Here is a 72,089-nt window from a genome sequence, read left to right on the forward strand (position 1 = left end):
TGACTGCTTCCTTGGATATAATCTTCTTCATTCCCCGTAAGTGGAGATGTCCAAGACGTCTATGCCACAGCTTCACATCCTGTTCTTCCTTGGCTGAGGAGCATGTTGTGGAAAAGTTAGAGACTTCAGGTTCCCACAGGTAGCAGTTATCTTTGGACCTGGTTCCTCTCATAACTTCCTGATTGTCACCATTTGTCACAATGCATAGCTCCTTAGTAAACTGAACATGAAACCCTTGATCACACAGCTGACTTATGCTGATGAGGTTTGCAGTTAGTCCTCTTACTAACAGCACATTATTCAGTTTTGGCACTCCAGAACAGTCCAGTTTGCCCACGCCTTTTATTTTTCCTTTGGCACCATCACCAAAGGTCACATAGCTGGTAGTGTGAGGTTGAATATCTACCAGTAGATTTTCCATACCAGTCATATGTCTTGAGCATCCACTGTCAAAGTACCAGTCTTCTCTGGTAGAAGCCCTTAGAGCAGTGTGTGCTATCCTAGCATACCATTGTTGCTTCTTAATGGGAACATAGCGCTTATGTGTTTTATGCTTAGGCTTAACATGCAAGGCTTGGTTAGGGAAACCATGAATCCAGTAGCAGAAGGCTTTTATATGCCCAAGCCTACCACAGTGGTGACACCTCCACTCCTGGTATTTCCTCTTCTGATGATCATTCATCCTAGTTCCTCGATGTTGAGACATTGGCTTTGACTTCCGCTTGAACTTCTGAACTTTAGCCTTTGGGCGTTTGTGTTCAGTTGAGGATCTTTTCCCAAATCCAAGGCCAAATTTGGTTCCAGACTGCTGTCCCACCTTTAGAATCTCTTCCAAGGTGTCAGTTCCCTTATTCATCATTCTGATGGATTTAATCATCTGATTCAGCTTGGAGGTCAGCAGGGTTATCTCACCATTTAGACCCTCTATGACAGACAGTTGCTTCTGTCTCTCATCTTCCAGTTCCTTGATGAGTTTCTTTTGCTTTTCTCCTTGTGCACGCACTTCTGCACTGGTGGAACACAGCTTCTTATAGGCTGCAGCAAGTTCATCAAAGGTCAGTTCATCTACACTTGAGTCATCTTCAGAGGCACAAACACTGGTTAGTGCAGTGACATGTTTGGCAGATTCTCCTTCAGATTCACTTTCAGAGTCTCCTTCAGACCATGTGATAGCTAACCCCTTATTTTGCAATTTCAGGTAAGTAGGGCATTCAGCTCTGACGTGTCCATACCCTTCACAACCATGACACTGGATTCCCTTGCCGTGATTGAACTTCTCATCAGAAGTTGATCTTTTCTTAATGTCAGACGGGATGTTCTTGACATTGGGTCTACCTCTTTGATCAATCTTCTTCACGAACTTGTTGAACTGTCTCCCAAGCATGGCTAAGGCTTCTGATATACTTTCATCACCTCCAGTATATCCTGCTTCTGACTCCTCTTCAGCATTAGATACAAAAGCTATGCTTTTGTTCTTCTTCTCAGCATACTCACCCAAGCCCATTTCAAAGGTTTGGAGGGAACCAATGAGCTCATCCACCTTCATGTTGCAGATGTCCTGCGCCTCCTCTATGGCTGTGACCTTCATAGCAAATCTCTTAGGCAAGGACCTGAGAATCTTTCTTACAAGTTTCTCTTCAGCCATTTTCTCACCTAGTCCACCAGAGGTGTTTGCAATTTCAAGAATATTCATGTGAAAGTCATGAATAGTCTCATCCTCTTTCATCCTCAGATTTTCAAACTTGGTGGTCAGCATCTGAAGTTTGGACATCTTCACCTTGGAAGTACCTTCATGAGTTACCTTGAGGGTATCCCAAACTTCCTTAGCTAGTTCACAGTGGTGTACCAGCCTGAAGATGTTCTTGCTGATTCCATTGAACAATGCATTCAAGGCCTTGGAATTTCCAAGAGCTAATGCCTCTTGCTCCTTGTCCCACTCTTCTTCAGGAATTTGCACACTAACTCCATCTTCACCTGTCCTCATTGGATGTTCCCATCCTTTGTTGACAGCTCTCCAGACTTTGCTGTCTAGAGACCTTAAGAAGGCTATCATACGAGGCTTCCAGTCATCATAATTAGAGCCATCCAACATGGGTGGTCTGTTTGAGTGTCCTAAATCCTTGTCCATGGTACTAGAAAGTAACTTCCCTAGATCTCACCCAGAAATTCACAGGCAGGGTGCCTGCTCTGATACCAATTGAAATTCTAGTTATCAGACTTGGGATGTCACACGGGTTGTTATGACATCCAATTCTGCACAGACAGGGATTATGCAGAACTTAACAGTAAGTGCAGTAAATAACACAAGTAATTGTTTACCCAGTTCAGTCCAACATGACCTACATCTGGGGGCTACCAAGCCAGGGAGGAAATCCACTATTAGTAGTATCAATTCAAAGCTAAACTCACCCGTTTACAACTTATCACTTAATCACTACCCAATGCAATTTCAATCTTAACCTAAGATCAGAGTTCCTACTCACTCCCCCTCAATCACCTCAGTGATTACTATCTTTAAACAATATTAAAGACAAGTTGAAGTCACACTTCAAACAACTCTTGATTGTGCTTCACAGCTTTAATCAAGATACACAGCACTCACGCTTAAAAGCTTTGAGTGACACAACACTTACAACTCAATGAACACCCTATGCCACAACAATCATCTACTTGATAATGGCTTGGCTTACAAGATACGTCTAATACAAGACTCACAAAAATACAACAGTGAAGTATGATGGACACACAAAATCTTCACGCCTCAAAATCCCTGAAACTGAATGAAGGAACGCCTTCCTTTTATATTGCAGTATCCTCGGCTTTTGCACCTGTATTCTCCTGAATTTAAGGTCATGCGAGTTCCCATAAATTCAACATTTAGGTTACTAACAAATAGGCTATTTGTTAGGTTCATTGAATGTAGCTTGGTTGTTGATTTCCTGGATTTTCTCTCAGTTGTTGAATCCCTGAAGAATAGCCTGAGAAAAAGCTGAAACAGAAAACTGAACAACCTACAATATAGCATATGCTGTCAGGCATGAATGTCACGACATTCAGCTTGACATCAAGGTCCATATGCTGAGTCTGTTTTTCCAGAAAACAGACTGTACAATTTTGCTGACCTGTACATGATCAAAATGACCATACTACAGTAACAGCTTACATTAATAAATGTCAAAGTGTCCAACTTAACATTTACACATTTGGCCTTAATTTAGTTCTGTTATTCTCTTGAAGAACAAACTAAGTGACATGCTGAAGTATAGCAGAACACCACTCTGTCTAATGTTCAGTAGCTGCTGTCAATGATGAATGTCATAACATCCAGTTTGACATTCAGTCAGTAGGCCTTATGCCAGGTCTGGTCTTTCCTTGATAACCAGACTGGAAATAAATACTAAGTTCTAACAGAACACCAGCTGTTCTATTTCTTAGTATCTGTTGACAGGTATGAATGTCACAACATCCAGTTTGACATTCAATAAATCCTGTGTTAGCTAGTCCTGCAGTAACTACAATGTAGTCACACATACATGTCATGACATCAGTCAAGACATTAGTACCCATCTAGTGTTTTACCATATAATGCAGCCAATTAAACACCTACAAAAAGCGTGGTGGCGACTCTGGTTTTATTGATGTCAAGTTTATCCATAGCTTGATGGTCATGAATTTACCGCTATAGAAATTAAATGGCGACTCTGCTGGGGAGTAGTCCTCAGTGGGTTTAGCCTACTTTTTTTGTGTGTATATTTGTATATTTGATGTTTGTTTGTATATACTATTTGTGTGATACTCTGTCTGTTGTGCTTGGTGATCTATGTGTGGTGAGATAAATTCTAACCCGAAACTTGAGTGCAATTTAAGATAAGAGGGTGGTATAGTCATGTTGGATTTGAAGGATTAGTCCTGAAAGAGTTGACATGAGATTCCTCACTTAGTGGAGACCTCTTTGGAGTTACTAATGTCACGCGAGTAAGTCATGGATATGCATTACTTTCTCTAATTTGGGGGTCTGAGAAGTTGAGGACCGTAGAACATTTAACCTAACTTTGCCTATTTAAGACGTAGTGCGGAGACTGTTCAAGTGTAGACTTGATAGCAGTTGTTACGCGATACTACACTCAAACGAGTTTCTCTTGAGAATACTATGGGTTGATAAGTCATTCATCCTAACCTATAGTATTCGATAGATGGGATCAAGACTCTGGGAACTTTTTAGAACATGATCTACATGTTTTTATCCTTAGTACACTCCTTTCGGATGGTTCTTTACCTGACTCCATGCTCGTGACTCACAACAAACCCTTTGATTCTTGGTTGATCCGATCTGTCTCATCAATATCAATAGAACTTGGGTGTTGATAAGGTGAAAAACCATAATCCACTAAAATGGATGATTGATCTTGATGACGACTTGATGCATCTCTTGACCTTTGTTTGTGTCTGTGCCTTGCGTGTGATCCCTTGTGTATGATTGTTACATTCATGCATACATGCACATCATAACATTCATCACAGTAATAAAATCTCAAGGAGCTAATGTCTTATTTGCAAATATTTTCAGACCATGGATTATGGATGAAGGAACACTAAGAAGTACAATTTCATATGTCCCGACTTGAAAGAACTAAGGAAGTTATCATCCTTTGTATTAGATCCCTTGGACTTCAAGCAACGTCATAGGAAGCTCTTGTCCGTATAATCTACTGATGTGGTTGAAGGTCTTTTGAGTGTCTTGGTGCAGTTTTATGACCCTCTTTATCGGTGCTTCACTTTTCCTGATTATCAGCTTGTGCCCATGTTAGAGGAGTATGCCCATATCTTGGGTATGCCCGTGTCTAACAAGGTACCTTTCAGTGGATTGGAGGAGATCCCGGGATCTCAAGTCATAGTCGAAGCTATTCATTTGAAGAAATCTGAGATTGATGCCAACATGGTGAAGAAATGAGGGATTCTAGGGTTGACTTCTGAGTTTCTCATTGGCAGAGCTACTACTTTTGCTCAAGCCAGTAGTTTGGAAACTTTTGAAGCTATCTTTGTCTTTCTCATCTATGGTTTAACTTTGTTCCCTAACATTGACAACTTTATTGATGTTAATGCCATTAGAATGTTCTTGATTAAGAATCCTGTTCCGGCTTTGTTGGGTGACATGTATTGCTCTTTGCATTTGAGAAATTCTAAGGGTGGTGGAACCATTGTATGTTATGTTCCTCTTCTGTACAAGTGGTTTATTTCACACATGCCTCAGACGTCTGCTTTCTTGGAGAACCGATAATGTCTATGGTGGTCTCATAGACTTATGTCTCTCACTAATGATGATATTGTTTGGTATGATTCTACATTGGGTAGCTTGGATATTATTGACAGTTGTGGTGAGTTCTCTAACGTGCCTCTCATTGGTATGCAAGGAGGAATCAACTACAACCCAACATTGGTCCGTCGTCAGATTGGGTTCCCCTTGAGAGATAAACCTAACAACATTCAGTTAGAAGGTATATTCTATCAAGAGGGTAAAGATCCCCAACTTCTGAAGAGTAGAATGGTGCGTGATTGGTACAATGTGCATAGGAAAGGAAGACCCAAGCTTGGTCCATGCAACTGTGTAGCTTTGAAAGCTTATACTATTTGGGTGAAGAAGAGAGCTTTGGAGCTCAAGATGTCGTACACTTGTGAGAGACGTATGTATGTGGTTATGATTGAGCCATCAACTCTCCCTAACCAAGATGTAGAGGAGTTGGAAGACACACTTTCCAGGATAAAGCAAGAGAAATACTTATGGGAAGAGCGACTCTATGATTTCAACTGAAAGCATGAGGAGTTGCAACTTGAGTTGAAAGACAAAGATGCACTTATTGAGGTTCTCGAGGAGCATGCAGTGAAGAGACACAGAGAGCCAAAGGATTTATTTTCCTCTAGTATGCCTCAGCCTTCCGGTGCTTGGAAGAAGATTGTTGATTGACTCGTCCTTGAGAAAGCTCAGATGCAGATAACTTTTAAGTTAGAGATTTGACGTATCCGAAGGAAGTACACTCCCTTGGCCAATTCATCTGATGCAGTTCCTAGGGATCCTAGGATGATAGTTTCCTTCCTCTTGTATTTATATTTTGGTTTCTGAAATTATACTCAGTGTAATCCTTCCAAATTTTATGAATAAAAAGAGATTTTATGGTCAATTGAATTATTATTATTGTTGATTACTACTATTAATTAAAAATATTTGCAAATAGTACTTTGTGTGTTCTTGGAATTAAAAAACAATAAAAAACATCGTATTTCATGCATCATTTGTATAACAAGTTTCTTCAGCCAAGTGTATTATTGGTTTTTCTTCTGTGTATCAACCAAGCTGACTCATCACTATAACATTTGAGCTAATCTCCAGAGAAGAATATAGCATCTTGAACAAGAGAACAAAGAGCTTAAGGATGAGATTGCCAGACTCAATGCCTTGATGGAGTTTATGATTGCTGATCAGAACCAACCATCTCCGCCTCTTGCAACTCCTCCTCCTCAGAGGACTGTTATTTCAGAGACCACTTCAACGTTTGTGCTTGTTGTTGCTACTAGCCAGTCCGTGCCTACCATGCCTGCCGGATTCCCATGGGGAATGCCGCCAAATTTTGTGCCTTAAGGGTATGCTCTAACATTTGCTTCTATGTTGACATCTAGCCCGGTCCCATCTGTACCTCCTCCCATTGTGCATACTTTGCCTCATGTTAAGCACATCATCTACCATTCCGAGTCGTATGAAGGTCCCAATGTTTATGAAAAGATGGACGAGATGAAATACCAATTCCTTGAGCTGAGAAAAGAGTTGAAGACTTTAAGAGGAAAATATCTATTTGGTAAGAGTGCTGCTGAGTTGTGCCTGGTACCCAATGTCAAGATTCTAATCAAGTTCAAGGTCCTAGACTTTGAAAAATATAAGGGGAATACCTATCCTCTGAGTCATCTTGTCATGTATGCTGAAAGATGTCTACTCAGACCGACAATGATCAACTACTCATCCATTACTTCCAAGACAGTCTGACTGGTGCTGCACTTAGATGGTATATGGGATTGTACAATGCTAATGTTTATACTTTTAATGACTTGGGTGACGCTTTCGTCAAGCAATATAAGTATAATGTGGATATGGCTCCAGATCAGGATCAGTTGAGATCAATGTCTCAGAAGGACAAAGAGACATTCAAGGAGTACACCCAAAGATGGAGAGAGTTGACTACTTAAATTAGTCCACCCCTGGAGGAGAAGGAAATGACCAAGATCTTTTTAAAGACCCTGAGTTCGTTTTACTTAGGCATGGCAACATAACTCGTACCCACAGGTACCCACCCGAACCCGCCCCGAAGTTGACGGGGAAAACCCGCTTTGATTGGGTTTGGGTTTTCCCCGATTATAAAATATGGGGATGGGTTGGATAATGGGGACACTAGTACCCACCCCGAACCCGCCCCGTTTATTTCATTATGTACAATATTTTTTTTGTTGATAATTTAGAATATTAAATATGTGATCAATGCTTTGATATTTTAATTTTAATTTATTATTTAAAATATCAGAAATGTATGTATGAAATATTTTTAGATGGTTTTATTTTATTATTTGTAATGTATTTTTATTTTGGAAAAAATATATATTTCTATTAAAACAAATTGATATCACTAAATGAATGGTGGCAGGGCGGGGATATCCGAACCCAACCCGAACCCGTTTGGGACGGGTTTGGGTTTTGATTCTCCATCCCCGTTTGGGTTTGGGGCGGGGAATAAGGATTGTTTGAGGATTCAGGTTTGGGTTTGGGGGAGGTAAAATCCGTCCCTGACCCGCCCCGTTGCCATGCCCAGTTTTACTATGAACGCATGATTGCTAGTGCTCCTAATGATTTCACCGAAATGGTGAACATGGGGATGCGACTAGAAGAAGGTGTCAGGGAAGGCTGGTTGTCCATGGATGAAGTGTCTTCAAGCAAGAAATATGGTGGTAGTTTCTCCAAAAAGAAGGAAGGGGAAACTAATGCAGTGTCAGTGGGGAGGCAGATGAGGCCTCACATGAAGAAGAATGTTAGACCATATCAATAACAACATCAGGTATCATCAGTTATTCCTGTTTTCACTAATAGTTCAACAAATCAATCCGTTCCTGTTCAGCAACAACAACAACAGCCGCAACAACGTACCAACTACAACAACAATCATCATCAGAATTTTGAGAGGAAGAAAGTCTCTTTTGACCTTATTCCTATGACGTATACAAAATTATATCCTTCTTTGGTTGTCAAGAATCTGATTCAACTAATAAATCCTCCACAAATCCTTGAACCGTTGCCATGGTGGTTCAAGTCAGGTTTGCACTGTGCTTTTCAATAGGGAGCTCCCGACCATGGCATTGAAAATTACTATCCTTTGAAGTATGAGGTTCAGAAGTTGGTTAAGAGCGGTATGGTGTCCTTTGAATACCGATCACCTAATATTAAAGCCAACCCGTTGCCTGCTCATGGCAATGCTTCTGTGAACATGGTGGACGGCTGTCTTGGGAATTTCAAGGTCTTTGATGTGCGTCGTATCCAGAGATTGTTGGTGGAGATTCATAGGGATTTATGCTTGGTAAGTGACTGTGAACATGACCACGATGGTTGTGTTATTTGTAGCGTCAACCCTCGTGGATGTATAATTGTCAAGAGGGATATTCAGAAACTGATGGATGAAAATGTTATTCAAGTTCAACAATCCAGGTATATGGGGAATGGTGTAAATGTTATTGTACAAGTGTTCAAGACCCCCGAGCGTGTAGTTATTCAGTTTGATAGCAGCAGCATAAATGTCAATAGATTAGTATCGTCGTTGGTTATACGGTTAACGGGCCTCGTCCTCTAATCATTCGATAAAGCTGTTCCGTATAAATATAATGCCACCATGATTGAGAATGAGCAAGAGGTTCATCTTCCCACTGCAAATCTAGTGGTGAGCAATGCAGATGTAGTTAAGGTGACCCGTAGTGGTCGTGTGTTTGGCCCTGTATATCCTAAAGTTGTGGAAGATGTTTTTGTGGGTAAGAAAGCAAAAGTTCCTGCAGTTGATCCGGTTAGTGCTCCAACTTGTCAGTCTGGTGAATCCAACGGCTTGAAGACTAATGATGATAATGAGGTACTTCATTTGATCAAGAGAAGCGAGTTCAACATTGTGGAGCAGTTGCTTCAAACGCCGTCAAAGATTTATGTGTTGTCATTGCTGATGAATTCTGAGGTGCATAGAGAGGCTTTGCAGAAAGTGTTTGAACAAGCCTACATGGAACATGATGTTACTGTGGATCAATTTGACCACATTGTTTCCAACACCACTTCTTGTAATGATTTGAGCTTTTGTGATGAAGAACTTCCCGAGGAAGGTAGAAATCACAACTTGGCGCTCCACATTTCAATGAACTGTAAAGAGGATGCTCTGTCTAACATATTGATTGATATTGGTTCACCATTGAATATGTTGCCCAAGTCAACTTTAGTAAGATTGTATTATCAAGGTGCCCCGATGAGGTACAGTGGCATGGTTGGTAAAACATTTGACGGTTCCCGAAAAACTGTCATTGAAGAGGTGGACCTTCCGGTTAAGATAGGTCTGAGTGACTTTCAAATTACTTTTCAAGTGGTGGATATTCACCCGACCTACAACTGTTTGTTGGGAAGGCCATGGATCTATGAAGCTGGCGCTGTGACATCTACTATGCATCAGAAGCTGAGATTTGTTAAGAACGACAAGCTTGTCGTTGTTGGTGGGGAGAAAGCGCTTCTGGTGAGCCATTTGTCATCCTTCACCTAAGTAGAAGCTGAAGAAGAAGTCGGAACACCGTTCCAAGCCTTGACCATTGCTGATGAATTGCATAAGACTGGGGCACCCATGTCTTTTTTGAAGGATGCCAAAGAGGTTATTCAGGCTGGTAACACCGACAAATAGGGTCACATTGTAGAATTTATCGAGAACAAGAATAGAGCAGGGTTGGGATTTCAGCAAGGACCATTAAGCAGAAATGTCAAGGCTATGCAAGAAATTTTCCGCAGTGGAGGATTCATTCACAAGGATGATCAACACTCAGCTGCAATTATTGAAGACTGTGACGAAGACAAAGCTTGTGCCAACTTTGTGACACATGGCCAGACTTGTAACAATTGGATTGCTGTAGACGTTTATGTTGTTATGCACCGTTCAAAGTAATTTGCTTAGATGTTTAGGAAAAATCCTTCTCCTATGCCTAAGGGAGAAGTGAAACATTGTTGGGCATTTCAAATTTATCATCAATAAAAATACAATTTTATTCATCCACATCTATGATGTTTTGTTTTTACTTTTTGCTTTTTCTGAAAATGGTAATCACAAAAACCATAAATAATAATCTTTCCATCTGCATAATATTTGTTTGCACTCCATTTCTCTAAAATTAAAATATCAAATTATTATGCAGGTTGGTTCTCAAACCCATTGAATGTAATGATCCCACTCCCTCTCCAAACTTTGATTTCCCTGTATTTGAAGCCGAGGAAGAGAATGATGATGAAGAAGTGTCTGAAAAGTTATCCCGTTTGCTTGAGCACGAGGAAAAATACATTCAGCCGTTTGAAGAGCATATTGAGTTAGTCAACTTGGGTTCTGATGATGATGTGAAGGAAGTTAAGATTAGGTCTCAACTATGTCCAGAAGTTAAAAATGGGTTGGTTGATCTTCTTCGAGAATATTCTGATGTGTTTGCTTGATCCTATCAACATATGCCTGGTTTAGATTCTGAGATTGTGGAGCATAGATTGCCTTTGAAACAAGAATGCCCGTCGGTCAAGCAGAAGTTGAGAAGAACTCATCCTGATATGGCAGTAAAGATTAAGGAGGAAGTGCAGAAGCAGATTGATGTTGGTTTCCTTGTTACCTTGGAGTATCCACAATGGGTGGCCATATTGTGCATGTTCTTAAGAAAGATGGAAAAGTCCACATGTGTGTTGATTATATAGATTTGAATAAAGCCAGTCTGAAAGATGATTTCCCTCTGCCACACATTGATATGTTGGTAGACAATACAACTAAATTCAAAGTCTTTTTGTTTAATGACATATTTTCTGATTATAATCAGATTAAGATGGCACCTAAAGATATGGAGAAGACCAAATTCATTACACCTTGGGGAACATTATGTTATCGAGTGATGCCTTTCGGTTTAAAGAATGCCGGCGCAACATACCAGAGAGCTATGCCACTCTTTTTCATGATATGATGCATAAATAGATTGAAGTCTATGTTGATGATATGATTGCTAAATCTATAACTGAATAAGAGCATGTTGAGCATTTTTTGAAGTTATTCCAGCGTTTGAGGAAATATAAACTCCGCTTGAATCCTAATAAGTGTACTTTTTGTGTTCGTTCGGGTAAGTTGTTGGGCTTTATTGTCAGCGAGAAGGGTATTGAAGTTGATCCTGCCAAGGTCAAAGCAATACAAGAGATGCCTGCACCCAAAATTGAGAAGCGAATCAAAGGATTTCTCATCTGCTTGAACTATATTTTGAGATTTATATCGCATATGATTGCCACATGTGCGCCAATATTCAACCTTCTTCGAAAAGACCAATCTTGTGATTGGACTAAGGATTTCCAGAAAGCTTTTAACAGTATCAAAGAATATCTACTTGAGCCTCCGATTCTGTCTTCGCCTGTTGAAGGAAGACCTTTGATCATGTATTTGACTGTGCTTGAAGAGAGTATGGGTTGTGTTCTTGGTCAGCAAGATGAATCTGGGAAGAAAGAATATGCAATTTACTACCTCAGTAAGAAATTCACCGAATGTGAGACTCGATATTCTATGCTTGAAAAGACATGTTGTGCATTGGCTTGGGTTGCTAAGCGTCTGCACCAGTATATGTTGAATCATACTACTTGGTTGATATCCAAAATGGATCCAAACAAGTACATTTTTGAGAAGCCTGCTTTAACTAGGAGGATTGCCCGTTGGCAGATGTTGTTATCTGAGTATGATATTGAATACCAATCTCAAAAATATATTAAAGGTAATGTCTTGGATGACCATTTGGCTCACCAACCTATTGAAGATTATCAGTCAGTGCAATATGATTTTCCCGACAAATAGATTTTGTACTCGAAGATGAGAGATTGTGATGAACCATTGCTTGAAGAAGGGCCAGAACCTGGTTCCCGTTGGGGCATGGTATTTGATGAAGTTGTTAATTCATATGGTAATGACATTGGGGTGATGATTATTAGTACACAAGGCACACATTTTCCGTTTACAACTAGATTAACCTTAAAATGTACAAACAAATTGCCTGAGTATGAAACTTGCATTATTGGGCTTGAAGAAGCCATTGATCTCAAAATTAAATATCTTGACGTCTATGGAGATTCAACTTTGGTTGTTAATCAGATCAAAGATGAATGAGAGATGAATCAACCCGGTTTGATACCGTATAGAGATTATGCGAGGAGGATATCAACTTTATTTACAAAGGTTGAGTTCCATCATATCCCTCGAGTTGAAAACCGGATGGCAGATACTCTTGCAACGTTGGCTTCCATGATTATGGTGAAGTATTGGAATGAAGTTCCTAATTTGACTGTGACGCGTCTTGATATGCCAACTCATGTATTTGCTGTTGAAGAAGTCAAGGATGAAAAACCATTGTATTATGATATCAAATGTTTCCTCCAAAGTCAGATTTACTCGGCTGGGGCATCTTTTAAAGATAAGAAGACTTTGAGAAGACTAGCTTTCAACTTTTACCTGAATGGTGATATGCTTTATAAGAGAAATTTAGATATGGTTTTGCTCAGAAGCGTGGATAGACACGAAGTAGACCTGTTGATGACTAAAGTCCATGAAGGTTCCTCTGGTATTCATTCCAACATACATGCTATGGCAAAGAAAATGTTAAGAGCAGGTTACTATTGGTTGACAATGGAATCTAACTGTTGCGAGTTTGTGAAGAAGTGCCATAAGTGTCAAATATATGTAGATAAGATTCATGTTCCTCCGACACTGTTGAACATCATTTCCTCTCCATGGCCCTCCTCCATGTGGGGAATTGATATGATTGGCATGATTGAGCCCAAAGCTTCAAACGGACATCTTCATTCTGGTGGCTATTGATTATTCACAAAGTGGGTTGAAGCAGAATCATATGTAAATGTAACAAAGCAGGTTGTTGTAAGGTTTATCAAGAATCAGATCATATGCCGTTATGGTGTGCCAAGTAAGATCATTACTGACAATGAATCAAACTTGAATAACAATATGGTGGAAGCTCTTTGCAAAGACTTCAAGATTGCACATCATAATTCTTATCCCTACAAACCTAAGATGAATGGGGTTGTTGAAGCTGCAAACAAGAATATCAAGAAGATTATCCAGAAGATGGTTGTGACGTATAAAGATTGGCATGAGATGCTCCCATTTGCGTTACATGGGTATCATCCATCCCTCCGTACTTCAACAGGGGCAACCCCTTTCTCTCTTGTTTATGGAATGGAAGTTGTGCTCCCCGTAGAGGTCGAGATCCCATCATTGCGTGTTTTGATGGAAGCCAAGTTGACAGAAGCTGAATGGTGTCAGACCAGATATGATCAGTTGAATTTGATTGAAGAGAAGAGATTGAATGCCATGTGTCATGGTCAATTATATCAAAGAGAATGGAGAAAGCTTTTGATAAGAAGGTCAAGCCTCGTGTGTTCAGAGAAGGTGACCTCGTGCTCAAGAAGATTCTATCTTTCAAACCGGATGCTAGGGGTAAATGGAATCCTAATTATGAAGGCCTATATGTTGTCAAGAGAGCCTTTTAAGGCGGTGCTTTGATTCTTACAACTATGGATGGTGAAGAGTTCACTCGTCCTGTGAATTTCAACGCAGTCAAGAAATACTTCGCCTAAAAAGGAAAAGAACAACTCGTTAAGTTGAAAACCTGAAAGGGCGACTTAGGTAAAAATGAGCGTCTCAGTGGATTGAAAACCCTAAAGGGTGGTCCAGGCAAAAGTTAGAGACATAAAATAGAAAAGATTATCCTGGTAGATTGAGTACCCTACCTTGGGGAAATCTAGGCAAAAAATAGGGATTATGGCAAGTAACTGCATCCGATCGGTCTTGATCCTTAAAGCAGTTTTGACAGTCATTTGGTTCTGATTCATCATTCTCAATCAAAGACAAATACACAGTGGATTTCAAAGTTGATAGGGAGAGTAGTGGTCATTGTATTCAATGTAGCCATTTTCCATGTAAATTACCATTTTTCAAACTTTGTAAAGATCCATGGAGTCCCACCATTTGTGGACTACCATTCTGTTTTAAAATTGAATTTTTATGATGATAGTTTTGAAATAAATAACAAATGAACAATCATTTTTATTAAATAATAAGGCATTTACTTTAAGAACAATCGATTTCAAGAAAGGAATGTCAACATCAATCTAAAGAGCGGTAAGTCTTGATGTGTGAAGCATTGTTGTCTTCCTCAAGCAGTTTGTTTGGTGACTTTATCCCCATAACAGTTTGTTGTTCATCGTTAGCATGATTGATAAGTTGCTCCCCAAGCAATTTATCATCCCCAATAGAGTTGTTCATCATCTGTCCCCAGCTGAGACTTTATGATTTTCATTCTTAGTCTGCATTTTGTATCTTTGCATGAATGCTGGATCACCGTGAAACCTTTATTTGGTCTTCAGATCCCCAACACCTATATTTGGTTGTTGCATAGCCGTGACAGTTTCTCCCCTACATCTGCAGAGCCGATTGATATTTTGGTACCTTGGAATTATTTTATTTCTCAATCTCCAAGAAGAGTATGATGACTATTGCTTTCCTTTTAAGGAAGTTTTTGTTAATATTTGTATCCTCGTGTGGCCTCTGATTTGTCCTGGAAGATTGTTGAATCCCCAGTAAAGTCCCACGGAGTTGATTTGGATGGAATCCCCAGTAGATCGTTTGACTCTCCCCCACTCAGAGTTTCTACCTCTTATTGTGACTTGAGACCCCAATGGAATTCCATCTTCTGATAGAAGATTTCTTCCTTCAGGCAGTATTTGGTTATGAGCAGTATTGGTGATGTCCCTTGCAGGGTTGTCTCCCATTTGATATGGTGTTGACTTAAAATTCCCCGCAGTGATGACTTGTTCCTCTAATGAGGATCCTTAGCAGATCCCTCTTTATCCTCAATGATTTAGGTATGATGCATGTTCTCCATGTCTTTCCCCAGCCAAAGTTGAGCTTTGATTTGGATTGATGTATACTCAGTCTCCCTTGAGCTATGAATGCGTGCCATCCTCATGATTTGAACTTATTTTAAGTTGGGATTTATATCCTCGATGATTTATTCTCGTCCCTAGCAGGTTTTTCAGTTGGTGTTTCCATCTTGTTGAGATTAGCCGAGTATCTAGTTGTGATGATTCAGATCTTCATTTGTTTGTATCCTTTGTGCTTGTTTGTCAGCATAATCAGATACATACTCATACATATACATGCACAAAACATAACATCAGATATTTTATTATGCATTATTATTATCACATTGACCTTTCTTTTGATCCCCTGCTTTGGTGATATTATTTCCCCATGTAGATTTGGTGTGTCTATCCTCCTTCAATTGTAGAGTATCATCCCCTTAAGTAAAAAGAGTTTATCTTTTCTTCTCCCCTACTGAGTTATTTCCTCGTGGATGATTGTTATTTCAGTCTCCTCCCTAGTTTTTTTATCTGGATGGAACAACTCCCCTTGAGTTATATCCTTATTGGGTTGAGTCTTGTTTGACCGTTTCTTTCTAGTTCTTACCTAGATAGATCTTTTGGTCCCCAAGAGTTTATTACCTAGTAACTGGTGATATCCTTCTTGATGTTGAGTACTTTACCTATGTTAATTTTCCCAGTAATTGGTAAAAGGTAATTTACTTCTTTGATTTTCTCCAGCGGATTCGTTTTTTCGTTTCCCCAGCAAGTCTATCCTTGATATGTTCATCTTAACTGATGATAGATATTCTTCCTGTTTGGTATTCTACCTAGTAAAAAGGTAGTTGTAATTCCTTCTTTCCCGAGAGAGCTTATCCTTGATATGTTCACTTTAACCGGTGACAAATTTTCTCTTTTTTCTGGTATTCTACCCAGTAACAGGTAGTTGTAATTCCTATTTGCGGTATTCTTCCCGGTAAATGGTAGATATGAATCATATTCTCCCCTTTGAGTTTATCCTTGATATGTTCATCTTAACCGGTGACAGATACTCTCTCCTTGGTATTCTACCGAGTAACCGGTAGTTATAATTCATATTTTCCCCGACAGTCTATCCTTGATATGTTTATCTTAACCGGTGACAAATATTCTTTCCTTTGAGTTTATCCTTGATATGTTCACTTTAATCGGTGACAAATACTCTCTCTTTGGTCTCCTACCCAGTAAAAAGGTAGTTGTAAATCCTATTTGGTTTCTTTTCCCCAGTAGGTTATTCTTACATAGTAATCGGTAATGAATATTCCTCATTTTCCTCAGCGAGTCATCCTTGTTATGTCTACCCTAACCGGTAACTGATGTCCCCCTGTCCGAGTATGTTATCTTCTTACCCAGTAACCGGTGGTAGATAATATATCTCTTTTACTCCTGTGGTGAAGTTTTTTCCCCAGTTGAGTTTGGGTTCGTATTTCTGTGTGAAATCGAGTCCCCTTTTGGCTTGAGTATTCCGGTTTTGTTCTGATCTACACTCGTCCCCTGCAGATTCCTTTTTCCTCTAGTCCGATTCTTTCCATTGATTTATTTTCATGGAAGATCCCCTTGTGTCTCCAGTAGTTTTCAAGTCGTAGCCTGGCCTACGCATAGCTTTTACCATAGAGTCTCTGTCTCCCCAATGAGTTTTCCTTATGGAATGCATTATACTCCTGTGGACTTTCAGTCTCTCTGGATTCTTTTCCTTTGTGGCAACATATTCCCCACAAAGATTATTTTACATTCATATCACATGCATCATGAGGTCTCTTAGGGACCAAAATTTGTTTCTTGATTTTGTTATTTAAGTCCATTCTACTGAGTTGATACAAAGATTTTAAACTTCACATTCTCAGCTAGAATGTCCTTAAATAGGGGCGGCTGTAAGACCCCAATTTTGACCCTAAGATCCTTCATGCTATCTCATTATTTGCATTGGATTTGGGATCACACCTAGGAATCCTCCTCACCCCTCATTCACTAGGTTTACATTGGGAGATATCACCAAGCACTTTTGATTGTATCATACTTTATTTTCTTTTGTTTATGAACCAAAATACTAAAAATATGTCTATGTATGGCTTTGTTTCTTTTGTAGGTGTGTGTGTGTGTGTCCATCTATGCTTCCACCAAGCTCATAACTAGGGTTTAAGACCCTCAATGCAAGAGATCAATCAACAAAAGGTTCACAATGGTTCTAATTATCATATCTGGATCCCCATGCTCTTTAATTGACATTTTGATCAAGAATTCATCAAGAGTTTGAAGCTTGTTTGTCAAGGAAGCCCCAATTCATCTGGGTATCTTGTGTGACTTCCTCAACAAGTTTCTTCATCAACTAGTTAAATATATCAAAGGATACTCCATTTAACATCAACATAAGCATATATGATCCTCCATGAGCCCCAAGGATCAAAAGAACCCCAAGTTTACAAGTTGGTTCAAGGAGGTTGACAAGAAAAGTCATCTGGTCAAATCTAGGGTTCCCTAGACCCTATATCCTACAATATTTTTCATATAAAAATGATTCCAAGATAAAATTTACTTTTTATGACATTCCAAACAAATCTCATGTTGACATCAAGAGCTAATTTTTCTTGGAAAGTCATTTTTTATGGTGAAAAATTATAGGTCATTTTGTCTGTGCCCTAGATGGAAGGTCAACTTCCAAGAACTGTAACTTACTCAATATTTATTATATGAAGTCCATAAAAGTTTCATGATCAATTTTAAGATGTCTTCTCCAACTTTGATTCTTTGAGAAATGTCAAATTCAACTTGCAAGGGCATGTACCAAGAGGAAACATTATAGGTCATTTTATGCCATTACCATTGAACATGCATTTTTCCTCAACTTCTAAAATCCATAACTCCCTCATGTAAGATTCAAATGGTGTCAAATTTGTGACCAAATTGAATAGGAATTAAAGAGCTACAACTTTGAAGAAGGAACCATTTTCATTTGAAGCTCATAAGAAAAGTTATTCAAGGTGGAAAAAGTGGTCATTTGACTTTTAACTTAGAGAATTTTCAACTATGTTTGATTTCGCCAACTTCCACCTCAAAATTCATCATGATCCAAGCTCTAAATGAAAAAAGTTTCAACAAAAAAGTTGCTCCCCTTCATGTTAGCTGTCCTAAGTGTCCAAGATCATGACATTTGGAGCATTTTTGAGTGACTTGCGCATGAGTGCAATGCATGGCTTCATTTGGTAAGTTCCACGATCAATTTCCATTTCACTAATGCATGACTTCATGCTATTGTTTCAGGTTGGTTTATGCACAATTTCAGACCAATTCCAATCATTTGGTGGGCCTATCACACGCCCATGCAACTATGCACACTAGAATTGCTATTTTTGGCATTTGAATGGAAGTGTGTGAAAATCAATTAGGAAGTCTATAAATGAAATTCATCCTGCTTAGAACGAGGGACCTCTTGCCCAAGCTTTGACCTGCAAACACTCCCACCCTCCATTGATAGAATTTCTTGAAGATTTCTCTTGAAATCGAGTTTTGATTCCTAATCTGTTTTTAAATTGAAACTCCAAGAATTCAAAGCCCTTTTGCATCCAAATCATCTCCTGCAAGCTAGTAGAGGAAAGCCCAAGCAAATTGAGATCCAAATCGAGCTTCATCACTGCAAACAGAAGGTGAATTTTGTGAAACTTTTCTTTTTCGATTCTCCAATAATTCTCCATCATTTTACTTGGTATTTGGTTGACTGAAGTCCTACCAATGTAGGCAACAGGATTGACTTGCTATGAGGTCAAATCGAAGCAACCCAGTTCATACTCCCAAATTTTAAATTCCATGTATCTTTCAATATACTTGGAGTTGGAGAATTTTGAGGTCAGATTTGGATTCCTGATGATTTTCTCTTTAAAATAGTGTACTCATTTTTCATTTTCATGGAAGTTGGTGGTGAACCAGTCCGATGAGGTCCACTGGAGAAGAAGAATAGAGCTAGGGCTTCGGTGCTGCGTGGAACATCCCAGGCCATCTGATCCTTATCTCACGTTCTAATCTTGGCCATTGGTTCAGATGACTCATGTTGCAAGCGGGTTGACTGAGGTGTACCATGGATGATACACGTTTGACCATCAGATCTTCCACCTTAATTAATGAGGGAGACCTGATGACCCATGTTTTTTCCCATTTTATTTTAATTTCTGATTTTCTGTTTAATCCATTTATTTTATTTAATTCATAGGAATTTCATTTTTAATCCAAAAAATATGGGACTTTCACCAAAAATCTTCAAATATTTTCCTCTTCCTTATGTTGAATTAAAATCATTTTTTGGATTAAATTTGATATTTTTGTGAATTAATTGATTTTGGACTTGTTTTTAAATATTTAAAAATACTTATGACTTTCCAAAAATCAAGAAATATTTTGTCTAAGGTCCTTTGACCTTGTTTGACCTAGGATAAATGCCTCGACCATTTATTTGGTGATTTGAAGGGATTTGAGGTTTTGTTCATTTTAAAATGCATTTTAATTCATTTTTAATTTGATTCTTAATTGTTTAATTGTTTAAAAATTTTGTTGAGCCATTTGATTGACTTTGTGATGTTTGACTTTCTGTTTGGCATTGATCATGGATGATTTGGACTTCCATTTGATCAATACTATTGGATTTAGGGGGTTGATGAAATGTACATTTCATCCCTCAAAATGAATGGATAGTATTTATCAGATGAAATTCCTCCTATGATCAATTTGGGTTTCTATTTCCCCCCATATTCATCTTCATCCCTATTCTCTCCCAATTCCTTATTGACTAATGAGTTCTCTTCAAGTCAAATGCTAGTTAATTCATCAATGGCCTTGTGTCAGACGAATCAACATGAGCCTGACTGAGATAAGTCCTTCCCACTTTATTTTTAGTGTGTGGTATGTTTTAGGAGTTTGGTTCTTTGTACGTAGAGTCTAACATACATTAACACCAATATATTTATTGCCCGGCCTTAGATAGTTGTGACTTCTACATAAGTCCAATTACGATTGCTTAACATAGAGCTAAATCTATCCCAGAAAAGCATATCATTCTTGTAAGTGAGATTGTAAGTCTCCCATTCTTCATGGCATTGTGTGAAAACTTGACCTTTTTTTCATTCATGAGAGTTAGTGGCATACTTGTTGATTTATCCAAGTTGAAGCCCTTCTCATGGATGATGTCTTGGTTCATGTATTTATACTTGTGAATGGATGGTTGAGTGTTCTCAAGGGATGACTTAAACAAATTAAACTCTTCACTAACATTTGACTAACTCTTTATTAATATTGCTTTACTTTCAAGTCATTTAGTAATGCAATTTAAATTTCAGTATCTTTATTATTCATTGCCATTTACATTTCATGAAACTTATTTATGTTTCAGTCCTTTTCACTTTGCTCTCTTGAGCCATATCTTGTGATTGTATATATTGTGTGCTTGTGATTTTGTTATGTTTGTGGTCTTAGGACCTTAAAATACCTAATAACAACAAAAAACCTTAAAAATTATCTTGGTGGTCTGTTGTACTAGATATGAACTTTTGGACTTAGAATATGCAACTTCCCTTTGCTTTGAGGACTTGGCTAATTCACCAACTTCTTTGAAATTTTACCACGAACTACGGGGTTTTGATCCCTCATTTTTATGTTGGTACGTAGGCATAAGACCGAAGGTCTTGTCAAACACAAAAATATAATTAATGAATTCTTCTCTTATCCCCCCACTCTATATTTTTATCAAACATCAATTTGACCAAAACACTTGCACACAAACAAGGGCTCCCTAGGAGTACCTAGGACACTTTGGGTGCTAATACATTCCTTCTGTGTAACCAACCCCTTTAACTGTAATCTCTGTTATTTTATTAGTTTTGATTTAAAAAATTCTTATATTTGGGTTTTGTTCGTACTTTTCCCTTTTCCTTTGGAAACAATAAAAGCGCGGTGGCGACTCTGGTTTTATTGACGTCAAGTTTATCCATAGCTTGATGGTCATGAATTTACTGCTACAGTATAGTTGTGTGTACCTAGTGAAAGTTAGGGTTTCCAAGCATTTTGAGGTTTCTCAACCAAGCTAAACCCTAATTTCTAATTAGTTGCATCCTTGATCCTTGTGTGTGCATCTAAGCTTAAGGTTCATCTGATTCATTTGGTCCACTATGTATGTTTCATTTGCTTGATTAAGATCCATTCAAGACCACACTTGTTCATGGTCTATTATGAAGGTTTCATTGGTTTGATTAGCATTCATTTCAAAGTATCACATGTTCATCTTTTACTTGATTGTGCTCATTGGTCCAAGCCTATCTCCATGGCATTACAAGTTCCACTTGATTCAATTCAATTCATGGAATGGCAAGTCATTTGGTCATTTCTAGCATAGTTTGTTCATGTTTCATTCATGTTCTGTCCATGTGTCCATTTGTTCATGTATGTAAACTTCATTGTCTATTGGTCCTTGATAAGACCTAGTTGATTCATCTAAGTCTTGGGTCATTCACATTCATTTCACCATGCATTCAAGTTCATGGTTTCAAGGTGTTTTAAGTTAGATTTTGGAAGAAAAGTTACATGTCCCTTGATTCATCTGAGTCATGTGATTATTCATTTCATTATCAATACCATTCATATCATAAAACAAAATATCACTTCATTCATTACAATTACATTGCAAAATGTCCATACATAAAAAGAGATTAAAAAAAATCAATTTTTACCTAAGTTGACTTTTGGTAAACTGTTGACTTTTTGGTAAACCAGTTGACCAAAGTCAACTGAACCCCATTTTACATCCCAAACCCTAATCTTTTGTTTAATTCTTCCATGATCCATCAAAGTCCATAATTCTTTTCTAATTTTCTTCAAGCATAAGTCACTCGGTCAAGCCTTGATTTTCGTCATAGGTCATGTTTGCATATCCTACAAAACCAAGCCATAACACATTAACCATGTCAAACATTGCCATAACATTCAATTAAAATAGCAGTTCATCACATTTCCATAACATATTCAAAGCAATCATACATCCCCAAGCAACATTTCCATGCAATATCGTTGGCAATGCAAGGTATCATTCAACAATGCAAAGGCAACATACATTGCAAACCATTCACCTACACCCAATTACAATGACCATTACAATGCAGCCCTGTTCAAAGCATCATGACAACAATCACAACATATCAGTTATAGCCAACATATCCAAACCTAACATGCATCAACAAGGAAATTAAGTAAGACTTGCAATACAACCAAGTTGCAATAGTTCAATCATGCAATGCAAACACTAAAACAACAAGAAAAAACCATCATTCACTCAACTTGCAGAACTGGAAGCAAAGTAACATACTACATCAAGACATTGTAGCAGACCAATTCACCATGAATGCAATGCAACAAGTCAGAAGCAATGTAAATAGTTCATTCATAGCAGGCCAACAACAACCAACAATTATGCAAGGCATCGAAACAACATGGCAAAACCAAAACTAACAGGGATATACATCATTCATAAGCATCACACAACATCTAAACTAACTTACTACCACATTCTAACTAACACCCCTAATCATTCAAAACCTAAAACAAAAATAACTAACTATATGAACTTGAGTTGACAAATTCAGTTACACCCTAAATGAATTCATAATTGAATTCATCAATCCCTAAGCAACTAACTACCTATATAATCCTCTCATAATTCATTTTCATCTTCAACCTCGATTATTCAACACTCTACATCATTCACTCGATTACTGAACAAAATCTACATCATTCACCCTCTCTCGAAATCAAATTCAGATACAACCTCACTCATCTCTCTTAAAACTCACATTCAATCTTCATCAACCTCCCAACTCAGAAAACCTGAACTCACACTTCACCCTCACACATCCACACTCTCGGTTTCAATCCATCTCTCGAAACCACTCAAGTGCACGATCTCAACAGCCAAGCAAAAATAAGAGGAGGAGAAGAAGAATCAAAATCAAGAAAGAGAAAGAGATCCAAGAACTTGAAGGTAGAGAAAAACAAGAAAGGGGGTTTGAATTGTTTTCACGGACAATAAAAACTTTTAGCAACGCTACACACACAAAGATAATAACAAACAACACATAAGTTTATCCTAGTTCAATTGAAAATCAAAGCTACTCCAGTCCACCCGACCAAGGCGATTTCGCCTTTAATAAGGACTTAATCCAATAATCTAGAAACATTACAACAAATGTCTAACAGTATAATGATCTCTTAGCCCTCTCAAGTCTATAGACTTCACAAGTCACTTGAGGAATTTACAACAACTATTTTAGAAATACAAGAATGTGTTTGGTGCTTCTAGATAAGCAATATGAACACAATTAAACACGATGATCAATGATCACACTTAGATCAATAACTCGTGCGATAATTGGAATAGAATAACTAGAATTTGGTATAAGATTTAAATTAGATAAGCAGAAATCTTATGTGATAGCTTCGTGTGTTAGTATGATGATAGCTGGGCCTTTTTATAGTGCTTGAAGATGATACCGTTGAATAAAGCATTGATGCTGATATCTTGCCAATAATGGGACTTAATGACATTAATTTTATTGTCCTTTCCATAGCAGTTTTGGAGAATATTCAATGTTATCAATATAGAGATTCATACCATACTTAGAATACTTCTTTGTTAAGTTATTGATTATGATCTGTTGGGCGTGATTCAGAGTGCGAGAAATTCAGATTCTTTTCTCAAATCTTATATTCTTAAGATAGTTGTCTATTGTGTGTTCTTCAGAAGTTCTTTGATTGATCTTCAATTTAGAAAGTCTTCTGATGTAAGGATCCTCAGAGTTTTCATATGTAGGATATTCAGATATCTTCAGATGTAGAGTTTCTAGAGTCTTCAGATGATAGATTCTATGAGTGATTCTTCTAGACATGCTTGTCTTCAGCGCTAGATAAGATATCTTTAACTCCGAGTCAGCTGTTTTGGACTTTGTGTGATGTCAGATGTTGTTTCATCAGATTGTTTTTGTTAGAGTCCTGCACACTTAGAAAATTTTATTAGAGTACCAAAATGTTTTACTCTTTGTTATCATAAAAACTTAGAGATAAATTGCAGAACCAAAATCTTTTTCTAACAGAACTTCCATGTTCTCTGGTGCAATTTGTCTTCTCTGGCAAGGTAATATCTGAAATACTTTGCATTTGCTCCCATTCAAGATACCACGATATAGGTTAAGGTGGGAGGAATCAAAGCCCCACCCTCTTGGGCTTTGATTCCTCAATAATGCTATTTAACTTTACTCTGAAGCCATTAGAGTTCTTGAAGTTTTCTCCACGGTTTGAGACCTAGGTTGAGATTCAATTAGAGTTGGTCATTTATTTGGTTTGAGCAGGTTAACCAATAGAGTGTGACATGCCGAAGCTAAATAAGTTATTTTTCCTCTATCTTCTAGAGCCAATTGTTGTCATATATCCATCTACACCTATCTAAACGAGGATTTTTACTATCTTTAGACTTTCCTAGAATGTGTAGAAGTGTTCCTATCAAACTATCACACACATTTTTCTCCACATGCATCACATCAATACAATGCCTTACATCGAGGCTAGACCAATATTGAAGATCAAAGAACTCCCCTCTCTTTTTCCAAATATTTATCTATAAAGCGTGTCATATGTCAAGGTTAAAATTTGGAAACAACAAATCAATTTTCTTCCATTGTAAAGAATCAACTACACGGAAAATGTTTCCATCACATTTTCTTTCATTTGTATGTCATCTAATATTCTTTGCATCATTCACATTAGAAAAAATTCTATTGAACCTTGAAATTATTGGCAAGTACCATAACACTTTAGGAAAAGGACACTTCTTGCTAACATTGTCATTGTCATCACCATTATTGTCCTTCACCTTGTAGCACGAATCACCATATTCTGGACATTTATCCAAATTTTTACACTCTTTCGTGTATAGTATGTCATCATTAGGGCATGTATGTATTTTGATATACTCCAAACCCATAGGACACAATGTCTTCTTGGGCTCATAACAATGATTAGTCAAATTGTTATATTCTGGTAGCATTTGTTTTAACAAATCAAGCAATTTCATGAAACTTTTATCCGACCACTCACTTTTTGCCTTCAGATTAAATAATTTTAACAACGCATATAATCGTTTAAAACCTGCGCACCCCTTATATAATGGTGCATCATAATCATTACATAAAGTATCATAAATACGAGCTTTCATAAAAGATGATTCTTAAATATCACGTATCATATCTTCTAATTGATCATCCATATCTTCATCAACGTCATGCATTTGTGATGTCACATTTTGATTTTTATCCACTTCTCAATGTCACGTTCATGTTGTATAATTTTGACATATTCTATCACAATATAGATGATGTAATATTTCTTCCTTTGAAAGTTTTTTGATATTCCCGCAATTAGCACAAGGACAATAAAAGAGACCATTATTGTCGATAATATTTTATTTCGTAAATTTAAAGAATTCAAGAACTCCTTTCTCATACACCAGATATAATCTATCAGCTTTCATCCAACTACGATCCATAATAAATTTTAATTTATACCATTAGGGTAAATCTTATTCTAATTCTAATTCTGGCTCAAACTCTTACTCCTTCCTCCCTTCCACTCCTCATAAATCACACTTTGTCCAAAATTTATATTTTTCATTAAATTAAATAAATCTAATAAAATACTATAATTTTAATTATTAAAATAAACTCTAATAATTTAATCAAACTCTATTAGCCTCTAATTATTCCCCACGCTCTCACCTCCATGTCACACACCCCACCACCCTTATTTATTTAATTAATATTATCCAATAATCAAATAAATACATAAAATTCATAATAAATCGAATAATTTCAATAAATTAAAATCTGGAGTCCCCCACCTTTTTGTGTATCAATCTTTTTTTAATCCATATTACCTTTATGAAAAAAATGACTTTAATTTTAGATATTCATATTCAATTGACTTAGATAGAGATGTACTACATTCATATAAACTCAATTATTTAAGATTAATCAAATAAAAGGAATATAATTTGTTTATATTTATTATTTTAAAAAAATTAAATTACAGACAAGTATTTTTTACACGCTACATTATGTCCATGAACATAAATTAGTCATATAAGTAAGACTCTACCTAAATAGGTTGATGTATGAATATTTTCTGCTATGTGATGAATGCATATTTTCATAATTTTATGAAGAAACTATAATACTCTGATAGGGTTTTCATGGTGTTCAAGTTGCCAAATCTGTGCATGACGCTGCATATGACATGCACAACTACATCGTCGTGACTACACCAATATCTATGTGCATGTAATCATCAATGTTGAATATGAAAGGATTGTTTGCCAACTTTCAAAACCTACTTTTAAAGGGTATTCAGTCAGCATAAAAATCACACAAAAAGAGTATCAAATGGGTATTGAAGACTATAGGAACCATTTTTACATATAATTGATCATGTGAAAAGGAAACAAGCCAACGACAATCAAAAATTTATTGGTTAAGATGAGAATAATTTGGAAGAATTTAGCAGCTTGAAAGCTTGACCTACTTGGTAAGGGAGTTTTTGAATTTCAATTTAGTTCTACTGAGGATGAGATAAGAGCATGGTCTTTGTGACCTTACAACCTAAAATCAGGTTTGCTTAGATTATCAAAGTGGGAAATAGATTTTAACCTTCATGCTCAAAGATAAACCAATGTATGTACATTCACGGGTGCACACCTATGATCTCCCTCAAGAGTATTGGAGACCGCATACTTTGTTTGAGATTGAGGGAGGGGTAGGAACACCACCTATGCTAGATGCAGCTGCCAAAAATTGTTCTTTTGGACACTATGCGAGGGTTTTGGTGGACATTGATATTTCTCTCGAGGATTATTTGTTGAAATCTTGGTGGAACGAGAAGGATATGCTTTTTATGTGGAGATAATGTATGAGAGGTTGCTAGAATATTGTATTTATTGTAAATCCATTAGACATTTGTGGTTTTTCACCCACCATTTTTATAGCTTGATCAACCTTCACATTATTCTTATGGAGGAATTCGAATCCTTCAAGCCATCATATTATTGAGGAAGCCACACCTAATATCAAGGATGACACACTTATTATCAAGGAAGACACACCTATTATCAAGGAAAACACACTTATTATCAAGGAAGTATCACCTATTATCAAAGAGCACACATCTATTATCAAGGAAAATATGCCAATTTTGCAGGAGAAGAATATGGATTAACACGAACAACATGATAGGGAATTGCATGAAGAGTTAAATAAATCACCTCGAAGGAGCAACTTAATTCGCCTAAGCAGTCAACTCCTATTCATGAGGAATAAAGACATGTCAATCCAATTCTTGAACATCTAAAAGATGGTGAGATGATCTTGAAAAATATGGATAACTATACCGAGGAATTCCATGACGCTAATACTTTTGTTATTCAAGATACTCACATACTAGTAATTAGATGGAAGATTTGAATGAAACTTTTGGGGGTGAATACATCTAATGCTAGCAAAAGCTTACATGGTAGTGTAATTTTGAACACACCTCTTAGAGGATACGCGTAATTTATTAGGTCAGTTAAAATAACCGCCGTAATTTACTGAAATTAAGTCGGTTTCTGGAAACGATGTAATATAGTTTAAATTTTGGCGATTTTAACCGCCACACTTTTCTTAAACTAGTCAAATTTACAATCATCTTTACCTTTCACTTTCCCTATTCTTTCTCATCATTATACAAATTTTTTCCTAATTGTATTAACTTATTTAGTTTTTTATTAAAATAATAATAATAATAATAATAATAGAAATAAAAGAGTCTATTTTATTAAAATTAAAAGTAATATTAAAATTCTAAAGTAAAAATTAAATCATTTAAAAATATCATAATAAGATATTAGTTAGTAAGTATTTAATTATTTAATTATAATTTACAAATATTATTTTAAAGAATTATTCAAAGTTCTTTTTAAAATTTTTTAAGTTGATTTCAATTAATAATACTAATACTTTACTTGATTTTGAATTCAATATATCATATTCTTATCATTTTAATACAGATAAATTAATAAAATTGTCTCAAATAGGATTGAACCCTATATCAAAAGCATAAGACCCCAACACTACTGTGTTACATGACATTTGATATAAATTTCGTTCAAAATATAATGTATACACTTATTTCTTATTTTAAAAAAATTAATTTAATGTTTCATTTCTTATATTATTAAAATTTCCTACAGTAACAATACATACTAAAATTGATTTGGATTGTCCGATTTTAATTTAACGGTCAAAGATCTTTTAACCAAAGAACATAGTTTTTATTATAAACCGTATGATCACAATTTGACTATTGACATAAAAAACTATATGTAATTGAGTTCATTTGTTACTTTAGCCAATCCTGATCCCATTTGCACTTTTTTGTCTCTAACTTGGAACCCTAGCACATTTAAACTAAATTTACCAAGTTGAACCCCTACGTCGCCCTAGAAATATCTCAAACCACAGTCGCCATGAACATCCCTCTCTTTTCGTCAGTGATCCTCATCTTCTCAGGTGTGCTGTAATTTTCGTTGTTCCTTTAATTTCCCCTCTTTTTTGCTACCCCACAAGTCTAATCCTGCTCATCGATCTCTGAAGAACTGCTCTCTCAGATCTATGAGGTTCCTCTCCATTTTTCTCGTTCATATTAGATATATGCCGCCTCTTTCTCTAATCTATAATATTGGTTTGATTTGTGACATCTTTGGCATTCTCTTTCTAGATATAATAGTTAATGGATGTTAATGTAATTGATATTTTATTCAAATAGAGTGGGCAGAAAGCCATTTGTTCAGTTGGTGGATCTGAGATGAAGTAGGTGGTAATGGGCAGACATTTAGTGTTGGTGATTTTAGTATCACCCATGATTTTAGTAGTAATGAGATTTACTCTAGGCCGATGCAATTATGCGTTAAAGCTTGGAAACGAGTTAGGAGTAGTGCGGAGTGCACGCTCGTAGAGCCAACGTGTAATTGACTGCAAGTAATTGAAAACTGGGTTCCAAGGGGCGAAGCCGTTATTACCGTTTTCTTGAAAAGGTATGACTTTTGAACGTTTGAACCTTCCCAACCGTTATTACCGTTTTTCTTGAAAAGGTATGAATTTTGAACGTTTGAACCTTCCCAACCGTTATTACCGTTTTTCTTGAAAAGGTATGACTTTTGAACGTTTGAACCTTCCCAACCGTTATTACCGTTTTTCTTGAAAAGGTATGACTTTTCGTTTTCAGTTTTCGTTCTCCTATAAAAGGGGGAAATCTGGCCTCGGTTTAGGGTTACACACAAAAACCTTTCTACGTTCCAGAATCTTTCTTTTGCCAGAAACATTCTTTCTTCAAGAATTATCCCCACAAAGATTTCGTGAACCCAGGCATAAATAGGGTCGAAATACTTTGTTCGGAAAGTGAACGAACACGATTCTTCGAAGATTATCCAGGATTATCAATTAATTATCTAACAAACGAACAAAGTACTCATCTGATAATCATGGCTGGAGGAAACACCGTCAAGGAGATGACCAGAAATTTCGGAAAATTGGACAAGTTTCAAGGACAAGATTTCAGGCGTTGGCAGAAGAAGATGCATTTCATGTTGACAACGTTGAAGGTGGTGCATGTCCTATCTACACCGATTCCAGAAATTCGGGAAGATGACACAGTTGAAAATCTGAGACGCAGATCAAAGTGGGAGAACGACGACTACATATGCAGAGGGCACATTCTTAACGGTATGTCTGATCCCTTATTTGATATTTACCAAAACATAGAATCTGCAAAGGAATTGTGGGATTGTCTCGAATCCAAGTACATGGCAGAGGACTCATCCAGTAAAAAGTTTCTGGTGACTGATTTCAACAACTACAAAATGGTTGAATCAAGGTCTGTCATGGAACAATTCAATGAACTCCTCCGAATCCTTGGACAGTTCACACTACACGGATTAAATATGGATGAAACAATATCTGTCTCAAGCATCATAGACAAGTTGCCTCCTTCGTGGAAAGATTTCAAACACAATCTGAAACATGGAAAAGACGAACTGTCTTTGATCCAACTTGGAAGTCACTTGCGCATAGAAGAATCTCTAAGAGCGCAGGAGGATAACAAAGGAAAAGGCAAAGAAATTGCTGGACCCTCGGTTAATATGATCGAAGAGGGTGGTAGGAACGGTAACAACAAAACCAAAGGAAAGAAGCGTGCTTTCAAGGACAATAAGGGCAGTTTCGGTGCTAACAAGAAACCGAAATTAGAATGCTGGAAGTGTGGTAAAACAGGCCACTTCAAGAGGGATTGTCGCTTCGTTAAAAAGCACGATAACGCGAATGCAAGTGGTTCAGGAAAGGGGTCTAAGGACCAATCCGAAAACCAAGGTCAGAAATCAATTCGTGATTTGAATAGTTTAATTAAACATTCTGTTTCACTAAATTCTGAAGCATTTTATGTGCAGGATGATGCTACCGCATGGTGGATTGATTCTGGCGCCACTACACATGTTTGCAAGGATCGTTTCTGGTTCAAGACTTTTGTTCCAGTGGAAGATGGTTCTGTCCTCTACATGGGAGATGATCACTTCGCTCCCGTTGAAGGCAAAGGAAACGTGGTGTTAGAATTCAGTTCCGGAAAAACTATTACATTGTTTAATGTTTTGTATGTTCCTAAATTACGAAAGAATTTAATTTCTGGCCCTGTATTAAATAAGCTTGGATACAAGCAAGTGTGTGAATCAGATAAATATGTATTATCAAAGTCTGGTGTGTTTGTAGGATTTGGATATTATAATAATGGTATGTTTATGATGAATTTGAATGGAGTTCCTAATGATTCTGGTTCTGTATTTATGTCCTCTTCGAATATTATCAATTCTTCGTTATGGCATGCTCGCCTAGGACATGTACATTATAAAAGAATGCATGAAATGTCTAAAGATAAATTAATTCCTAATCTTGATAAAAATGTAGAAAAGTGTAAAACTTGCATGTTAACTAAGATAACTAGGCAACCATTTAAAAGTATAACAAGGAAATCTGTCATTCTTGAGTTGATACATAGTGATTTATGTGATTTGCATGCTACTCCATCATTAGGGCATAAAAAATATTTTGTCACTTTCATAGATGACACATCTAGATTCTGCTATGTCTATTTGTTGCACGCTAAGGACGAAGCCTTAGATAAATTCAAAATTTATAAAACTGAAGTTGAAGTGCAACAAAATGTGTTGATTAAAACATTACGCACAGATAGAGGTGGTGAATATTATGATCCTGTGTTTTTCCAATCCGTAGGAATCATTCATGAGACTACGGCTCCTTACACACCTCAGCAAAATGGTGTGGCTGAAAGGAAAAATAGAGTGCTAAAAGAAATGGTGAATGCCATGTTATCTTACTCTGGTCTGAGTGAAGGATTTTGGGGAGAAGCCATGTTAACGGCATGCTATTTGTTAAATAGAGTTCCCAATAAAAGGAACAAAACTACCCCATATGAACTTTGGTATAAGAAACGACCCAACCTGACATTTCTACGTGTTTGGGGTTGTAGGGCCGTGGTTAGACTCCCGGACCCAAAAAGGAAAACTTTGGGCGAAAAGGGTGTAGCTTGCATCTTTGTTGGATATGCCGAGCACTCCAAGGCCTATAGGTTCTATGTTATAGAGCCTAATGACTCGATCTCTATTAACACAATTATAGAATCGAGAGATGCCATATTTGATGAGAACTGTTTCTCCTCTGTACCTAGACCAAAGGACTCTATACCTATTTCAGATGAATCTCTAAGAGATGATCATTCAAATGATGTGCCAAGTCAAGCACTTGAACCCCGTAGGAGCAAAAGAGCTAGAAAAACTAAATCTTATGGATCTGATTTCTAACTATATTTAGTTGAGGGATCAAAGGATCAGATTGACACTCAATATTATTATTGCTATAGTATTGAAGAGGATCCAAGAACGTATGATGAAGCTATCAAGTCTCGAGATTCTGCTTTTTGGAAAGAAGCAATTGATGAAGAGATTGGCTCTATCATGGAAAATAATACTTGGATACTATCTGATTTACCACCAGGTTGCAAACCATTGGGTTGCAAATGGATCTTCAAAAAGAAGATGAAAGTCGATGGTACAATTGACAAGTTTAAAGCTAGACTAGTTATCCAAGGCTTCAGACAAAAGGAAGGGATTGATTATTTCGATACCTATGCTCCTGTTGCCCGTATCACTACTATTAGATTGTTGATTGCCTTGGCGGCTATTCATAATCTAGTGATTCACCAAATGGATGTCAAAACAGCATTTCTGAATGGTCATTTGGAAGAAGAAGTGTATATGAAGCAACCTGAAGGTTTTGTAATGCCTGGTAATGAACATAAAGTGTGTAAACTAATTAAGTCATTATATGGGCTAAAACAAGCTCCGAAGCAGTGGCATCAAAAGTTTGATGAGGTTGTTTTGTCCAATGGTTTCATTCTAAACCAAGCTGACAAATGTGTATATAGCAAATTTGATACATCCGGTAAAGGAGTTTTCATTTGCTTATATGTTGATGACATGTTGATCTTTGGCACCGACCAAAATCAAATTGATATAACAAAGAATTTCTTGTCATCAAAGTTCTCCATGAAAGATATGGGAGAAGCGGACGTTATTCTAGGAATTAAGATTAAACGGGAAAATAAAGGGATTGTAATTACGCAATCTCATTACATTGAGAAAATGCTCAAGAAGTTCAATTGTGAAAGTTGTTCTCCAGTAAGTACTCCAATGGATCCGGGAGAAAAACTTATGCCAAATACAGGTAAACCTGTAGATCAACTCGAATATTCAAGAGCTATAGGCTCTTTGATGTATGCTATGATTAGCACTCGACCGGATATTGCTTATGCGGTTGGAAAGTTAAGCAGATTTACGAGTAATCCTAGCCGGCATCATTGGCATGCGATAACTAGGGTATTCAAGTACTTGAAGGGTACAATGAATTATGGATTGTCATATATGGGATTTCCTTCGGTGTTAGAGGGTTATTCGGATGCTAGTTGGATAAATAATGCTGAAGATTCATCCTCTACAAGTGGATGGGTGTTCTTGCTTGGGGGAGGTGCTATCTCATGGGCTTCCAAGAAGCAAACATGTATAACTAGTTCCACAATGGAATCTGAGTTTGTAGCATTAGCTGCTGCTGGTAAAGAAGCAGAATGGCTAAGGAACTTGGTATACGAGATTCCGATATGGCCTAAACCGATATCATCAATTTCTATCCGTTGTGATAGTACTGCCACATTGGCTAAAGCTTATAGTCAAATATACAATGGAAAGTCTAGACATTTGGGTGTCAGACATAGTATGATTAGAGAATTAATCATGAATGGGGTGATATCTATAGAGTTTGTTCGGTCGCAACAAAACTTAGCTGACCACTTGACGAAGGGGTTAGCTAGAGACTTAGTAAAGAAGTCGGTAATTGGGATGGGATTAAAGTCCATTTAAATCTATTAGCTTTGATATACCCAATTCCCTTCTAATATGACGTTAGAAGCAGAATTCAATGTGGAAAGATCATAGTTAAAGATTGGAGCAATTATATTTATCTTCCCAGGGTATGTGCTCAGACCTGCAAGTGATGGTTAGGTTGAAGTATATCTTCTTAATGGTTCTTTTGAAAAATTGTAAATGCAGGTACAAGATTAAAAGAATCACCTATGTAAGCATGAAGTTTTGCCGCTTCAAGAAGTTTGGACTTGGCTTCCTATATGCTTATTAATGGATAAGGACACATGGCTTGTAAAGTGTCAAGTATGAATAGTAGAGTATTGTAAGAAACATATGTGTACTATATCTTCTGACATTCAAATGGATTGACGGGTTCAATCGCTATGACACCCAGATTTTCGAGTGTTTGAAATGTGTATTTGTACTAAAATGAAAATTCAATCGCAAGACATTTTCGTTTATGCATCTGTTTGATTGTAATATACCCTTATATATTTTATTGTATATATTAAGTAAATCAAGGATTACACTAAAATGGGGGGGATTTGTTGGTGATTTTAGTATCACCCATGATTTTAGTAGTAATGAGATTTACTCTAGGCCGATGCAATTATGCGTTAAAGCTTGGAAACGAGTTAGGAGTAGTGCGGAGTGCACGCTCGTAGAGCCAACGTGTAATTGACTGCAAGTAATTGAAAACTGGGTTCCAAGGGGCGAAGCCGTTATTACCGTTTTCTTGAAAAGGTATGACTTTTGAACGTTTGAACCTTCCCAACCGTTATTACCGTTTTTCTTGAAAAGGTATGAATTTTGAACGTTTGAACCTTCCCAACCGTTATTACCGTTTTTCTTGAAAAGGTATGACTTTTGAACGTTTGAACCTTCCCAACCGTTATTACCGTTTTTCTTGAAAAGGTATGACTTTTCGTTTTCAGTTTTCGTTCTCCTATAAAAGGGGGAAATCTGGCCTCGGTTTAGGGTTACACACAAAAACCTTTCTACGTTCCAGAATCTTTCTTTTGCCAGAAACATTCTTTCTTCAAGAATTATCCCCACAAAGATTTCGTGAACCCAGGCATAAATAGGGTCGAAATACTTTGTTCGGAAAGTGAACGAACACGATTCTTCGAAGATTATCCAGGATTATCAATTAATTATCTAACATTTAGGGTTGACAATTCAATGGGCTTGCTTCATTGGACAAAAAGAATTAGTTTTATTTCAGTTTCTATGGATCATATGCTACAACCAATTCTCCTAGTATTGTTTCTTTTATGGTGAATGGTTAATTATGTTAGTATTGACCTGCAAGCCATGGTCAGTTAAGTTGTTAGAATTTTGAATTATAATTTTTCTTTTTTTAGCAAAACAACTACGCTAGTATGTTTGTTAAAATGTAAGTCTGGATACTTCTATGTATATATTTTAAGGGAACCAATATTTAATTATTATTTTTATTTGGTTATTAAACATTTATTGAATTTTTTTTTAAATATTCAGAATTTTCAAAAAAATTTCAAAATTAACCATTTTTTCAAAATAATTACACAAATTGCCATTTTTGGCCAAAATTAACACCTAGGCGCCACCCTAGTTGGCGCCTACCCTTAATGGGTAGGGCAAGTCGCCACTAGGAGTGGCGCCTACACCCATTCCATTTTTTTTTTATTTCTATATGTTTTTTTTTTTTAATTTATAAATTTATATTTTTTATTAATTATATTAATTTATATTAACACATATATATAAATAAAATTATTTACAAGATATATATATATATATTAATTTATATATATATTAATTTATATATATATATATATATATATATATATATATATATATTAATTTAATTTATAAGTAATTAATATTATTTGTAAGTTTTTGGAAAAAAAATTAATTTATATACGTGTAAATAAATATTTATACACATGTAAATTAATGAATATATATATATATATATATATATATATATATATATATATATATATATATATATATATATATATATATATATATATATATATATATATATATATATATATATATATATATATATATATATATATATATATATATATATATATATATATATAAAGATATGAAAGACAATATCTTTAAAGATAAAGATAAAGATATAAAGATAATAAACAAAAAATATTTTTATTTAAATAATAGACAAGACAAATATTACAAAGATATGATTAATCACATATGATGCGGTCCCTGGTACGATCCGCACGGGGGAGGTCTAATTACTCGCCTAGACGGTTCACGTGGTGGTGGTGCTTCCCTATTACCACCCCTTGCCCTAACGCGTCCCCTTGTCGTTTGCCGTTGTGGTTGGGTCGAAGTCCCTTCAGTGCTGTAGGAAAGACGGGTCCCCTCTGCCCCCTCAAAGCTTTGTCTTGGTGGGACAAACTGACTACTGCTGGGTGCGCCCTCGAATTGTGGTCTTTGGTAGTTTAGGGTTGAGTCGGGTTGGCCAAAGTACAATGTTTGTTGTGGTGTATAGTAGTCTTGTTGGTAGTCCTCTTGTATACCCGTGTCGGGGCTAGGCGGAGGACTGGAAGAGCTCGGGACATTGTCATGATGGAAGTGTTGGGATTGGTGGAAGTGGGGGGATTGATATTGTGGTAGGTGTTGGGACTGTTGATGGTGGTGGGAATGTTGAGTTTGTTGTTGGTAGTCTTCATGGTATTGGGGTTGAGTTTGTGGTATGTATTGTTGATTTGGTTGGGGGGTGGACATGTGTTGTGGTGGTTGTTGTTGGTAATATGGTGGTGGTTGTTGTTGTTGGTAATAAGGTGGTGGTGGTTGTTGTTGGTAAAATGGTGGTGGTGGTTGTTGTTGGTAATAATAAGGTGGTGGTTGTTGTTGTTGGGAATACTGTGGTGGTTGTTGTTGTTGGAAATATGGCTGTTGCATCCGGGGATCGTCCAAATAGAACGGGTCAGACACAATCATTTCTGGATTTGTATTTGCTCTATACCAATCCACATATTCCCTTGTCGGCTTCATTTCGTTGGGCGCCACCGGAAATTGTAGAACATAGTGGGCACGGTCTTTCCACATTTTACGAAACTCCTTAGCAAATTCCTTCCAATTTTGGGCATACCACTGGTGGCTGACTTTTTTTAGATGCCAAGGTTCCATAGACATTGGGGGGGGGGGGGGGGGGGGGGGGGGAGGGCTGGGATTTCTTGATGCATTCCGAATTGAAGCTTGACACGGTCACTTTGGTGCATCTCCACAGTGGTGAACCGCATTATGGCCGTTTTTGCTGTCCAAACAGCTGCATCTTCGGGGTTGGGTTGATGTTCCAATCCCAAATATGGCCTCCAAATAAACTACAAAGAAAAAAGTAAATATGTTATTTATCGAGAATGCATGATATTAATAAATCAGTTAGAAGCTGAGTGATTTAGTGGTAATACATCTTGTGCTCGGAGACGATCCAAGAGTTGACGATAAAATATAATTTTTTTTTTGGGGGTAAGACTGTAATCCAGTCCGGTTGTAATGAACCTAAACAAAAAAAGATAAATAATATTATTTACAAATATTTATACAATAAATATACAAAATGAAATAGCATCATAAATTTACCTAGTTGCGTAGGGGAAGGAGTAGACATTAGGATTTTCTGGGGCTAGCCTCGGCAATCTCCACCACCCCCATGTTTGGAGCAAAAAAGCACATCCAGAAAATGTACAGTGCTCATTTTGTGCGTTTTTACACAAAGAGCTATATAGGAATGCTAATACTGCAGAACCCCAACTATATGTGCTTATTCTATCAATGTCCCCGAGCAAACTCAGGTACATAAAGTTTATGCTATTTCCCGTCCCTTCAGGAAATAGCAAGTTCCCAAACAATAGCATAATGTAAACCCGGGTTTTTATGACTTTTTCTTGTTCGGAGGATTCCTCAGTCAAAGTTATGGAGTCGTGGTACAATTGTAGGCTAGATAATTTAATACCCTGACCCCTTGCTTTGGTAGACCCCTCACCCTCGACCAGATCTACCCCCAACATTTGAACACATATTTGGTTAGGCTGTTGAACATTTCCGGTGACAGGCTTACCATCTATTCTAAGACCCAAAAGCATGTACACGTCCTCTAATGTGACGGTACATTCACCAGTTGGTAGGTGAAAAGTGTGTGTCTCAGGTCTCCAACGTTCACACAGAGCCAAAATGAATTTGACATCAATTGTGGCATTTACGACATGCATAACATGACCGAAACCCGCACGCTGTATGTAAGGTATGCACCATGGGTCTGGATAAGGCATTGGGTGTGAACGTTGACGAAATTTCTTGGGATCCTTTAAAAACAAACAATATAAACAATCATTAGATTGGACTTTTAAAAAACTAATTACAAACATACGAAAGAGGCAATGTTCAAGAAAAACTTACGAATGAGGCAATGTTTGCCCTAGTGCCTCTGTGTTCTTGGCCCATGGTAAGAAGAGACATGACTGCAATGTAGAACGAAGTGGGGTGGATGAGAAGTTTCGCCGGAGTTCTCTGAATAAAAGTGTTAGTGGTTGATGAAAACTTGCAAGAATGACCCTCTATTTATACTCGTTTTCAAGTAGACTGAATATGCAAAAATGTGACAAGTGTAAGGCATGCGTGGTAGTGTTGGCATGCATTGGTGCAGACTAGGTGGGAGTTGTCTTGTCTTGGGGAAGACTTGGTGGAATCTGATGATGCAAAAATGTGACAAGTGTAAGGCATGCGTGGGAATCTTGCAGAATAGGTGCAGGCTAGGTGGTAGTGTTGGCATGCATTGGTGCAGACTAGGTGGGAGTTGTCTTGTCTTGGGGAAGACTTGGTGGAATCTGATGATGCAAAAATGTGACAAGTGTAAGGCATGCGTGGGAATCTTGCAGAATAGGTGCAGGCTAGGTGGTAGTGTTGGCATGCATTGGTGCAGACTAGGTGGGAGTTGTCTTGTCTTGGGGAAGACTTGGTGGAATCTGATGATGCAAAAATGTGACAAGTGTAAGGCATGCGTGGGAATCTTGCAGAATAGGTGCAGGCTAGGTGGTAGTGTTGGCATGCATTGGTGCAGACTAGGTGGGAGTTGTCTTGTCTTGGGGAAGACTTGGTGGAATCTGATGATGCAAAACTTGGACACGTGTAAGGCATGCGTGGGAATCTTGCAGAATAGGTGCAGGCTAGGTGGTAGTGTTGGCATGCATTGGTGCAGACTAGGTGGGAGTTGTCTTGTCTTGGGGAAGACTTGGTGGAATCTGATGATACAAAACTTGGACACGAATACATAGTGTTATACATTGTGTTGGAACAACCTCAACCAACTCAGAATATTCAATCACAGGTTATTGATCCTGTGATTGATGACGAACAAGATGTTGAGCACCACGTTGAAGACGATGTGGTTGATGATGCTGAAGACGTGGTTGATGACTTGGTGAACCGTCATTCTGAAGACGAAGACCAAGTTGAAATACCTATAGCGCAACGCTACTCACCGCCTGCGCACTTCACAATACTTAACTTGGGCGAGGATGAGCCCTCATCAGATATGTTCTACAACCCATATATGAGGTCTGATGAGGACTTAAAGAAGGGTGACCAATTTCGGACCAAGGAAGAGTGTCTGTTAGCAATAAAGAACTGGCACTTGAAAAACTGTGTTGACTACGATGTCATCAAATCAAATCCGGAAAGATACGTTATTGTGTGCAAAAATCCGGAGTGTGGGTATAGGTTGATGGCATCGTACAAGAAGAAACATAATGCGTGGGTGATAGGGTCCATATCTCAAGCTCACATTTGCGTCAACTGTAACACCCTTCTAAATACCCCAAAATATTTAATTAAAATAGCAACATATCAATCAGAGTAATTATGCCCCGAAGGGTGTCACACAAAATATTCACACCATTCAACAATATAGAGGTCATGCTCTTTTATTAATTTAAAACTTAAGCAGTTGCATAAAACACAGCGGATATAATTTCATCAATCATGTAAAACATTACATGGAAAATGGTTCTCAACCAACAATAAAACATTCGAAACAAGTTAAAACAACCCATCCCGATGTTACATCTATCAGAGCACGACCCACTACGGAGACTACACTAGACCCCATAGCACTAGCTTCTACTCAACTCACTGCTCGTTACCTGAAAAATAGTTGTAAGGGTGAGTTCCTCAATCAATATAATAAGCATTATAAGACAACATGTAATGCTAAGTAAATAACACATCAATTCACCCTAACCAGACTACGCATTCAGCAACGGCAATATCCATCCAACCATCATATTCAACATTAAACATCTCAATCATATTCAACATTAACCACACAACACACATAACACACATATGATACTGGAATACATCCATTCATATCATATGCCATACATTCATTATGCAATGAGACTCTTATGCATGCGGTACCGACTATGTTGTGAACATATAGTTCAACCTCACCGTCCAAATCCAGGCACGGCTACCAAGCTCACTAGTCCCACTCATTTGAGACATAGTGACTCACTCACTAATTCCTCACCATGGGAATTAGCTACCACCCCAAATGGGCCATGATATGCACGCTAATCACCTAGCATGCAAACAACAACAACAATAATCAACATGATTTACTCACTAATTCCTCACCATGGGAATTAGCTACCACCCGAAGGCCACAATACACATGCTAATCACCTAGCAATGCAACCTCAACGATAATCAAGAATAGACACATGCTCACACTCTAAGCCATAGAATAGTCTATTCACAAATGCATACATTCACAACATCATGTATACCATTCCACATTATCAACACAATTTATCACAAAGTATATTATATCATGCCAAACAACAACCACAATATTAGCACGCTCCACTAATATCTATACTGCTCAAAACAGCGGGAATTAATCCCTATTACATCATAGGCCGACATAGGCCAACCCTCAAATAGGCACACAACATTAGAATATTCATTTTTCCCCACTCTGCAACATACTATATCAATTTTTCCACAGCTCGAAACTCACAGGTCGGCGCAAAGACTCTGCTCAACTGGAGGGAGTCGGCGCAAAAGCCCTATGCGTCGACGCATACAGTCGACGTTTAGCTCACTGGTCGGCGCAAAACTACCATGCGTCGACGCATGCAGTCAGCGCATGCCTCACGGGTCAGCGCACGCCGACCCTATGGTCGACCGCTCGCGCGCAGACTCAGATTTTTCTGAGTTTTCCAGGGTTCCGTTAGCTTACGTTTCACAGGTTTTCCGGCCGTTTCCTCAACTACAACCATCTCTAAACAGAACAATTCGCCCGGTAAATTGGTAGCGCCGATTCAAGTTTTTAACTGGAATTCGTGTCCTAGTCTAACATTTACGACTTACACCACTACCGATTCAATTTACAGATTTTAACACCGTTTATCCAACATCAAAATCAGCATATACCGTCCCAATTAGGGTTAATTTAACGGCTTATCACTACCCACTACGTATTATCCCATAATACCCATTAATCGACGATAAACCCCCCTTACCTGATTAATCCGGCAAAATCTCTAAGCTTCAAGCTCTTCTCCAACCTTCAGCCCTTGCTCTGTCTCTTTGCCCTTTTTCTCTTCTCTGCAGCTTCTCTGAGTTTCACGTGAAAAAACTTATTTTCCAAATGAACCCTATTTCCTTATTCCACTTATATATTTTCCAATAATAATATTAAAATCCAATAATTATTATTCCAAAATAATAATAATTATTATCCAATAATGATATTCCAATTTATTTTATTCCAATAATAAAATAACCCAATTATTCAATTAAATTAATATTATACTATTAACTCAATTTAAATAATTATTTTATTTTATTGGGGTGTTACAACTCTCCCCCACTAAAAGAGTTTTCGTCCTCGAAAACATACCTCAAGCGAACAACTCCGGATAAGACTCCTTCATCTTACTTTCCAGTTCCCAAGTCACATTGCCACCTGCTGGTCCTCCCCAAGCTACCTTCACCAAGGCAATCTCTTTACCCCGCAACTGCTTCAACTCTCGATCCTCGATCCTCATAGGTGATGTTTCCACAGTCAGGTTATCTCTCACCTGTACATCATCTATTTGGACAACATGCGACGGATCATGGATGTACCTCCTCAACTGAGACACATGAAAAACCTCATGCAAATTCGCAAGCGACGGCGGTAAAGCGACACGATAGGCTACCTCCCCTATCCTCTCCAAAATCTGATAAGGACCAATAAATCGAGGTGTCAACTTCTTCGACTTCAAAGCTCGACCAACACCAGTTATCGGAGTAACGCGAAGAAACACATGATCTCCCTCTTGGAACTCAAGTGACTTCCTCCTCTTATCGTGATAACTCTTCTGACGACTCTGAGCAATTCTCATCTTTTCCTGAATCATCTTAATCCTTTCGGTAGTTTGTTGAACAATCTCCGGTCCAACCACAGCACTCTCACCGGACTCATACCAACACAAAGGTGTCCGACATCTCCTACCATACAAAGCTTCAAACGGTGCCATACCAATACTCGAATGAAAACTATTGTTGTAGGTAAACTCAATCAAAGGCAAATAACAATCCCAAACACCTCCTTTTTCCAAAACACAAGCTCTCAAAAGATCCTCTAGTGACTGTATCGTCCTCTCAGTCTGACCATCAGTCTGCGGATGATACGCAGAACTCAATCTCAGCTTAGTTCCCAACGCCCTCTGCAAACTTTCCCAGAACTTCGATGTAAATCTAGGATCTCGGTCCGAAACAATACTCGACGGAATACCATGCAAACTTACAATCTTCTCAATATATAACTCAGCTAATCTCTCCAACGGATAATCCATTCTAATCGGAATGAAATGAGCCGACTTCGTCAGTCTGTCAATAATCACCCAAATGGCTTCAAAACTCTTACTCGTCCTCGGTAGCCCAGAAACAAAATCCATACTGATACTATCCCACTTCCACTCTGGAATAGCCAACGGTTGCAGTAGCCCAGACGGCTTCTGATGCTCAATCTTCGACTTCTGACAAGTCAAGCAAGAATAAACAAAACTCGCAATTTCTCTTTTCATCACCGGCCACCAAAACAACTTCTTCAGATCATGATACATCTTCGTAGCTCCAGGATGGATACTCAAACCACTACGATGTCCTTCCTCCAGAATACTCTTCTTAAGCTCAGTAACATCCGGAATACACACTCGACTACCAAATTTCAAAACACCATTCTCATCAACTCTGAATTCACCACCTTGGCCTTGATTCACTAAAGTCAACTTATCAACCAAAAGCATATCAGATTTCTGACCCTCTCTGATCTCATCCAGAATACTACTCGTTAACTTCAACATTCCCAATTTAACACTATTGTGAGTACTCTCACACACCAAACTCAAGTCTCTAAACTGCTCAATTAAATCCAATTCTCTAACCATTAACATAGACATATGTAATGATTTCCGACTCAATGCATCAGCCACTACGTTTGCTTTACCCGGATGGTAATTCAAACCGAAATCATAATCCTTCAGAAATTCTAACCATCTCCTCTGCCTCATATTCAGCTCTTTCTGATCAAACAAATACTTTAAACCTTTATGATCACTGAAAACCTCAAATCTTGACCCGTACAAATAATGCCTCCATAACTTCAGAACAAATACCACAGCTGCCAACTCTAAATCATGTGTCGGATAGTTCCTCTCATGAACCCTCAGTTGTCTCGAAGCATAAGCTATAACCTGCTTATTCTGCATCAACACACCACCCAAGCCCAACAATGAAGCATCACAGTAAACTTCAAATGGTTCCGACGAGCTCGGTAATATCAGAATAGGAGCACTAGTCAACCTTCTCTTCAACTCTTGGAAACCTTCTTCACATTTTGAGTCCCAAACAAATGCTTGTCCCTTTCTAGTCAACATCGTCAACGGTAACGCCAACTTAGAGAATCCCTCAATAAACTTCCTATAGTAACCAGCCAAACCAAGGAAACTTCGAATCTCAGCAACAGACTTAGGAGCTTCCCACTTAGATACCGCTTCTATCTTAGAAGGATCAACAGCAACACCACCTCTTGAAATCACATGACCAAGAAAACTAACCTCTTCTAACCAAAATTCACACTTGGACAATTTAGCAAATAACTTCTTGTCTCGTAGAACTTCCAACACCACTCTCAAATGCTCAGCATGCTCTTCTTCAGATTTCGAATATACCAAAATGTCATCAATAAATACCACAACGAACTGATCTAGATACGGATGGAAAATCCTATTCATATACTCCATGAATACTCCAGGCGCATTAGTCACACCAAAAGGCATTACAGAATACTCATAATGTCCATACCTTGTTCTGAAAGCAGTCTTCTGAATATCTTCAGTTTTCACACGTATCTGATGATACCCAGATCTCAAATCTATCTTGCTGAACACACTTGCACCAACCAACTGATCCATCAAATCATCAATCCTCGGCAAAGGATACCGATTCTTGATCGTTACTTTATTCAGTTGCCTGTAGTCCACACACAACCTCATAGTACCTTCCTTCTTCTTAACCAACAACACTGGTGCACCCCACGGTGACACACTCGGACGAATAAACTTCTTATCCAACAGATCTTCCAACTGACTCTTCAATTCAGTTAACTCAACAGCAGACATACGGTACGGAGCCATCGATATCGGTCTAGTACCAGGTACCAAATCAATCGAGAACTCAACTTCACGCTCTGGCGGCAATTCATTCACTTCTTCCGGAAACACATCAGGAAAATCACACACCACTGCTAGATCACCAATCACCAGTTTATCTTTAGCCTCCAAAGTCGCTAACAGCATAAACAACTCTGCCCCATCTGCCACTTCCTCATTCACCTGTCTTGCAGATAGAAATAAACTCTTTCCTTCCTCAATCTCAGGAAAAATCACAGTCTTATCAAAACAGTTAATAGAAACTCGGTTAAACACCAACCAGTTCATTCCCAAGATAACATCAATCTGTACTAATGGAAGACACACAAGGTCTATCCCAAAATCTCTACCAAAAATATTCAAAGGACAACTCAAACAAACCGAAGTAGTAGTCACTGAACCCTTTGCAGGAGTGTCAATCACCATACTTCCACGCATCTCCAATATCTCTAGCTTAAGTTTCACAGCACAATCCAAAGATATAAAAGAATGAGTTGCACCGGTGTCAATAATAGCTACAAGAGGAAAGCCATTAATATAACACGTACCTCGGATCAAACGATCATCTACAAAAGTCTCAGAACCCGATAGAGCAAACACCTTGCCTCCTGACTGATTCTCTTTCTTCGGCTTAGGACACTGTGGACTGATATGACCCACCTCTCCACAGTTGAAGCAAGTCACAGTCTTCAACCGGCAATCTGCAGCCAAATGACCACCTTTTCCACATTTGAAACACTTCTTCTCATTACTGGTACACTCATGGATACGATGTCCAGCCTGACCACATCTGTAACACTTAGCAGGAGCACTAGAATCTCCTCCACTAGGCCTCTTCATCCCACTCTGTCTCTGAAAACCCTTGCCAGCTGCATACGGTTTTCCACGGTCAATCTGATTCTTGCCTTTCCTATCAACTCTCTGCTGATAGCTCTCAGCTCTGGCCTTGGAATCCTGTTCGAAAATCCTGCAACAGTCAACCAGATCAGAAAACACCCTGATCCGCTGATATCCAATCGCCTGCTTGATCTCAGGACGCAACCCGTTCTCAAACTTCACACACTTTGAAAATTCCCCAGTAGCCTCACTATAGGGAGTATAATACTTTGACAGCTCTGTGAACTTAGCAGCATACTCCGTAACAGACCGGTTACCCTGCTTCAATTCCAAAAACTCTATCTCCTTCTTTCCTCTGACATCCTCGGGAAAATACTTCCTCAGGAATCTCTCTCTGAACACAGCCCAAGTAATCTCAGCATTCCCAGCGGATTCCAACTCAGTGCGGGTAGCAACCCACCAATCATCAGCTTCCTCTGACAGCATATGTGTACCAAACCTGACCTTCTGATTCTCAGCACACTCAGTTACTCGGAAGATTCTCTCTATCTCCTTCAACCACTTCTGAGCACCATCTGGATCGTATGCTCCTTTGAACATTGGAGGATTGTTCTTCTGGAACTCACTCAACTGACGAGCAGCTCCCATTCCCATAACATTCTGATTCCCTCCAAGTACTCCAGCTAGCATACCCAGAGCCTCAGCAATTGCAGCATCATCTCTACCTCTTCCAGCCATCTCTATTCTGAAAACCCAACAACCAAAACCATAAGTACTGATAGGGTTACACAACACCTATCCCGTACAGGGGAAACAGAATAATTACGACTCGACACGACCGACTATGCTCTGATACCACTAATGTAACACCCTTCTAAATACCCCAAAATATTTAATTAAAATAGCAACATATCAATCAGAGTAATTATGCCCCGAAGGGTGTCACACAAAATATTCACACCATTCAACAATATAGAGGTCATGCTCTTTTATTAATTTAAAACTTAAGCAGTTGCATAAAACACAGCGGATATAATTTCATCAATCATGTAAAACATTACATGGAAAATGGTTCTCAACCAACAATAAAACATTCGAAACAAGTTAAAACAACCCATCCCGATGTTACATCTATCAGAGCACGACCCACTACGGAGACTACACTAGACCCCATAGCACTAGCTTCTACTCAACTCACTGCTCGTTACCTGAAAAATAGTTGTAAGGGTGAGTTCCTCAATCAATATAATAAGCATTATAAGACAACATGTAATGCTAAGTAAATAACACATCAATTCACCCTAACCAGACTACGCATTCAGCAACGGCAATATCCATCCAACCATCATATTCAACATTAAACATCTCAATCATATTCAACATTAACCACACAACACACATAACACACATATGATACTGGAATACATCCATTCATATCATATGCCATACATTCATTATGCAATGAGACTCTTATGCATGCGGTACCGACTATGTTGTGAACATATAGTTCAACCTCACCGTCCAAATCCAGGCACGGCTACCAAGCTCACTAGTCCCACTCATTTGAGACATAGTGACTCACTCACTAATTCCTCACCATGGGAATTAGCTACCACCCCAAATGGGCCATGATATGCACGCTAATCACCTAGCATGCAAACAACAACAACAATAATCAACATGATTTACTCACTAATTCCTCACCATGGGAATTAGCTACCACCCGAAGGCCACAATACACATGCTAATCACCTAGCAATGCAACCTCAACGATAATCAAGAATAGACACATGCTCACACTCTAAGCCATAGAATAGTCTATTCACAAATGCATACATTCACAACATCATGTATACCATTCCACATTATCAACACAATTTATCACAAAGTATATTATATCATGCCAAACAACAACCACAATATTAGCACGCTCCACTAATATCTATACTGCTCAAAACAGCGGGAATTAATCCCTATTACATCATAGGCCGACATAGGCCAACCCTCAAATAGGCACACAACATTAGAATATTCATTTTTCCCCACTCTGCAACATACTATATCAATTTTTCCACAGCTCGAAACTCACAGGTCGGCGCAAAGACTCTGCTCAACTGGAGGGAGTCGGCGCAAAAGCCCTATGCGTCGACGCATACAGTCGACGTTTAGCTCACTGGTCGGCGCAAAACTACCATGCGTCGACGCATGCAGTCAGCGCATGCCTCACGGGTCAGCGCACGCCGACCCTATGGTCGACCGCTCGCGCGCAGACTCAGATTTTTCTGAGTTTTCCAGGGTTCCGTTAGCTTACGTTTCACAGGTTTTCCGGCCGTTTCCTCAACTACAACCATCTCTAAACAGAACAATTCGCCCGGTAAATTGGTAGCGCCGATTCAAGTTTTTAACTGGAATTCGTGTCCTAGTCTAACATTTACGACTTACACCACTACCGATTCAATTTACAGATTTTAATACCGTTTATCCAACATCAAAATCAGCATATACCGTCCCAATTAGGGTTAATTTAACGGCTTATCACTACCCACTACGTATTATCCCATAATACCCATTAATCGACGATAAACCCCCCTTACCTGATTAATCCGGCAAAATCTCTAAGCTTCAAGCTCTTCTCCAACCTTCAGCCCTTGCTCTGTCTCTTTGCCCTTTTTCTCTTCTCTGCAGCTTCTCTGAGTTTCACGTGAAAAAACTTATTTTCCAAATGAACCCTATTTCCTTATTCCACTTATATATTTTCCAATAATAATATTAAAATCCAATAATTATTATTCCAAAATAATAATAATTATTATCCAATAATGATATTCCAATTTATTTTATTCCAATAATAAAATAACCCAATTATTCAATTAAATTAATATTATACTATTAACTCAATTTAAATAATTATTTTATTTTATTGGGGTGTTACATCAACACCAACATGGCACAGGATCATCGCAAACTTAGCCATGATATGATCTGCCATTCCATATTACCTCTAGTTGAGGCTGACCCGTCACTGAAGGTCAAAACAATTATCTCCCATTGTGTGGCTGTTTTCAAATATACACCGTCATACAGAAAGGCTTGGTTAGCGAAAACCAAGGCAATTGAACTGGTATACGGTAACTGGGAGGAATCATACAAACAACTACCACGCTACCTGGCTGCACTACGATTGTATTCACCTGGGACGGTTTCTATAATGGAGACCTTGCCGGCACAATCCCCTGACGGAACTCGTCTAGAAGGTAATGGAATTTTCCATAGACTTTTCTGGGCATTCCGTCCCTGCATCATCGGTTTCACATTCTGCAAACCACTTGTTCAAGTCGATGGAACTTGGCTGTATGGGAAATACAAAGGATCGTTACTGATGGCGGTCGCACAAGATGGCAATTCTAATATTTTCCCAATAGCCTTTGCATTGGTTGAAGGAGAAACGGCTGCTGCTTGGAGTTTCTTCCTTAAGAATCTCCGAACGCACGTGACTCCACAAGCTAGCATCTGTGTGATTTCTGACAGGCACGCTTCAATAGACAGTGCATACAATAATCCAGCAAATGGTTGGCATGACCCCCCGTCTACCCATGTTTACTGCATCAGGCATATTGCTCAAAATTTTATGCGGGAGTTCAAGGATAACTTCTTGAAGCAACATTTGATAAACGCGGGGTATGCATTAAACCAACCTGAATTCCAATACTACCGCGGGGAAATAGTGTTGGCAAATTCTGATGCAGGGAGGTGGATTGATAATATCGACAGAGCGAAGTGGACTAGATCATATGACGATGGGGTGAGGTGGGGCCACATGACAACAAATCTTGTGGAATCAATGAACGGCGTCTTTAAGGGCATACGTAACCTTCCGGTAACCGCATTGGTGAGTGCGACCTATTTTCGGATGGCAACGTTGTTCGTAACAAGAGGCAGGCGCTGGCATGAAGTGTTGCAGACGAGTCAGGTATATAGTGATGCTTGCATGAAGTTTATGAGGCAGGAATCTGCCAAAGCCAGCAGCCATCGGGTTACGGAATTCGACCACCATGGCCACACTTTTAGTGTCAAGGAAACAATTGACCACAACCAAGGGCTGCCCAGACAAGAGTATAGGGTCCTAATACCAGACCGTTGGTGCGACTGTGGTCAATTTCAGGCCTATCGTATGCCTTGTTCCCATGTCATTGCAGCGTGTTCACACAGTCACTTCGATGCATTATCGCTAGTGTCTCCCATCTACAAAGTTGCAACATTGCTCAATGTATACGACAATCTCTTTCCGGTGGTAGCATTGGAGGCGTATTGGCCAGAGTATGACGGGGAAATTTTTTGGCACAACGAATCGATGCGGCGGAATAAAAGTGGTCGCCCAAATAGCAGGCGCATTAGAACTGAAATGGACGTCGCATAGAAAATGCAGAGGAAGTGTAGCATATGTAGACAACTAGGGCATAATAAGAACAAATGTCCATATCGTGGATCTACTTCCACAACTTAGTTTTCATATTCATAAATCTGTGTACCAATGTTATTTATCATTAAAGTTTACTTTTTATTCCAAATAGAAGATGACACTTGAACAACAAACACAAACATCTAACATTACAACACCAATTACTAAAACAAAAACAAATACTGGAACAAAAACAAGTACTAAAACAAGAACAAGTACTAGAACAATAACAAATACAACAACAACATGACAAACAACCATTAAAATCTAAGAAATTACAACAGTTAACACTATGTCGTCTGATCCATGCATCATTTGGATGCAATCAATGTCGCTTTCAACTTCAACCCACCAACGTATCGTTTCTCCAGTTTCAAATGAGAACCTTGTTCTAAGCCTCTGAATCCTTCTGATGACTTCACCAGGTTGATAATCTCCCTCTAACCAAGACATCAAGGACCTTTTTAGTTGGTCCAACGAACGGATGTTCCAAAATTTCATCTCCATTGGGGGTTTCAAAGGCGAGAAAATAACATGCCCATCCCTTTTTAAGATTACTTGTTCAGGATCCGGGCGCCTTGATGATGTTCGCTGCCATGAAGACGGTCTTGGGGATGCCATGAACTCAACTTGATACAGAAAGTGATAGGAAACAGTGGTGAAGAAAATGCAAGGAAATAACACTTTATTTATAGGAAAAGATCTGGGTTGTACACCAATCTACTTAACCCTAATTAGTGTCGCACTTGATAAATTAACCTTAACATGATTAACCCTAATTTTCCCAAAAATTTATAAATAATATTAATTACTTATAAATTTAATTAATATATATATAAATTAATATATATATATATATATATATATATATATATATATATATATATATATATATATATATATATATATATATATATATATATATATATATATATATATATATATATAATCTTGTAAATAATTTTATTTATATATATGTATTAATATGAATTTATATCATTTATAATAAATCTAAATTAATAAATTAAAAAAAAAAAAAAAAAAATAACAAAAAAAAAAAAGAATTAGAGTGTAGGCGCCACTCCTAGTGGCGACTTGCCCTACCCTTTAAGGGTAGGCGCCAACTAGGGTGGCGCCTATGTACAAAATTAGGGCAAAAATTGCCCAATTTTGTAATTTTTTTGAAATTTTTTAAAAAAACCTGGATATTTAAAAAAAAAATTCACATTTATTATCCATTTTGCTTATTTATTTTTCTTTAGTATCACTCATGCTTAATATTTTCTCCACGCAAATATTAGTTTACATAGATTTTAAATTATACTTAATTGTCAAGATGAATCACAGAGTTCATAATATGAGCGCATCATTTTGGGCTATTAATGGATAAACTTTTTTATGAAAAATGTGAAATTTTTGGCGGTTATAACTGCCTTAATTTTCTCTTACTTTTTATGAAGTAGTTTTTTAACCGATTTAAACTACTAGTATTTACGAACAAAAGAAGCGCCGTTTTACATATAAGCTTATTACGGCGGGTAAAACAAAACCGCCATTATTTTCCTAGCTGCAGTCAAATATACTACGTTTTATAAAAACGCCATTTTCGTGAATTGTGGCGGTTGTAAACATATTAATACTATGGAGGTAACTCTTGTATGGGAGGTAGAGAACTAGGGTCATTCGAATCGATTGGATCTTTCACTTGGTAGGATATTATCATAGTTTTTAAGGGACAAATTAGGTCTCCCTTGTTATAGATTATCATAGTTTTCCTTTTCTCTTTTTTGGGATAAGGTATAGTCTCCCATTGTACATATTTTTTAATTTTGATTTATATTTATGCGCTATGTGCATACGACATATCTTATCTCTCATTGACGTCATGATACTCTTAATTCAACTAAAAAATCTAAATAGTTTTGTTAATTATATGAATGTCATTAAAAGAAAAAAATATTAAGTACTTTACATTTACATTAAATAATAAATATATTCATATTTATGATTGTATTCAGTTTTTATTTTTGGGTAGAGTTCAATAATATATTGTTCATATAGGCTTTGTAATTTATATATTTATTCATATTACTGTTATAAAGTTAAATGTATTTTTAATTTCTATAAAACTATTACTTTAAAGTTTAGTATCTAGATTAATATCATACAAAATTAAATTATATTTTGATTTAATTACACATAAAATTATTTTAAAGAATTAATATGATGAATTGAGTGACTTTAAATTGATTTATATAATTAAAAATAGATTAAATTACAATTTTGATCCTCTAGTTTATTTAATTTACAAAATCAAATCTCCTATTTTATTTTTAAACTGTTTTGGTCCGTCATCCTTAATTTTGGTAAAAAAAAATATTGAAGTGTACATTTTTTTTAATAAGTTGCATTTTTTGAGAACGTGGCACGAGATAAATAGGGTCTTTAGTTGCCCAATCATTTATTTTATTTTATTGACTTATTAATTATATTAAAACTAAATAAAACACATTTATTAATTATTAATAGGTTTATTTGTAATTTTGATTATTTTATTTTTTTATCAGATATTGATATCCATTTTAAAAACTATGGTTTTTAAAATTAAAAAATGGACCAAAATTTACCGTTTTTAAAAATGGAAGACCAAAACCATAATAGGAGAATAAAATTAGTTATGGTTAAAATACAACAACCGAAATGTTCCGAAGAGAGATGTAGTGAATGAGAAGTCAAATAGTCAAATATATGACTCTATATGAAACGAAGCAAGAAGATGAAGCAAAATCGAGGGCTTTTCCTCTTTCTACCGTCTTACAAATATTTTCATTACGATTTTTTTTTTCAAAATTGTGATTTTGAATCTTACATATTTTGGCATTGAATTGAAATTTCCAGATCTATTTTTTGTTTCAGTTAGTTAGTGTACCTTATACATGTTTCTGCATTGAATTGAAATATCCAGACCTGTTTTCTGTTTTACCTTATTCTAGTTCCTTTTTGGATTTATTTGGGTTCTATGAATTTCAAAATTTCAGATATATTTTTTGTTTTAAGTTACTGCATCTTCTACTCGTGATTAAAGCTACAGAGCAAAAATTTTGAAATTTTTCGATTTGGATCTCTAGTTTTATCTTAAACATTGAGGATAGAATTTCCAAAAGGTGAAGTTCAGGATTATCAGATCTTGTTTTGTTGGTGAAATTTGATGTATAGGGGATGTTGATGCTGCTACATTGGAGAAATCTGATGCTTTGAAGAGCAAGGGGAAAATTCTTTAATGGCTTCTGGTTCAGTTGAGTGTTATAGTAAGTTGGATCTTGTCAAAGAAGTGTAAGTTGAGTGTGCACTTAAGAGGAGGGATGAATTAGTTACTATGAATTTTTTTTTTCGGTTTTGTCTTGTTTTAATAATCTTTTCTTGGAGATTACTATGCGATGAATATGGTGCTGAAAAGATAAAGAATACAGAGAGATATCCTGGTTTCTCTCACAGATCGAGAGTACTTCAGTCCCCTTTCAATATGAAAACAGATTTTACTATCTGTTATGACTTGTACAAGACAGACACAATCACCAAGAACAACCTCTTGTGATTCACCAAATTGATATGAGAACAATCCTCTCAAACTCAACTCTCTTGCTTCCAACAATCTTGGACAACAATGTGTTTACATCCAATTCTAAAAAATATTAAGCAAAGAAAGTATATGATAATGTATCAATCACTATGATTGACCTTCTCTTTCAAACAAGCAATTTATAATGATATATTAGTGCTCAAGTGTTTATGAATATAAGATGAATTTTCTGGACTGTTATATGTGAACAATGCAGAAAAATTCTTAATGAAAGTTCAAAGATCAAAACACTTGTTTGAAAATAATTGTGTATGAGATTTCAAATTGCAATGAAAGAGGTGAGTTTTTATTTCTGAAATTATGAATATATATATATATATATATATATATATATATATATATATATATATATATATATATATATATAACCTTGACACCTCTATGAAAGAGTGTGATTCAATGAAAAGATGCAATGGTTAAAGGATGGTCTTTGGAAATCATTCAATTCATAAGATATGTCAGAAACCAGCCATTGCTTTAGTGAAAATTCAAAGTTCCGTGATGGAAATCGATTTCCCAAAAGGGGGTAATCGATTTCCTCAGTTAAAAAATTGGTTCTGACAAGTAGAAATCAATTTTTTGAAAAGGGGTAATCAATTTCCTGAACTAAAAAATGAATTTTAGCAAGTGGAAATCGATTTCCTGAAAAGGGGTAATCAATTTCCTGAATTGAAATTTGAAAAAATATTTGGAAAAATAGTATACCAACAAAGACATGTGAGACATAATAGATCATGCATGCAATGAATATTTTGATTAATTTTGAGCACTAAGTTATCAATATATATTGCATGTTTGTACCTTAAAAACTCAAGATCAATGTTAGTCTTCAAAATAAGTCTTGAATCATTTGATTCTAGCTTTCACACATTGCTTGAAACTTGATTTGATTAAATGCACTTGAAGCTTTTTCCGTACTTTTGACATGATCATTTGAATTGTACTTTGTCTTTATCAAAACATATTGGATGGAGTGTCTTGACTTCACCTTCTCCGTCTCTTTGATGATGACAAACAATAGAAGCTTTATGCACAATACTCCCCCTAACAATGATAACTCCCCCTTGATCCATGCATCCATGATTGTTTTCTAATTTTTAAAGATTGTTGTAGACATTGTTAGAGAAAGACACAAAAATATCATAATATCTTCTCCCCTTTGTCATTAACAAAAAGGATGGGAAAATGTTTTAAAAGATAAGCATTTTAATAAGAGAAGCTGAAGATAGACCAAAAAGGACAAAAAACCAGCAGGAAATCGATTTCTCTAGGAAGGGGAATCGATTTCTGTCTACGAACCAGAAATTCCAGAAGAGAAAAAAATTAAAATTTCTTTTAGGAAATCGATTTCCTGGATTAGGGTTATCGATTTCTCTTAACTTTTTTTCCAAAAACAGAAAACAGTAGCTATGACACATGAATTTTAACAACCATAAACACATGTAAAGGCACATAACACATAGATAACATGTTTAGGCATCACATGATCATATAACTTCATATATACACCTATTATAATGCAGTGTCACAAATGAGATAACAAAAACATGTAAAATTAAGCATATAGATATGTGTACCGTTCATCATACGTCTTTTTCATCCAAGATTCCCAATTTTCTTCGAATTTTGTAGAACGGTTCTCGTGCCAATGGTTTTGTGAATATGTCGGCAAGTTGATTATGAGTATCCACAAATGTTACTTCGACATCTCCTTGAAGCACGTGATTACAAAGAAAATGATGTTGAATGTCAATATGTTTGGTTCTTGAGTGCATGACTGGTTTCTTTGTAATATTTATCGCATTTGTGTTGTCACAACGTAGAGGAATGCATCCAAGATCGAGTCCGTAGTCACGAAGTTCTTGCTTAAGCCAAATTATTTGAGCATAATAGCTACCTACTGTCGCATCCGCGAAAAATCAACCGGCGGGACTCAAATAAAAACACAACACAGAGCCGTCACTGCGCGTTATTTATCCCAAAATAGGGAAAGGAAACGCTCAGAGAAACCTGGAAAGAACATGGTCTCGCGACCAAAGAGAAAGGGTAAGGGAGTCGGTTACGCAAGGGGAAGGTATTAGCACCCCTCACGTCCGTCGTACTCGACGGGATCCACGTCCTAGAATAAAGAATAGGTTGCTAAAACATCACACACACACACAGGGAACGCAGGTGGGGTTAAGAGAAGGGAGCTCGATAGGACATCGCATCCTATGCCTACATATCTTGTCTGGAACAAGAATCAGAGCCACTGTAGTTCGGCTTACGCACGCCAAACAACACAAAACGCACAAACAGATGGCAAACATGGAGCCCGACAACCACTGGATGGAATTACGTCAGCATCCGAACCAAAACACGCACAAAACGGCAAACGTGGAGCCCGACTGCCAATCAATGGACTTACGTCGGCATCCAAGCCAAACACACAATCAAATAACAGACAAACACACACAAAAGAAAAAAAAGTGCCCGGAGTGGTCTCGCACGACCACCTGCCTACATACCTCGTCTAGCACGAGGATCAGGGCGATGTAGTTCCCCTGAAAGGGACTGAATTATTAGCCAGAAACCAGGGGAAGACACACTACTAGGGAGCTGGACTCGAGCCTAGTGTTGTCATGCATCGTTGCCCTAAGTTCAGTTTTCTATCCTACTTGCATAAGCAAACTACTCCTATCCAGGAAAGAAGCAAGCATACAAGCATACAAAATAATTCAAGCATACATCGAATGAGAACAAGCATCTCAAACAGATATCCACATAGCACGCACTATAACCAAACAAGTGGGCTCACACAATAGGTTTGACTGCCTCAGCAAGTCATCTGTACGGGCTGTGTTTGCTCTTAACCTTGCCATTACGAGGCTAAGGTGAAGCAGATGAAAGGTGAAGTGAGGATCATACCTCACAGCTCTTATCCCTGACCAGGGAGAGTTTCAGACAAGGGAGCGTGGGTCCAGAATGGAGGGACCCTTCTACGCTCAATGACTTCGACTCGATTGTGCGACAGCACAGATCTTGGGCTTGTGCCCCAATGCATCAACACACAGCCGTGTGAGCAGAGGGACGACACACAGAATAGTGGGGGATAGATTGCATATCCCTACCTTCCACAAATTGCCTCTTAGAGGTCTTTCACCTGCTTGGCACGAAAAGTAAACAACCACAATCATTGCCTCTTAAGGAGGACTTCAGACATTTTGCCCGGCCAAATAACAAACCGGGTCTCCAGACTACATGAAGTCAAGAGGACCTACCTCAAATGGTCTACACAACCAAGCAGCAGCTAGCAAGCAAGTTCTTAAAAGAACTAGAAGCGGCTAAATGTACCTGTACAAAAGCTAACCAGTCAGTATCTCAGACAACCAATCAGAAAACAACAAATGTTAATCAGTCAGACTATACAAGCCAAGGCACACAAAGGCAAGCTATGAGCTCAAGCCCAAGTTTCACAACCTACAAAACAATGTTATGTTAGTGTACAAACATCAAACAACATCATTTCAATCAACTTGGATCATTCTCCATGAGCATTGTGCTATTCATCCTGAAAAATCAAGCAAATGTTAGCAACAAGACCACTAGGCCAAGCCTAGGGTCCAAAAGCAAGAAAAATTCCTAAACAGCAAGGTATTCTCAACCAAACTCAAATTAACACAAATAGAAAGCCAAAGCAATTAATCCCATATTTATATCATCCACCACATTCATTTCATGACCAAAACATGTCAACTTATGTCAAACATAACACCAAACATCCAAACAGAACTATTGCATCCAATTCCATATCAAAACAATTCCAAAAATCCTCAAATAATTTACACCTAAACAGGACCTATTCAAGGTATGGAATATCAAATTTCAGCTTAATTGGTCAAAGGGAACTATGTCAATGAAAATCAACAAAAACAGACACAATTATATGAGCCAAATCACAACATCAACATATGCATTCACTTCAAAAATTCACAAGTCAATGAAAACAGTAAAGAAATGAGTGGGACCAAAAGCATCATGTCCTATCATGTGTCTATAACCAGCATACCAAATTTCATATTCATTCAATACCATATGAGCATTTCACATTAAATCTACCAACATGTATCACATGAGCTTGCACAATTGACCAATCAGAGATGAAAAATAGCAATCAAATTGAAAATGCAATGGAAAAATCCAGAAAAACACACATAGCATCTTAACATGTTAATGATCCATCATGCAAAATTTCACATCATTCTAACAAGTCTAGGTCATTCAAATAAATCCAGCAAGTTGACATAATGAGGTGTGACACAAATTGTCACACCTAGATTCCAAAATTCATAACTCAAACACCAGGAATCCAAAATTCACAAAATGTACATATAAATCACCATTGGAATGTCTATAATCACCACAAAAATTTTCAAACATTTCTTTGTAACCATGAGAATTTCACAATCAAAATGGCACAATGTATCAAAATGGCATGCATGTTAAACAACCCTAAGTCAAACTTAATTCCCACCAAGCACAACTTCCAAAAATAGGTCAATAAAATTCTAGAGTCAATCAGGAAGTCAACAAAAAAATCCACATATTTTTCTGATTTTTAATTGATTTTTTATGAATTTTTTAAAGTGTTTTATGATTTTTAATAATTATTTGAATATATTAAGTTTCATTAATGGCAATTGTGTAAATACATGAACGTGGGCGCGGCAAACTCCCAATTCAAAAGTTCAAACAAAATTATGGATCAAACAGCTTAAATGTCCAGAAACTTCATCTTCCAAGTCCAGAAACGTAAGAACACGATGAACATCGAATCATCACCAAAATGAGCAAATGCATACTCGTTGGAACCGTCTTAACATGTAGAATCCAAATATCAACCTAATTTAACCTACAAGTTCATGTATCTTCTAAATCGATGGAGTTAGGGTTTGGTATCGTAACTTCCAATCCAGATTTCTTAACCTACGTTGCATCATAATCAAAGCTACGCATATCAATGGTTTCTACATGGCACGAGCTTTCAAACGCACATAATAATTAAGCAATTAGTGAAACTCGAAATTCACACACCTGGAGATGACAGCGCTGGAATTGGTGTTCTTGAGCTTCGATTTCCACAAACAGATGCAGTAGAGACTTGTGGAAGGTGATTGCTGCGTTCAGGTTCGATTGCAATTGCTCCTAATGCAATGAATTTCGAGTTGCCATGAATGGAGCTTCACTTGAACAGTCGTGTTTTGCAAGGTTCTTGATGATGAGATCCAAAAATAGATGGAGATGATGATGAATCAAGATCAACACAACAAGAATTTTCGCATTTTAGCAAGAATTGAAGAAGTTTGATGGATTTGAGTGTGAAGTGTTCTTGAGAAAAGTTTGATGAATTTGGAGAATTCGGATCTGATTTTGGGAATGGTGAAATTCTGTTATGATTTAGAGATGATTAAGAATATATACTCAAGCTTAATTACCACTTAATCACTCTCATTAGCCAAATGGAATGTGTTAGTGAAATGGTTAATTTTCAAGCAAGGGCAAAAATGTAACTTCATATGCCAGCTCATTGCCAGCTCATGGACAGCTCACACACTCTCAAAATGACATGTGTGAGCTGTTGCAACTTGTTTCACCTTCATTGGATGAGTATTTTGGAAATTCACATGTGAATGGCTATGTATTCAATTGTTCAAGTTCATTTCAAAAGCCATTTTCCAAACCATGAAGCCTTAGCATGTTATGATGATCCCAACAACTTTCAAATACCATTTATGAGGTGTTGCAAAAATCCCCACTCAAAAATTCCAATTATTTCACAAGTTGGACAATTTTGCCCCTGGTTCATTTAACTGTCCAGTTGAAATTTGACTTTTTGCATTGACCATTTTTGAGAAAATCCAATTATGCACCATGAAAGTACATGTCAAATGGAGTTTGTGCATATAAAGAACTTCCAATTTGGACACTCCATGTGGAAGTTATGGCCTCCTGATTATGGGTCATTTCTGAAATTCACTGAGCCATAATTTCCCAACCATACATGGGATTTTCAAGTTCTTGGACTTTTTGGAAAGGTGAGAACAATATCTACAACTTTCATGTTGAACAAATTTTCATTTGAAGCTTCCTTGGACACGTGGTCTTGAGGTCAAAAACTTTCCATTTTTGGAAACTTCTATTACAAGTCACTTTCTATTTTTGGCAGTTTTTGTTCTGACTTGATTTTCTTCATTCTTAAGCTTTGAGATGTCAAACAACACTTGTTCCAACATGAATGAAGTGTATCCAACTCATTTTCACCTCCAAATCCATCAGATCATGTACAGTTGACCACAGTTGACTTTTTCATCTGATAGATGAATCTGGCAATGCATAGATCAATCTGAGCTCCAATCTTCAACTGAAATGGCTCAAGGGTGAAACCCTAGCCTCAATAAGCACAAAATAATCATATTATGAACCCCATAACCATCATAGACCCCATCTCCTGATCATGCCCTGATTGGCCCAATGCAACTGATTAGGGTTGACCAGTGGTCAAAACCCTAATCTCAAGGAATCTGCTTCAACACTTGACGAAATCCAACCATGATGATGATGATGAATCACTTCAAACAAGATGAAGACTAATATCCATTGAGAACCATGAAACCCTAATTTGAACTGCCCCATCCTCAGATGATCAATGACCAGTCCAATGAAACCCTAGGCTTGCACTTTGACTTCCTCATCTTCTGAACCAGACTTGGGAGGATGACTTGCACAATGTAACCACATGATATGCAATATGCAATGCCTAATGACCTAAAATGATATGCAATATGTTATGCTAGTCCCAAGAGAGGAGGGCAAATTTTGAGGTGTTACACCTACTGCTATGTATTATGCTTCGGCGGTGCTAAGAGCAACACATGCTTGTTTCTTGCAAGCCCACAATAGTAATGCATTTCCAAGAATGTGACATGTACCACTAGTGCTCTTTCTATCGATTTTACTTCATGCATAATCAACGTCAAAATAACCAATTAAATTGCAAATACTACCTTTAGGATACCATAGTCCAACATTTGTTGTCCCTTTGAGATACTTCATGATCATTTTAACGGCGATGAGATGCGATTCCTTTGGACTTGCTTGAAAGCGAGCACATAGACAAACACTAAACATTATGTCATGACGGCTTGTCATTAAATATAATAAAGAACCAATCATACCTCGATATTTAGTGATATCAACTGGAATACCGGATTCATCAATGTCAACATATGACCCCGAACCCATTGGAATAGTCATTTCTTTGCAATTATCCATATCAAATATTTTCAATAATTCCTTGCAATAATTGGATTTGTTGATGAAGATGCCATCCTTTAATTGCTTGATTTGGGAGTCCAAGAAAGTAGTTCATCTTGCCCATCATGGACATTTCGAATTCTCCTTGTATCAGATGAAAATTATTCACAAAGTTCTTTATTTGTTGAACCGAATATGATATCATCGACATATACTTAAACCAATAAAGTGTTACCTTTAATATTCTTAATAAACAAGGTCTTATCAACTTTACCTTTTTCAAATCCCTTTTCACAAAGAAAGTTGCTAAGACGATCATACCATGCTCTTGTTGCCTGCTTTAGGCCATAAAGAGCTTTCCTCAACTTGAATACATGTGAAGGATTCTTGAAGTCTTCAAATCCTAGAGGTTATTTGACATAGACTTCTTCATTGATGTAGCGATTCAAGAATGCGCTCCTGACATTCATTTGGTATAACTTAAAGTTTAATGAACATGCATAAGCAAGTAATAAATGGATAGCTTCTAACCTTGCAACCGAGAGCGAATGTTTCTTCAAAATAAATGTCTTCCTCTTGATTGTATCCTTGGGCCACCAACCTTGCTTTGTTTCGAACAATTATACCATTCTCATCAAGTTTGTTCCTAAACACCCATCTGGTACCAATGATGTGTTTACCATTTTGCCTAGGAACAAGTTTCCAAACTTGATTCCTTTCAAATTGGTTTAACTCTTCTTGTATAGCAATTCTCCATTGGTCGTCGCTTAAGGCTTCATCAACTTTGGAGGGTTCAATTTGCAAAACAAACGCCATATTTAAGCCTGCATCTTTGAGATTTAGTCTTGTTGTAACACCTTGACTTATATCACCAATGACTTTATCAATTAGATGATCCCGATGAGTTCTCCATTCCTTAGGTAGAACACTTTCATTTGTCTTTCGTTGAACTTATTTATCTTGATGATAGGGTTGATTATCAATGTTTGCACTTGAAGTATCTTTTTGAGGAACTTCTAAAATATCATCATCATCATCATCACACAAAATAATATCCTCCTTGGAGGGGTTAGTTTCATCAAAGATAACATGCGAATATTCTTCAGTTGTTAAAACTCTTTTATTATATACTCTATAAGCTTTACTAGTAAGAGAATATCCAAGAAATATACCTTCGTCGAACTTACCTGGATTGTCTTTGTCATTGTTGAGGACAAAGCATTTGCGTCAAAATATATGAAAGTAAGAGATGTTTGGTTTCCTTTCTTTGAAGAGTTCATAAGGGGTCTTTTTCAAGATAAATCTAATAATAATTCTATTACTTACATAGCATGTCGTGCTCATCGCATCCGCCTGTAGCGGGGTATTCGTTACCTTTAGATTTATTGACTAAATCAAAAGTAAATCATACAATTCGAGTCGCCACGCACTTCTATTTATCCAAAGGAAAGGTTAGAAAGCGAACAAAAACCGAGAAGTTTTATCAAATCAAAAACTAATAAAAATGTCAGAGATCTGGGTAAGGGGGTTGGTTATGCAATGGGAAGGTTTAAAGCACCCAAAACATCCTTAGTACTCTAAGGGAGCCCTTTTTGCAAATTTTGTATGGTAGGTTGGTATTTGTGAAAATATTGGTGCAAACATGATTAGGGAGATGAGAAAAGAATATACAAGTTATTTACAATTTTTGTGTTTGAATGGATAAACCCATTGCCTGCGTACCATCTCAAAAGGTAGGATCAAAACCTCGTAGTTCGGGGTAAAAATCTCAAAAGAAGTTGGTGAATTGATTGGTCAAAAGCCTTAAGGCCTTTTGTTATCAAAGGGAGAAAACTCAACCTAAAAACCACAAATCCACCATGTGAGGAGTGCTTCAACATACTAGTGAGGGATCCACCCTATAATAAGTATGGAAGGCTTATAGTCCAATCACTAAGGATACAGGTGAGGTTTATATCAACCACTATGATAACTCAAACCTAATAGCTAATATTTATGAAAAACTTTAACACAAATGGTCATTGGAACCATAAAAACAATTTGAGTGAGTTGTATTTACAAATGAAAAGTATTCACAAAATAAAGTCAAAGTTGACTTAAGATTCAATTCAAAATAAGTATTATGAAAAAAGAGTTTGAAAAATCAAAGGCATAATGCATAGGTTTCTAATTTTTGAAAACAATGTCAATGTTTGCACAAAATAAGTTTGGCTTGGGTTAGAGTGGAGAGAAGAAGAGAAAGGCTAGGTCCTAAACATGCAAAGATGAGGGAAGAGAAATAAAACCCTTGGAGTTCCTTTCTTGAGATCATAATTATGATCCAAGAGCTCCTTTCCTTTGGACTTAGCAAGTAATAAGCAATTAACTCAAACAAACAAGCAAATATTCAACCAAGCTCCTAGGATCTTCCAATTTGGATTTGTCTCTCTTATCTTGGATGCTCATGACAATGGTCCTTCTAATTAGCACAAGTTTGGGGTCCCTATCACACAAGAACAAACAAATCAAAAAGTTCCACAATGCAAAAGAAAGAATGGACAAGAGTGAGTTTAGAATAGAGGTCCTTTCAATTCATCTTTCAAGATTAAACATTCTAAAGGCATGAACCCTAGTTGCTCTTCAACAATTTTAGCATTCTAAAGGCATGAGGCCTAGTTGCTCTTGAAACTCCATTAAACATATGTAAGGTCCTAATTCTAAGTCCTTTCTCCTTTTTTCATTGGGTTCACACAAACAAAACAAAACAAGCACAAGGCAATAGTATATACAGAATAATGTGCTCAAGTGAGCAAAAGGCAAATGACATAAACATAAACATGAGCTCAAATGAGCAGAGGGAAAAAGACAATATGAATAAATGAACAAGAAATTAAATTGCATTAAAATAAATTGCAAGAATTAAATGCTTGAATTAAAGGTTAGTAATTAGTAGTTAGTGTTAGTGTGCCATAAGGCAATTTAGAGCTATGTTAAGCAATCGTAAGTGGACTAATGTAGTAGTCACACCTATCTGAGGCCGATTAATAAAACTATAGGCAAATAAACACAAGTTAGAGACCATGACTAGTAAGCCAAGCTCCTACAACTTGCCATGCCAAAAGAAAAGAAGAATAACCTTGTATGGATTTCAGGTTCTTTGCTTGACCAAGAAGCAACCTATCTTGGACACAAAGCGATTCACTTGATCTTTGATCAAGATGAATTTGATTTGGAACAAAGAAGGTTAAGCCTCTCATATGTCAAGGCTAACCACAAATCATTAACTCATTGGTCAAAAGAAAAAAGAAGAAGATGAAGAAGGAAATGGAATGTACAAAATGAAAAGTCAAATATCATAACCAACACACATTGATCAAACATGAATGGAATCAACATCAATCAATGGTAAACAGAAGTGAAATGAAGATTAGAAGTCAAGAAATAACAAAAATATTTTTGTTATTTTTTGGAATTAAAATAATGCATAAAATAAAATGAACAAATAAAGGTCAAACTTCAAATCAAATTCAAATCAACTTGGATAAGTCCAATTGGATCATCATAAGTCTAACATGGTCAAACAAGGTTTAACAAATTTTCTCAACATTTTTTGAAAACAGAAACTATTTTTAAACAATTAAAAATGAAGAAAAATAACATAATTGGACTAAAATCTCAAATAAATCTCAAATCAATTAAGAAATTAATGAGAATATTTTTCATAGATTCATCATCATCCAAAGATGTTAAGAAAATATTTTTGGCATTTTTGAATGTCAAAAAGTATTTTAAATGAATTAAAAACAACCAGAAAATAAATAATTCACAAAAAATATTAAATGGAATCACAAAAATAATTAAAAATCATTTTTAGAAACTAGACTTTAAGAGAAAAATTTTGCAATTGGTCCCATATTTTTGTGATTCCAAATAAAGAAGTTATGAATTTTTAAAATAAAATGGAATAAAATACATTAAAACAGAAATTAATAAAAGAGAAAAATCCTGAGGCGTCAGATCCCACTTCATTAATTGACGTGGCTGATCACATGGCCAGGAAGCGCGCGCGTATGGTAAACACTAGTTAACAACGTGGCACCATGCATTAAAATAAGTCAAAACATTCAACAGCCAAGATTAGATCTGATATTCATCATCCAATGCCAGGGTTTGGACGCGTGGGGACGGTGGTGGAAACCACCGTCTTTTCCCGTGAGAAGTCATAATCCGGCCACCAGTTGCAGATTTTGAAACCTCAACTAAAATACGTGATCCATATACCAATCGAAAGCTAGGGTGATGTACATCATCCCTGTAACCTTAGTTTCTTCTCAAGATTCTTATGGAGGAAGAAATCTGAGATTGAAAAATGAGGTGTTCAATCTGAAGTTAACCAATTCTCAAAATTAAAACCACAAATCAATTGCCTCTCACATGAGGACTTCAGAAATGCCAACCAAACCAAGCAATACACAATAATCAGAGAGATTCGAATCAAAACAGTTGAGGATTAAACCTTTGAAGTGCAATTTTTGTGAGCAAAATCCAATCCAACTCTTGATTGCAACTTGATCTTGAAGTAACAATGAAGCAAGGCTAAGGAATTAGAAGCTAAAGATCAACCAAGGAAGTTGAAATTTAAGCTTGAAAAGAGAAGTGAAATTTCAGATTTCCTTTGAGTGAGAGGTTAGGGAATCAGTTCAGTAGAGTTCAGGCGCCTTCAGGTTGCCAATTGAATAAAATGAAGCTTCTATTTATAGCCACAACCGATGCAAAGGGATGGGAAACTCGTGTGTGCATGAACTTGGGTCCTCCATGCATGGGCCTGTACAGGCGCATGTGAGGCCCAAAAGCAATTGCAATTGAGTGCTGAACATCAACCAAAGTGAAATGAACGTAAAGATTGCAAGGCATTAAATTGTGCATAGAGATTTAACATGGTTTCCATAAATGATCATAAAACTTCACCTCTTTGAAAATGCCAATTGGAAAATTGAAACATAAGCATGTGGGTAATGGTTGGAAAGGCCTTGACATAAGGAACAAAAGTTATGTTGAACAAAAGTCCATTTGGAGTTTGGAAATTATTGAAAACTGGCCATGAAGTTCAAGGTACAAAACATGTATTTGAAAATTTTGCCAAAATGGACCAACTTCAAGCCCTTCTGTTTCATTGATGCAAGCCTCCAATGAAAAAACCTTAAACATAAAAGTTGTATATATTTTCAAGAAAATCAATTTGGACTTAAATTTTGCATCATTTGGATTTTTTATGAGAACGTTATGGGCACTTGAAGTTGGACTTTTTCAAGATTCAATGGCTTTGGTCCAAAGTGACCTATAATGTTTTGTATTATCACATGTGTTTCTTTTAGGATTATGAAATTTTGTACAACATAAATATTGAATTAGACATCTTAAACTTTCCAATGCACTTGGTCTCACCTAAAAATCATAAACAATGAAGGAGTTAGGTCCTTGGGAAGTTGACCCAAAATTAGGGTTTCAATCAAAATGACCTATAATGTTTTGAAATGAATGATGACCTTCCAAGTTTCAAATTTATTTTTGATGAACATGAAAGTTGTTCATATGGTTCTTAAGAACATTTTTTCTCTTTAGGTCAGCATCATTTTACAAGCACATCAAAAGTTAGGTCTCAGTGGATTTCAAAATAGTCAGATGAATTGACTGATCAACTTCTCAAGTCCAAACTTCAAATCTTGATGAATGAATGATTGAGGACACTCACATAGGCTCATATATGCATAAAATGATGAATTAAATAACTTCCCTTGATTGTATTTGATCATAGGTTGAGTTTTCTTCATGAGCAAGGCACAGTCAATGCACAGCTGAATTAGGGTTTCCTTGGGAAACAAGCCTCAAGCCCTTTGGTTTATCTTGATCAAATTGACAAATTGAGATACCTGGGAGGCATGTATGATGGGTTAGAGCTTTGGGAACCATTGTCATGCTTTCTTTCATCTTCATCTGGCCAGTTCATTGGGTATAGGAGCCTCCTAGGAGCCTTGAATCACATGACTGCTTGAGCTTCAAAACAAACAATGTTAGTGACATATTTTTGTGCTTTTGGTTAGTAAAAAAAATAAGAAAGGCAATAATATACAATTCAAGCATGCTTGGTGGTCTCAAACCAACTCACACAAGTCCCAACCTAGGGTTAAGGAGCCAAGATGCTATGATCCTTGAGGCAAATGCAAATGAGCAATGTTATGATGCCATGAGGGATCTTAGGGTCAAAATTAGGGTCTTACACCGTCCAAAAATATTTTAGAATATTTGAGTCGCTAAGCATTATTCTTGCAAGTTCCACAAGTGACCTATTCTTTCTCTCAACCACTCCATTTTATTGAGGAGTCCTTGGTGCCTAGAAATTATGAAATATTCCATGTTCTTCACAAAACTCTTTTAAGGAGGTATTTTGGAATTCTCCACCATGGTCGCTTCTTATGGAGGCAATATTTAGAGATTTCTCATTTTAAATTTTCTTTACATATTTCTTGAACGTCTTGAATGCATCACTTTTCTGCACTAAGAAGAATGTTCAGGTTTATCTAGAGAAATCATCAACAATAACTAAAGCATACACATTACCTCCGAAGTTTCTTGTTCTTGATGGACCAAATAAGTCCATATGCAACAATTGTAGTGGCCTTGTAGTGGACACCACATTCTTTGATATGAAAGTTGATTTGGTTTGCTTTCCCTTTTGACATGCATCACATAATATATATTTGACAAACTTTATCTTAGGCAATCCAATAACAATATCATGCTTTATTAGTTTATTCAAATGTTCCATATGAATATGAGCAAATCTTTTATGCCAAAGCCATGACTTATTATTTTTTGCTATAAGACATTTTACCTTCAAAGACATATCATCAAGGGAAATTAGAAATATATTGTTAAATCTCGTACCTTTGAGTTTTACCTCATGTGTGACTTCATCTTTAATCAAGCATACATCCTTGGTGAACTTTATTTTGAAGCCTTCGTCACAAAGTTGGCTAATACTTAGAAGATTGTGCTTTAGTCCTTCAACATAAAGAACATCTTCAATGGATGTGAAAGGTGGTGCTCCAAATTTGCATATACCAGGAATTTTTCCTTTGTTGTTATCACCATAAGTGACATAACCCTTGGCCTTTAATGCTAGATTTGAAAATTTGTTAATGTCTCCCGTCATATGCTTGGAACAACCACTATCGAGATACCAAAGATTTGATGTGGTTTTCAAGTATACCTATAAAATGAATTAAGTTTTAGTAGGTACCCAAATTGCTTTGGATCCTTCATAATTAGTATTTTTCTTTACCCACACGTAATGCTCACTTGTTATACTAAAGTTTCTAACATAGAAAGCATTAAGTGTATAGCCAACTATTCCACAATAAAAATAAGTAGGTTCAAAATTGCTTCTATATCTAGGAACATAAGATTTCTTTTTAGAAAATATTTTCCTTTTAGGATAGTGATGAACAACTTTTGGATGGTTGGTCATTAGCTTTAACAAAGATAGTTTTACTAGAACTTGGTTTGGAAAACTTTGAATAACCAAGTTCACTTTTGTCATTGGAATATCTTTGTTGGCTAAGGACACCTTCCAACCCAATTTTTCCTTTATCATACCTTTCAAGACCCCTTTTTAATTGGAAAATTTGGAACGAAAGTGATTCACAATTTTTACATATAAAATGCTGTTTTTTCACTAATCATCTTTTGTTTTTCATAATCGACATCTTTTTCAATTGTCACGACTTTTTCTTCTAGAGATGAAATTAGTTTCTTTTGTGATGATATTGTTTTATACATAATTTTGTATTCTTTAAGAAGTTCATTTATAGCACCTTGTGTGTCACTATCATAAAGAGAAAAATCGTTACTAACCTCATCTTCTTCATCGTCAGAATGGTGTGAAGCCATTAATGTTAAATTTGCATATTCGTCGCTTTCCGATCCGGATGAAGAACTTATCTCATTATCTTCCCATGCAACATGTGCCTTTTTATTCTTGAATTCCTTCTTGCCTTTAAATCCACCTTTCTTGGAGAGTTTAGGAGAATCCGGCTTTATATGACCTTGCTTTCCACATTCATAACATGTGACATCTTGTGTAGATGTGGAAGCCTCCCTTTTCCTGAAATGTTTATTTCTTTCTGCATAAAAGGATTTTTCATTTTTACCAAAAAACTTACCAATCGTTTTAACAAGGAGCATGAAATTTTCATCTTCCTCCAGTGCGCCATCATCTTTATCTTTCTTTGGGTCTACCTTCAAAGAAATTCCTTTGGATTTCTTCTCTTGAATTTCATGCTTTTCAAGTCTTCCAAGTTCAAGTTCATGTTCTTGGAGTTTTCAGAATAATGATGTGGACGTCATGGTAGAAAGACTTTTCTTCTCCGATATAGCCGTTACTTTTGGTTATCATTCTCTAGTCAAGGATCTTAGCACTTTAAGGTTGAGATCATCATTTGTAAAGGTCTTTCCGAGAATAATTAAATGATTCATCAAGTGAACAAATCTTTTATGCAATGTAACAATGGAATCTCTGGACAGCATTCTGAACATTTCATATTCTTGACTCAATGTGTTTAATATGGATCTTTTAACTTCAACGGTTCTTTCGTGAATCTCCACCCAAGTGTCTCATATTTCTTTTGCCGATTTACATTGAGATATGCGGAAAAACTCATCCATACTTAATGCACTTTGAAGAATATTGATAGCTTTATTTTCATTAAGTATTCTTTTCTTATCGTCTTTATCATAGGAACTTTTAACCTTAGGAGTGCCAACACCATTGACCACACTAATTGGATTATGCAGACCATTTTCAACGGTTTCCCATATACCATCTCCTTGTGCTCCTAAATGTGCTTTCATGCAGATTTTCCATAAGTCAAAATATTCTCCTTAAAATATAGGGGGTTTGTTTCTACTACCACCATCTTTGAAAACCGGGTATGCGCTAGCGGAAGCCATCTTCTGGGTCTAAGGAGCAAGTTATCCATAACCTGCTCTAATACCAAATGTAAGTTTAGTGTGCGCCTAAGAGGGGGTGAATTAGGTACTATGAAAGTTTTTCCGGTTTTGTCTTGTTTTAATAATCTTTCCTTGGATATTACTATATGATGAATACGGTAAATGCTGAAAAGATAAAGAACACAGAGATATTCTGGTTCCCCTAACAGATCGAGAGTACTCCAGTCCCCTTTCAACATGAAAGAGATTTTACTATTTGTTATGACTTGTACAAGACATACACAATCACCAAGAACAACCTCTATTGATTCACCAAGTTGATATGAGAACAATCCTCTCAAACTAAACTCTCTTGCTTCCAACAATCCTGGACAGCAAGGTGTTTACAACCAATTCTGGAAAATATTAAATAAAGAAAGTATATGACAATGTATCAATCACTATGACTAAACTTCTCTTCCAAACAAGCAATTTATAATGATATATTAGTGCTCAGGTGTTTATGAATATGAGATGAATTTTCTGGACTGCTATATATGAACAATGCAGAAAAAATCTTAATGAAAGTTCAAAGATCAAAACACTTCACTACGCCAAATAAGGGAAAAGAGGGCGCTTATTTTGGCCTATAACAGCGCTTTTAAGCGCCCTCTAAAGTGGCGCTGGCATAGGTAAAGACAGCGCTTTGTTTTCCTGGAGAAAGCGCTCTCTAAAGTGGCCCTTTAAGGGCCACATTATAGTGCGCTTTCAGAAAAAAGCGCCCTCTGGAGTGGTCCATAAAGGGCCACCTTAGAGGGCGCTTTCTGGACAAAGCGCCCTCTAAAGTTGTCAATGTAAAGTGTTTAGAGGGCGCTTCCTACAGAAAACGTCCTCTAAAGTGTTAGTTATTTTAAAAAAAATTGTTTGAAAAACAGTGGGTATTTAATTGGGAACCTGTTCGCATGCTGCAAAAGTGTAAAATTCATATTGATTTCATCCTTTAATCCAATGTTATACACCATTAATCCATTGATATATACAACATGAATCCATTTATATACAACATTAATCCTCCATATATACAACATTAATATATTGATATTCATGCATGTACAACAACATTTCATACATATATGTACAACAACTACAACCTATATGATTCTTTGATCAATAATGAATTGACACAATTCATCATTCATTTCATCCAAATGAGCTCTTGAGTAAGATTTGTATTCGTCAAAGTACTACAATTAAGAGAATAAAACATATTCATGATTTAGTAACAAATTAGATGAAATATCCGATAATATTAAAATAAACCATAAGTTATTATTCCATACCATTTTTGGGATGTCTATACGATTCAATGCAATGATATCTCTCATAAATCTCAATACAAAAAATCCGCAATCGACCGAATTGTTTTGCTGAAGACACTACACAGAAAAACAAACAAACAATATATATATATATATATATATATATATATATATATATATATATATATATATATATATATATATATATATATATATATATATATATATATTTATATATTTAATTTCTTACAAACACTATTATAAGCAAAAAACAAACACTATTATAAGCAAAAATAAGAAACTTAATATATACCTGAACTCTGACCCAGGTAATGTCCTTCCTATTACGATAATTCTTTTTCGATCTAAATTTTAGTATTGCCCTAACAAAATAAAAACGTATATTGAGACCAATCTGACAGACATAATTAAATATACAAATACACACGAATATTTAGGGGAATTTCACTTACGCGTCAACCGTCTTCTTCATACTCGGATATTTACTCCAATCACCCGATAACGAATCGAGATAATACATCATTAGTCTCGAAAGATCCATAGCAACCAACACCCAGTGACCACTGTAAAATAAAACAAAAATTTAGATGCATGAAAATTTTCTACGTAAAAGATATACATAGATTAGAATGAAATTATTAGAAAGAAAATCTAACCCGTTGCCAGAATTAAACGGTAAAAAATACAAACTGGGTGTAGTATTATCGTCGGCCGCCATGAATCTATCGACTAGTTCATTCTTTACGGATGTTGGATTTTTCGTTATAAACGTTGTGTTGATACGGGAAGCAGCAATAAAATTGAATCGGTTACACAATTCAGTTCCCCGCATCAATGTGTCATACATATACCTTAAATAGAAACATAATAAACATTAGACTACTCATTGAAATGTGTAAATAAATTGTTCAACTAAGTATATAATAGATTGATCGGAGTACCATATGTATGTATGAATGACAGCGATGCCCAACTCTTCGTGTTCAAAAAGTTGTT

This window comes from Lathyrus oleraceus, chromosome 3, assembly GCF_024323335.1.
Source record: "Lathyrus oleraceus cultivar Zhongwan6 chromosome 3, CAAS_Psat_ZW6_1.0, whole genome shotgun sequence".
Lineage (NCBI taxonomy): Eukaryota > Viridiplantae > Streptophyta > Magnoliopsida > Fabales > Fabaceae > Lathyrus > Lathyrus oleraceus.